The 60948-nt window shown below is 46.1% G+C and overlaps 1 protein-coding gene across 1 annotated transcript; it reads right to left on the minus strand.

Moving 5' to 3' along the window:
• Positions 1-22867: 22867 nt before the first annotated feature.
• DYNC2I1 (dynein 2 intermediate chain 1) lies at positions 22868-51077 on the minus strand. Its single transcript, XM_049785323.1, has 25 exons — positions 50991-51077; positions 50574-50648; positions 49494-49872; positions 47506-47594; positions 45823-46134; positions 45013-45062; positions 44382-44433; positions 43452-43517; positions 42707-42784; positions 41520-41739; positions 38697-38799; positions 36024-36153; positions 34597-34708; positions 33806-33894; positions 32458-32587; positions 30609-30781; positions 29794-29956; positions 28597-28710; positions 28455-28516; positions 28111-28162; positions 27332-27392; positions 25694-25793; positions 25453-25584; positions 24298-24521; positions 22868-23211 (listed from the first exon to the last, which is right to left on the minus strand). Exons 1-25 carry the CDS (start codon positions 51003-51005, stop codon positions 23010-23012), a joined length of 3183 nt encoding a protein of 1060 aa, XP_049641280.1. The 5' UTR covers positions 51006-51077; the 3' UTR covers positions 22868-23009.
• Between the last annotated feature and the right edge of the window lie 9871 nt (positions 51078-60948).

The following is a 60948-nucleotide window of genomic DNA, read 5'->3' on the forward strand; positions in this document are numbered from 1 at the left end:
TGGAGCTAGCTGAGTGACCCTCACAGGGGATTTTAGTGACCCTCACTGGTGAGCTTAGCGATCCTTCCGAGGGACTTCAGTGACCCTTAAACAGGTATCTCAGGGGCCCTCACAAGGGTGCTTAGAAATTCTCACACAAAGAACTCGGAAGTACCGCAGCAAACCTCAGATACCCTCACACAGACTGCTCAGTGACCTTCACAGGGGATCTCAGTTACCCTCACACAGGCGCTGAGTGACACTCATAGGGGAGTTCAGTGACCCTCACAAGGTGTCTCCATGACCCTCACAGACAGGCAACACAGGTCACAAGTGCCCTAAGATTCAGAGCTCAGTGACCCTCACAGAAGAGGTCAATGACCTTCACAGGGGATGTCAGTGACCTTCAGAGAGTGAACTCGGTGACTCTCACACAGTGAGCTCGGTGGCCCTCACAAAAGGGAGCTCGGCGATTCTCACTTCGGGGCTCAGTAACCCTCACATGGAAAGTGCTGTGACCCTGACATGGGGTGCTCAGTGAACCTTGCAAGGAAGTTCACTGATCTTTAGAGCTGAGTATTGACCCACACAGAGGGAGCTAGCTCAGTGGCCTTCAGAAAGGGGTCAGTAACACTCAACGGTAAGCTGAGTGACCCTCAAGAATAGCTCAGTGCTCTTCACATGATGAAGCTCACTATGGTCACAGGTGAGTTCGGTGACCTTCACAGGGGAGCTCAGTGACTCACACAGGGAGCCCAGTGACCTCAACATGGGAACCTCATTTACCTCAAGGGGAATCTGGTGACTCTCGCAAGGAGCACAGCGACCCTCACTGGGGAGCTCAGTGACCATCACACAGGTGGAATTAAGGGACCCTCACGTCATGGAGCCTAGTGACCTCACACAGTGTAACTCAATGACCCTCACCTGGGAGCTGGTGACTCTCAGTGGGAGTTCAATGACCCTCCCACGAGAGCTCAGTGAACCTCACACGTGGAGCTGAATGACCCTCACAGGGGAGATCAGTGACCCTCACCGTTGAGCTTAGTGACCCTTCCAAGGGAACTCAGTGACCCTCAAATAGGAATCTCAGAGCTCCTCACAGGGTAGCTCACTAACCCTCACACAGAGAACTCAAGGACAATCCCAGGGGAGCTCAGTGACCCTCATACAATTGTATCAATGACACTCAGAGGGGATCTCAGTGAACCTCACAGTTAAGTTCAGTGGAACTCACATGGAGAGTTCAGTTCTCCACACAGTGTAGCTCCATGACTCTCACACAAGTGCTGAGTGACACAGGAGAGATCAGTTATCTTCACAGGGTAACTCAGTGACTCTCAAGTGAGGTGTTCACAAGGGGAAATCACTTACCTTCACACTAAACCTACACAGAGAGGTAGAGATGCCCACTCAGGAAGATCAGTGACCCTGGATGGAAAGTTCAGTGACTCACCCTACAGAGATATCAGTGACCTTCAGACAAAGAGCTCGTGACCCTAAGGTGAGGAGATCAGTGGCCTCAAAGATGGGAGCTCAGTGTCGTTCATGGGGGGTTCAATGGCCTCACAAGGGCCCTTAGTGACCTCACAAAGAAGCTCACATATTAGTAACCCCCGGGAATTCAGTAACCCTCTGTGGCCCTCCCCAGGATAGCTCAGTGACCCTCACATGGGAGACAGAGACAGTCACAAGGGTGCTCAATTGCTTCCACTCAGGTAACTCAGTTACCAACAAGGAGATTCTCACACACGGCCCCACAGAAGGGGGCACAGTGAGTCTCAACAGTGCACTAAGAATCGCTCACCAAGGGAGCTCACTAACCTTAACAGAGAGAGATCAGTGACTCACAGAATGCCAGTGATCCTCATAGCTGAGATGAGGGATGCTCAAAGAGGAGCTTACTGGCCTTCCTACGGGAAGCTTAGTACACTCAAAGGAGATATCTGTGACCCTCACAGAAGAGTTCAGTTATCCTCACACAGGAACTCAATAAAAGTCAGGGGAGTCCACCGAACCTCACATGGGGAGCTTGGTGACACTCACAGGGGAGCACAATGACCTCCACACGCAAGCTCATGGACCTCACAGTGGAGCTCAGTGACCCTAGCGAAGGGAGTTCTGTGACCTTCACACATGGAGCTCAGAGACCCTCACGTGAAGTCGTTTAGAAGCTCAAACAGGAGAGCTCAATGACCCTGATATTTAGAAGTCAACTACCCTCACAGGGGAGCCCAGTTACCCTCACATGGTGAGGTCAGTGACGTTCACATTGGAAGGTCAGGGACGCTCACACAAGGGGTTCTGAGACTTTCAGACGTTACCTCAGTAACCCTCATGGGGAGGGAGATCAGTGATCCTTACACGAGGATATCAATGACCTTCCTGGTGAAGTTCAGTGAGTCTTTTATGGGGAGCTCAATGCATCTCCCAGAACTCACTGACCCTCACTGGGGATCTCAGTGACACTCAAATGGAAGGAGCTCAATGACCCTCAAAGCTTAGGTCAGTGACCTTACATGGAAGCTCAGTTACCCTCTCAGGGGAGCTACATGACCCTGAAGGGGAGCTCAGTGACCCTCAAATGGGGGGCTAAATGACTCTAAGACATGGAGCTTAGTGGCCTCACATATTGAGCTCAGTGACCCTGACAGGGGAGCTCAATGACACTGACAGTGGACACAGTGACCCTCACACTAGGATCCTAGTGATCTACACAAGGGATCTCAGGAGCTGTAAAAGGGAGGACAATGGCTCGTAGTCCACAGGGAACTCATTGCCCCAACATGGTGAGCTTATTGGCCCTCACACAAGGGGCTCAGTGACCCTCAAACAGGTCATCTCAGTGACCATCACAGGCAGATAAATAATCCTCACATGGGGATTTTATTGACCTCATACAGCGCAGGGCAATTACCTGGCCGGGGAGTTCAGTGATCCTCACATGGGGACAGCTCATTGAGGACCTCAGTGACCCTCAAAGGAGCTCAATGACATTGATACGGGGAGCTTAGTGACTCAACAGTGCTCAGTTGCTCTCAAAGGGGAGCTTGTTACCCTCACAGGTGTTTCAATGAAACTCACACAGGACCTAAATGACCTCATGCACAAAACTCAGTGACACTCACTCCGGGAGCTCTGTGACCCTCACAGGGGAGTGGAGCTCAATGACCTTCACAGGGGAGCTCTGTGACCCTCACACGGGGGGAATTTAGTGACTGTCACACTGTCACAGTGGGGCTCAGTGACTCCCACACAGGGAGCTCATTGACCTCAGGTGGAAGATCAGTGACCCTCACACAGGGAGCTTAGTGACACAGAGAGCACAGTGACTCTCACATTTGAGTCCAGTAACACAAACAGAGGAGCTTCGTGACCCTAAATGGGTATAGATTGCCCATACAGAGGAGCTCAGTGACCCTCAAGGGACACATAGGAGCACAGTGACCTTCACAGGGAAACTCTATGGACCTAACACATAAGCTTGGTTATCCTTACAGGGGGAGCTCAATGGCCCTCAAACAAGGAGCTCAGTGATCCTCACATGATGGACTCAGCACCCTCACAAGGGAGCTCAGTGATCCTCAAACAGGGAACTCATTGACTCTCACAAGAGGGCTCAATTCCCCTCAAATGATGGAGCTCAGAACTCTTACAGGGGATCTTAGTTGACCTTCACAGGGTGTTGGGTTGACCAGTATCCATCCTATTCAGGATATGCTTGTTACTCATTGGTTGCTTATTGGAAGCACCTTTGAATGAACAAATTCTTTGGATTGGTCTTTTACCTACCTGTTCTCCACACCAGGGTGTGGTCCTGCACTTCCCAATAACAGGTCACAGGGAAATACCATTTGCAGTTTTGTTTTTTCCACCGCTGAGCATTCTGCTTCTTAGGAGTGTTAGTCTTGTATGTGGAAGTTTCTGGACCTGTTTTATTACATAACTGTGTGTATTATTTTTTTGCATTGGCATTTGCTTCCAGACTCATGTCTCTTCAATCCCCTGAGATTGGGGCATGAGGTTTTCACTTCATATGGTACCCAGAGCAGGGACTCTACTTATAATAGGTGAGATGTTCCTAGGACAGGAGCATGAAGCTTACACCTCATATGACACCCAGAGCAGGGACGCTGCTTATGAATGGTGAGATGTTCCCTACTCTTCTTAAGTGGATTTTACCATCGTGATTTTTTAAATTAGCTTCTATTTCATTCAAAGTTATGACAATAGCTTGGTTTGGGGTTGAGGAACCTGGCTACTCCTCACGAATATTGGTAATGTCTTTATTCCAACAGTCAAGATAAAACAAACTGACATAGTAATTTATGCATTGGTATCTCCAGTAGTGGTTCTTCTTGTTATTATAGTTTGTGTGGATCACGAAATGTGAAGAAGAAAAAGCACCAAATGTTACTGAAATACTTTCAACTGTTTCTGAAGCACCTCCTATTGTTTCTAAAAAGCCTCTAAAACTAGAAAACAAAAAAGCATTTCCAGTAATCATATATGGTCAACCCAAAAGTTCTGAGGCTGGTATTTCACCACTACTCCACTTGCACTAGGCCAAAAGAGCGGCTAGCTGCTTCACTGGCTGATATTGACTTGCTTAATGACTGACAAATGGCAAAAATGGAATAGAGATAGCCCAGTCAGATGCTGAATCAGAAATCGTATCTGTAAGATTATCACCACCCCCACCCCCACCCCCACCGCAGTTCTGTAGAGAAACTGGATAAACCTCACCTTGCTCCCACCACCAGCAGAACATCTAATTATGGAAATTGGCACTAACACAGAATCTGAAACAAATTCTCCCCTTCAGGAAAACGATAAAATTTTAACCTATTTGGGTTTAAATATAGAATACCTCGGACAATTTAAGAAAGCGTGTTCAGAGTATGGTCCTCTTTCTCCATTTTGTGTTGACTTTCTAGGTACCTGCAGTGAAGGTGTGTGTTGGATCCAACAAGATTTTAATACTATGTCTAAGTGAAAAATGTGGTTCTAGAACACTCTGGAAGGATAGTTCTATGAAGGGCTAGGTGTAAGCTTAATAGCCTAGAACACTCTGGAAGGATGGTTGCAGGAGTCCCATTGTCTTATGATCTGCTGAAAGGAGGAGAGTTCTCAGAAATAAATAAGCAGGTCGAAAAACTTCGTGCTGTTGGGGACTCGTTGGGAAACTTGTGTTGAAAACTTGGGGAAAAGTTGACTCTGATACAAATTTAAGAGTAGTTATACAAAGATTTTTTTCAGGGAGCTACAGAGACATATGCACAATTTATGGGGTAACTGACAGACACAATTTAGTGGCAGATTATAGACACAGTAGTTTAACTAACTGGTCCTGGAAAAAACCTTAGAATTTGACAATGCCAATGAAAATTGTCAAGCTATATTATGTTCCATTAGGGAGAAAGATGATGTCATGTAATTTCTACATGTTGAAACTTACAATTACCCCCCCACATCCATCCATTGCACCTTTTTCAACATATGCTATTCAGATGAAAACTCCAGAGAACCAGATCAGATATAATATCAAATTAGTGGAAATGGTGAATTTCGCCTGACAAGACCCCCTGGACTTTCCAGAGGTGTGGCAAGGGATTCCATTGCACTAGAGATCATCTTTCATCTTATTGTATCCCCAGCAACCAGGAAATGGGTCTAAAACCAGCCTCACGAGTTTCAGGTCAGGTACTTGAACTTGGAAAAATGGGACATTTATGTAGATACAGCAGAATGCAATTATTTTTTGCTCTGGCTTGCGGACCTGCACCCTCAAGGCTGAGATTTAATCAACCTGCTCACAAAACTGGGTCAGGGGCCAAGCCCAGGCTCCACAAATGTCAGGAAACTATTTTATCAATAATTCAGCTTCACAGTCCAGTCCAAGAGAACTTCACAGCATGAGCTCATTAAAGCCTGTCACTTCAGAAAGCTGTGCCCTCAATAAACCTTGTCCTGAAGAACTAACTATAATACCAGCTCAGTGCCCTTAAAAGATAAGATCTGGCATAACCTGGAATAATCAGAAGGGGAAATTCCTTCTGATACAAATTCTTGAGACTGATTTTTGAAAGAAGGAGCCTTATGCTTAAAGGTATTTCTGTTCATATGGGAATTATAAAGTTGATTACTTTGGAGAAATAATGGTTTTTGTTTCCATGCCCACAATTTGAACTTTTAAAAGGTGAAAACATAGACTAATGTTACATATGTTTTTTATATATATATATATATATATATATATATATATATATATATATATATATGTTGTCTTCCTGGCAAATCAAAACGCATCAGGAAAGGGGGTTTCAAAAGTTCAAACCCTGGAGCTTCTGCTAATCCATTAGGTTTTTTATTTTTTTACTGCTAAACTTAAAGAAGAAAAATCTGGGGACCAGACCCGTGGCACAAAAGGGCAAGGCATCTACTTTGCCTGTGCTAGCCTAGAACAAACTGAGGTTCGATCCTCCGGTGTCCCATGGTCCCCCAAGGAGCGATTTCTGAGTGTATCGCCAGGAGTAACCCCTGAGCATCACAGTGTGTGGGAAGAAGAAGAAGAAGAAGAAGAAGAAGAAGAAGAAGAAGAAGAAGAAGAAGAAGGAGGAGGAGGAGGAGGAGGAGGAGGAGGAGGAGGAGGAGGAGGAGGAGGAGGAAGAAGAGGAGGAGGAGGAAGAAGAGGAGGAGGAGGAGGAGGAAGAGGAGGAGGAGGAGGAAGAGGAGGAGGAGGAGGAAGAGGAGGAGGAGGAGGAAGAGGAGGAGGAGGAGGAAGAGGAGGAGGAGGAGGAAGAGGAGGAGGAGGAGGAAGAGGAGGAGGAGGAGGAAGAGGAGGAGGAGGAGAAGAAGGAGGAAGAGGAGGAGGAGAAGAAGAACCAATGTAATGTTTTTGTTTTTTTTTTTTTGGTTTTTGGTTTTGGGGCCACACCAGGCAGTGCTCAGGGGTCACTCCTGGCTGTCTGCTCAGAAATAGCTCCTGGCAGGCACGGGGGACCATATGGGACACCGGGATTCGAACCAACCTCCTTTGGTTCTGGATCGGCTGCTTGCAAGGCAAACGCCGCTATGCTATCTCTCCGGGTCCAAACCAATGTAATGTTAATCCTTGAAATTGAAGAAGAAGAAGAAGAAGAAGAAGAAGAAGAAGAAGAAGAAGAAGAAGAAGAAGAAGAAGAAGAAGAAGAAGAAGAAGAAGAAGAAGAAGGAGGAGGAGGAGGAGGAGGAGGAGGAGGAGGAGGAGGAGGAGAAGGAGAAGGAGAAGAAGAAGAAGGAGGAGGAGGAGGAGGAGAAGAAGAAGAAGAAGAAGAAGAAGAAGAGGAGGAGGAGGAGGAGGAGGAAAAGGAAGAAGATCCAATGTAATGTTAATCCTTAAAATTGAAGAAGAGGAAGAAGATGAAGATCAAATATAATGTTAATCCTTGAAGAAGAAGAAGAAGAAGAAGAAGAAGAAGAAGAAGAAGAAGAAGAAGAAGAAGAAGAGGAGGAGGAGGAGGAGGAGGAAGAGGAGGAGGAGGAGATGATTTCGAAGCTGCCCAGCAAGTGAGTGAGTAAGAAATGGCTCACTGTGGGGGTTGCCAGGTGGAATGCTGATTGCTGTGCCCTGCTGTGCTTCTTCTGAAGAAACTGAGGACCTGAAGGGAGCTCTGGCCTGTGCTTCTCTGTCTTTCCTGAATTCTTGAAGCTCTCCTCAGAGCCCTGGGAAGTGAACCCCCAAAAACTGTCACCTAGAAGTTCCAGAAGAGCGCGGCCCTCTGCTTCACTTCGCAGCCACGTACTCTTTCTAACCAATAAACCCCACCACAACACGCAGGAAAAACCACACTACTAACATGACAATGGGGAAAACTCGCAGGCAAACACCATGCACAGAGAATGAAGACGATAGCCTGGATGACCTAAAAAATTCCAACCATCTGATTAACCACTCAGATAATGAACTTAAAATAGCAATATGGAAGATGTTTGTAGAACTCAAAGAAAGCATAGATCTATCTGAACAGAACACAAAGACAGAAATGAGAAAACTCCAAACTGAAATAGCAGATCTGAAAACCTCAGTGGATGGCCTCAACAGAAGGGTAGCAACAGCTGAGGACAGAATCAACGTGCTGGAAGATGAGATGCAGAAAAACTCAACACACCAGAAGAAACTGGAAAAGAACCTTAGGACAAACGATCAGGCAATGGAAAAAGTACTCAAGGAATGTAGACAGATGAAATTAGAAGTCTTTGATAAATTCAACAGAAACAACATAAGAATCATTGGAGTCCCAGAGGCCCAGGTAGGAGATCTCTAGGAAGAATCAACTGTCAAAGACATCATCAAAGAGATACTCCCAGAATTAAAGACTACATGCAATCAAATCATGCATGCCCGAAGAGTACCAGCTAAAAGAGACCCAAAGAAAAAACACCCCAAGACATATCCTCGTTACAATGACAAATCCCACAGATATAGAATACTGAAAGCAGCAAGATCAAAAAGAAAAATTACATTCAAAGGAACACCCCTAAGACTTACAGCAGACATGTCACAAGAAACTCTCAGGGCCAGAAAACAGTGGTGGGATATTGTGACAAGACTGAATAAAATGAATGCCTCACTGAGAATACTGCACCCAGCCCGACTCACGTTCAGGTTTGAAGGGAGGATACATAGCTTCATGAATAAACAACAGCTCAGAAACTTCACAGATAAAAAACCAGCCTTAAAGAAAAACTGACAGGTCTACTTTAAGACAGGAGAGATCAACAAACACAGCAAACTTATCTACAAAGATGACATTAAATCCTATGACAATCATCTCCCTCAATGCCAATGAACTAAATTCACCAATTTAAAGACAAAGAGTGGCAAAATGGGTCAAAAAGATGAATCCAACCTTCTGCTGCCTACAAGAAACACAGCTGAATAGTCAGAATAAACATAGACTCAAAATCAAAGGCTGGAGGAAAATCATCCAAGCAAACAATACCCTCAAAAAATCTGGGGTGGCCATATTAATATCTGATGACACCAACTTTATACTCAGAAAAGTGGTAAGGGACAAAGATGGACACTATGTACTAATCAAGGGATATGTGCAACAGGAAAAAATCAGACCATTAAACATATATGCACCCAATGAGAGACCAGCAAATTATCTAATACAGTTACTGACAACTCTGAAAGAAGACATCAATAACAACACAATAATTGTGGGAGACCTCAACACATCCCTATCAACACTTGATAGGTCAACCAGACAGAAACCCAACAAAAACATACTACCCCTGAAAAGAGTAATGGACGAAAGAGGACTAATATATATATATATATATATTTATATATATATATATATATATATATATATATATATATATATATATGACACTCCATCCCAAAAAACCTGGATACACATTCTTCTCCAATGTACATGGGTCATTCTCCAGGATAGACTACATGCTGACACATAAAACATACCTCCATAAAATCAAGAGGATAGAAATCTTGCAGGCTACCTTTGCTGACCACAGGCTCGGAAATTAGATGTGAACTACAAAGGCACACAAAAGAAAAACTTTAACAATTGGAAATTAAGCACCCTGCTACTGAACAACCAGTGGGTCAGAGATGAAATCAAAGAGGAAATCAAAACTTTCCAGGAAATAAATGACAATAAAGACACAAACTGCCAGAATCTATGGGACACAGCAAAAGCGGTCCTGAGAGGAAAATTTATAGCTCTACAAGCACACATCAGGAAGGAAGAAGGGGCATACCTAAATAACTTAATGACGCAGCTCATAAAATTAGAAAATGACCAACGAAAGGAACCAAAAATAGGGAGACAGAAGGAAATAACAAAGCTGAAAGCAGAAATCAATGAAGTGGAAACCCGAAAAACAATCTGAAAGATCAATGAAAGCAGAAGTTGGTTCTTTGAAAAAATAAACAAGATTGATAGACCATTGGCAAAACTTACAAAGAAAGAGAGAGAGAGAAACCTGATAACCCATATTAGAAAGGAAGATCACGACAGATATTGCAGAGATCCAAAGAGTAATCAGAGACTACTTTGAGAAACTTTATGCTACTAAACATGAGAACCTAGAAGAAATGGAAAAACTATAACCTTCCACAGTTAAGTAAGGAGGATGTAGCATATTTAAACACCCCCATCACTATTCAGCAAATTGAAACTGTAATCAAACATCTGCCCAAAAAGAAAAGCCCAGGCCCAGATGGTTTCCTAATGAATTCTTTCAAATCTTTCAAGAGGAGCTACTACCAATCCTAGCCAGGCTCTTCCATGAAATTGAAAAAACGGAAACACTCCCAAACAGCTTTTATGAAGCCAACATCACCTTGATACCAAAACCAGACAAAGATGCTGCCAAAAAAGAAAATTACAGACCAATATCCCTGATGAATGCAGATGCAAAGATCTTCAACAAAATCCTGGCAAATAGGATCCAATCATCAAGAAGATCATACACTACGACCAAGTAGGTTTCATTCCAGGAATGCAAGGATGGTTTAACATCCGTAAATCTATCAACATCATACACAACATCAACAACAAGAAAAATAAAAATCACATGATCATATCAATAGACGCAGAGAAAGCATTTGATAAGGTCCAACACCCATTCTTGATCAAAACTCTCAGCAAGATGGGAATGGAAGGAACCTTTCTCAATCTAGTTGAAGCGATCTACCACAAGTCAATGGCAAATATTATCCTCAATGGAGAAAAACTAAAAGCCTTTCCTCTAAATTCGGGTACAAGACAAGGCTGTCCACACTCACCACTCCTCTTCAACATAGTACTGGAAGTATTTGCTATAGCGATCAGGCAAGAAAAAAATATCAAAGGAATCCAGATAAGAAAGGAAGAAGTCAAGCTCTCATTGTTTGCAGATGACATGATACTCTACTTAGAAAACCCCAAAGACTCTACCAAAAAGCTTCTAGAAACAATAGACTCATATAGCAAGGTGGAAGGCTACAAAATTAACACACAGAAATCAATGGCCTTTTTATACACCAATAATGATAGGGAAGAGATGGACGTCAAGAAGGCAATCCCATTCGCATTAGTGCCACACAAACTCAAATACCTTGAAGTCAACTTGACCAAAGACGTGAAGGACCTATACAAAGAAAACTATAAAGCCCTGCTCCAAGTAATAAAAGAGGACACACGGAAATGGAAATACATACCCTGCTCATGGATTGGCAGGATTAACATAATTAAAATGGCAATACTCCCCAAAGCATTATACAGATTTAATGCGATCCCCTTAAAAATACCTATGACATTCTTCAAAGAAGTGGATCAAACACTTATGAAATTCATCTGGAACAATAAACACCCTCGAATAGCTAAAGCACTCCTAGGGATAAAGAAAATGGGAAGCATTACTTTTCCCAACTTTAAACTGTACTACAAAGCAATAGTTATCCAAATAGCATGGTATTGGAATAAAGACAGACCCTCAGATCAGTGGAATAGGCTTGAGTTCTCAGACAATGTTCCCCAGACATACAATCACCTAATTTTTGACAAAGGAACAAGAAATCCTAAGTGGAGCAGAAAAAACCTCTTCAACAAGTGGTGCTGGCAGAACTGGTTAGCCACTTGCAAAAAAGCGAACATAGACTCCCAGTTAACATCATTTATGAAGGTAAAATCCAAATGAATTAAAGACCTTGATATTAGACCTGATACCATAAGGTATATAGAACAACACGTCGGTAAAACACTCCATGACATTGAGACTAAAGGCATCTTCAAGGAGGAAACTGCACTTTCCAAACAAGTGGAAGCAGAGATCAACAGATGGGAATACATTAAGCTGAGAAGCTTCTGCACCTCAAAAGAAATAGTATCCAGGATACAAGAGCCACCCACCGTGTAGGAGAAACTATTAACCCAACACCCATCAGATAAGGAGCTAATATCCAAAATATACAGGGCACTGACGAACTTTACAAGAAAAAAACATCTAATCCTATCAAAAAATGGGGAGAAGAAATGAATAGACACTTTGATAAAAAAGATATACAAATGGCCAAAAGGCACATGAAAAAATGCTCCTCATCACTAATCATCAGGGAGGGAGTTGCAAATCAAAACAACAATGAGATACCATCTCACACCACAGAGATTGGCATACATCACAAAGAATGAGAACAATCAGTGCTGGCGGGGATGTGGAGAGAAAGGAACTCTTATCCATTGCTGGTGGGAATGCCGTCTAGTCCAACCTCTATGGAAAGCAATATGAAGTTTCTTCCAAAATCTGGAAATTGAGCTTCCATTTGACCCAGCTATTCCACTCCTAGGGATATACCCTAAGAAAACAAGAATACAACACAAAAACCCCTTCCTCACACCTATATTTATTGCAGCACTATTTACAATAGCCAGGCTCTGGAAACAACCAAGATGCCCTTCAACAGACGAATGGCTAAAGAAACTGTGGTACATATACACAATGGAATATTATGCAGCTGTCAGGAGAGATGAAGTCATGAAATTTTCCTATACATGGATGTACATGGAACCTATCATGCTGAGTGAAATAAGTCAGAAGGAGAGAGAGACACAGAATAGTCTCACCCATCTATTGGTTTTAAGAAAAATAAAAGTCATTTTATTATCCTCAGAGACAATGAGAGGAGGGCTGGAACTTCCAGCTCACTTCATGAAGCTCACCACAAAGAGTGGTGAGTGCAGTTATAGAAATAACTGCACAGAGAACTACCATAATCATGTGAATGAATGAGGTAACTGAAAAGCCTGTCTGGAGTACAGGTGGGGGTGGGGTGGGATGGAGGGAGATTTGGGACATTGGTGGTGGGAATGTTGCACTGGTGAAGGGGAGTGTTCTTTACATGACTGAAACCTAACCACAATCATATTTGTAATCAAGATGTTTAAATAAAGAAAAAATGAAAAAAGAAGAGGAAGAAGAAGAGGAAGAGAAAGAAGATCCAATGTAATGTTAATCTTTGAAATTGAAGAATAAGAAGAGGAAGAAGATGAGGAAGAGGAAGAAAATCCAATGTGATGTTAATTTTTGAAATTGAAGAAGAGGAGGAGGAAGAAGATCCAATGTAATGTTAATCCTTGAAATTGAAGAAGATTCAATGTAATGTTAATCCTTGAAATTGAAGAAGATGAGGAGGAGGAAGAAGAAGATCCAATGTAATGTTAATCCTTGACATTGAAAAAGAAGAGGGAGAAGAAGAGGAAGAAGATCCTGTGTAATGTTAATCCTTGAAATTTAAGAATAAGAAGAGGAAGAAGAGAAGAAGAAGAAGAAGAAGAAGAAGAAGAAGAAGAAGAAGAAGAAGAAGAAGAAGAAGAAAGAAAGAAAGAAAGAAAGAAAGAAAGAAAGAAAGAAAGAAATAAAGAAAGAAAGAAAGAAAGAAACAAAGAAAGAAAGAGAAAGAAATAAAGAAAGAAAAGAAGAAGAAGAAGAAGAAGAAGAAGAAGAAGAAGAAGAAGAAGAAGAAGAAGAAGAAGAAGAAGAAGAAGAAAGTGAAAATTCAAAATCTCTTGAATATTGTCAGGCTATCTTATGCCGTATTAGGGATAGAGAAGATGTCATGAGGTTTCTACTTTTGTAGAAATGCTGAGACTTACAATTATCCTCTTCTTTTCCCCACTGCTGCAACTCTATAAAACAATGCTGTTCAGAGGCAAACTCCAGGAAATTAGATCAATGGCTTCCGCCCAAGGAAACTACATGGTTCTTGTCTGATGTGTGGGAAGAAATTTCATTGGGCAAATGACTATTCTTTAGTACCTAATGATCATCCCCAACAACTTGGGGAGGGGTCCAAAGCCCATCATGCAAAGTCAGGCCATGTGCATTAATTGTGGCAATATGGGACACCATATGGGACACCATGCAGGTCACAACCTCTTTTAGTACCCACGCCCTTGAGACCAATACTTAATCAACCTGTCTCAGAAATTGGGTCAGGGAAAGTTCCAGCTCCCTCAAAATCAAGGAACATTTTCATCAATAGTTTAGCATCCTAGCCCAGACCAAGAGAACTCTGCAGTTTAAGATCTATAAAGATTTCCAATTCAAGAAGCTGAAGTTTAGATATTCCCTGACAGAAGTACTTGACCATCCTTCCATCAAATGTCCTTACAAGACTAAGTCTGGCATAACAGGATCACTGCCTCAAAGGACTGTGGAGAGTATATAAGAAGAAGCAGTTTAATGCTCAAAGAAATAGTAATTCATCTGGAAATTATAGATTCTAACCACGTAGGGAAATAATAGTTCTTCTTTCAGTATCCAAAGTCTGGACCTTTATGAAAAGTGAAAATGTAGCTCAAATTTTATTACTTCCTTATGCTATTCCTGGAAAAGCAGAATGAATCAGAGAAATAGCTTCAAACTTCCTAACCATGAGACTTCTGCATTTATAGCTTTTACTACTAAGCTTAAAGAGAAAAAATAAATGTTAACTTGAATTTAGGGCAGAAAATTTAAAGGTATGTTTGATTTGGGGGCAAAATTGTCTGTGGTTGTTTTTTTGTTTTTTGTTTTTTTCATGAAGATTGGCCCCAATATTGAGCTCTACAAGAAATTCAAAACTGGGGCCAGAGAGATAGAATGGAGGTAAGGCGTTTGCCTTTCATGCAGAAGGTCGATGGTTCGAATCCTGGAACCCCATATTGGTCCCCTGAGCCTGCCAGGAGCAATTTCTTAGCGTGGGGCCAGGAGTAATCCCTGAGTGCTGCTGGATGTGACCAAAAAACCACACACACACACACACACACACACACACACACACACACACACACACGAAATTCAAAACTGTTTGGAAGGGATAGGAGAGTCTTGCCTCCAAATTCTGTTCCCAGAGCACTAGATATTTGAAGGGCCTAGGACCAGAAAATCAACAAATGATATTCATGCCTTATGTAGCTCCAGTTTCTTTGAATACCTATGGGGATGTGATTTACATAAGCAATGGAGAGCAGAATACCATAACCCTCGCCAAAACACCTCCCAGTATGGTTAATTTAGAGATTTCACCTTTATGATTGGGGCTACTAGTTAAAGCACCCCAAATCCATTCCCATTGAATGGAAATCACTTGCTCCAATCTAGATTCCCCAGTGGCCCATCTACAGCACAAAAATTAGAGGTGCTTAGAAACTTAGTCAAAGAACAGTTGAGGCTGGGACATATTGAAACCTCTTTTTTTTGGGGGGGGGTTTGAATCACACCTGGCGACACTCAGGAGTTACTCTGGGTCTGCACTCAGAAATCGCTCCTGGCAGGCTAGGGGGACCATATGGGATGACAGGATTCGAACAAGGGTCTGTCTTTTGTTGGCTGCGTGCAAGGCAAACACCTTACCGCTGTGCTATCGCTCTGGCCCTATCTATCTGCTTTTTCTAATTGGAATTCTCTTGTATTTAAGAAACCATCAGGTAGCTAAGATTTTTAATGATTTCAAGTCTGTAAATTCTCAGATGGTTCAAAGGACAAGATGCAGAATGACTTACCGTCACTGGTAGCCATTCCAAGAGATTGGCCTTCGAAAGTAATTGACTTAAAGGACTGTTTTTATAATATATCTATACAAACAAAAGACATAAAATGCTTTGCCTTTTCACTTCCTTCTCTTAATTACAGAACCAATATGCAGTGATTTCAATGGATGTTTTGCCTCAGGGCATGGCGAATTCACCCACCATGTGTCAATATTCTTGTTGATGTGGTTTTACATCCAGCTCATAAATAGTTTCCCCAGGTATATTTGGTGTGTTACATGAATGACATCTTTTTTTTTTTTTAACTTGAATGGGTCTTCCTTTCTTTTTTTTATATTTTATTTAAACACCTTGATTACATACATGATTGTGTTTGGGTTTCAGTCATGTAAAGAACACCGCCCATCACCAGTGCAACGTTCCCATCACCAATGTCCCAAATCTCCCTCCTCCCCACCCGACCCCCGCCTATACTCTAGACAGGCTTTCCATTTCCCTCATACATTCTCATTATTAGGACAGTTCAAAATGTAGTTATTTCTCTCACTAAACTCATCACTCTTTGTGGTGAGCTTCCTGAGGTGAGCTGTAACTTCCAGCTCTCTTCTTTTTTGTGTCTGAAAATTATTATTGCAAGAATGTCTTTCATTTTTTCTTAAAACCCATAGATGAATGAGACCATTATGCATTTTTTTCCTCTCTCTCTCTCTGACTTATTTCACTCAGCATAATAGATTCCGTGTACAACATGGATGACATCTTAATGTAAGCTCAGCTTCACAAAGAATAAAATGTGTGTATGAATTTGTTGTCAGTGGCTTTCAGGGTTCTGGCTTAACAATAGCCACAGAAAAAGATCCATACTTTACCTCCAATACATGGGCTTTGTATTGGTGCATACTTCAGTGTGTCCCCAAAAGATTTCTATTTAGTAGGAATTAGATCAGGGGTCTCAAACTCGAGGCCCGAGGGCCGTTTGCTGCCCTCCATACAACATTTTGTGGCCCTGCCCTAGAGGAATCATTTTTTGTTTTGTTTTGTTTTAGTTGTCTGGGTCACACCCTCAATGTTCAAGGCTTACTAACTGACTTTGCACTCAAGGATCACCCCAACTTTGCCTCCTGCGGCCCCCAGGTAAATTGAGTTTGAGAGCCCTGAATTAAATTTTTTCATGGACTGGCTCCAAAAGCCCTATCTTTCCAGGTTCATACATGGAGAGAAACTGTGCCTTTTAATTTTTGCACCCTATCATTCGAGTATGAATGCTATTATTCAGCTAGCTGAGTCTCTAGGATTGGTTTACTTACACAACAAGCAATCTTGCACATTTGTACCCTACTTGGAATTTATCTCTACTCTTATCAAGGCAAGGCTTAGAGAGCAATTTCCTTGTTAGGCTTTGATCCTAAAATAATAGAGCTGCTGACTCCAAAAAGAAATTGAATGTACATTATATTACCTCTCAGTGAACCCCTTCAATGAGCACTATCTGATTTTGGAGATGTTTCCTCCCATTATCCTGTTGGAAAGTTCTGGGACTTCTTTAAGAGAACACATTTTGTGATCTCATTTATTATCCACTCCTCCTCTATACAAACACCCCCTACTTTTACATTGACAGATCATCATTAGGAAAACTGGCCCTTCTCTGACCACAATAGTGCATACTAATTACAAGTCTGCTCAATAAGTGGAATTTGCTACTTTATTATTTTTTTGTTTGTTTTTTTCGGGCCATACCTGTTTGATGCTCAGGGGTTACTCCTGGCTAAGTGCTCAGAAATTGCCCCTGGCTTGGGGGGACCATATGGGACGCTGGGGGATCAAACCGTGGTCCTTCCTTGGCTAGAGCTTGCAAGGCAAGACACCTTACCTCTAGCGCCACCTCGACACCTTACCTCTAGCGCCACCTCGCCGGCCCCGAATTTGCTACTTTAAATTCCTTAATATCTCATGTTTAAGAGCCAGGCAACTAAGTGATTCAACTTACATAGTAGGATTGTTCCCAGGCAAAATAACTCTCTTTAAATGCTCACAACCAGGTTGTTAAAGATTTGCTGCAGCAATTACAAGCTCTTCTGCAAAAACATTCTGAATGTTTAATTATCATTCATGTAAGAGACAATTCTGGCCTGCAAGGGCTGATGTCTTTAGGGAATAAAACTGAAGATCAGGGGGCCGGGCGGTGGCGCTAAAGGTAAGGTGCCTGCCTTGCCTGCGCTAGCCTTGGACGGACCGCAGTTCGATCCCCCGGTGTCCCATATGGTCCCCCAAGCCAGGAGCAACTTCTGAGCACATAGCCAGGAGTAACCCCTGAGCGTTACCGGTGTGGCCCAAAAACCAAAAAAAAAAAAAAAAAAACTGAAGATCATCCTTCACTGCCAATCTTTAAGTCACTGTAATAGTGCTTCATACAAGTGCCTGTCATTTTCATGTCAACTATCATATTCCATGGAAGCAAGCCAGACAAATACTTGATACATGTACCATCTGTGCACCCTTGAATAAATGAACACATGTAGCTGGGGCCAAACCATGAGGATTACAAACTAATTCTGGCAATTGAATATTACACATATTCCCATTTTATATGGGGCGTTTCATGACTTCAGAATGCGCTAAAGCACTTTGCACCTTCAGGCTTCAGAGCTTTTCTGTTATGGGCATCCTCCAATCTGTAAAAAAAAAAAAAAATGGCCCAGCCTACACCTGTAAAACTTTTTATTCATTTTGTAAGGAATGGCAAATCAAACATATCACTGGCATCCCATATAATCTGCAAGGACAAGCCATAGTTGAAAGAGCTCACAGAACTCTCAAGCTCAACCATTAAAATATCAAAAAAGAGACATGCCACCCACGGACATCCTATCCTTAAAATTATTTTCACTAAACTTCTTAAATTTACCCCAAGAAGAGCCCTATACAGCTGCAGGAAAATACTTTTAAGAAGTTGTTCAGGTACAAAAACAATTAATACAGCTATTTGGATAAAAATGGTTAATGAGGGGCCAGAGAGATAGCATGGAGGTAGGGCATTTGCCTTGCATGCAGAAGGGTGGTGGCTCAAATCCTGGCATCCCATATGGTCCCCTGAGCTTGCCAAGAGTGATTTCTGAGTGTAGAGCCAGCACTGCCAAGTGTGACCCAAAAACAAAACAACAACAACAACAACAACAACAAAAAATGAATGGGTTGCTGGTAATCTTCTCATTTGAGGAAAAGGATATGCTTATGTTTCTACAAATGGCATTCCTGCCATGAAACTTTGGATTCCACTATGCCTTGTCAGAAGCAGGATTCTCACAAATGAAAAATGTCAGACACAAATGCATGATAAGAGTGTAAACCTTTCCTCAGAACAAACATAGATTATTTCCAAAAAAGGCGAGCATGAAAGGAACTATGACCTCAACAGGTAACTGGGATAATAAACTGAAACCAAACTATGAGGCAGAGACTATTGGTAGTGGAAATGACCGGTTCAGAATCTCAATGCTGTAAGTGAGGAAACTGGTCCAGCTCTCACAGGACTTCATAATTTAGGAAACACTTATTATATGAACTCAGTGCTACAATGCCAGTATAATATTATCAGTTTGACTGATTACTTTTACAATCCCATTATAAGAAGAACATTAACAGGTCAAATCCATTGGGGCATAAAGGCAAGATGGGAGAAGAGTTTGTTAATATTATAAAAGGCTTGTGGGTAGGATAGCACAGGTTTATCAGCCCAATAAAACTTTACAATGACCACTGGAAAGATAAATAATCAGTTTGCAGGAGAGTCAACAGGATTCACAAGAACTACTTCTATTCTTGATGAAGGGTATTTATCAAGACTTGAACAAAGCTTGAACAAAGATTTGAACAAATCTTCATATATGTACAGATTATATATACATATAGAGGAAAATAGAGATTATCTTCTTGATTCAAAAGCTGTAAAACAAGCTTGGCAGGGACACAAGCAGTTCAATGAGTCTATTATTGCTACACTTTTCCAAGGCCAGCTTAAATCTACAATTAAATGCCTCATCTGCCACCAAGAATTTCAGATACCAGAGATCTTCATTCATTTATCCTTGCCATTTGACATCTACAGATTAATGCAGGTTGCAAGATTGCCTTAAAGTGCTTGTTAGAGAAAAACTAAAAGACAACATAGGGTTTATTGCAGCCACTGTAACACACAGCAGGATTCCTTAAAAAGGACAGGAAATTTGAAACTATCACCTATGCTCATAATACAATGTGTCTAAGAACAATTATGAAGAATACAAATAATTCTGTTTTGAACCATTATGGTGAAATGGAAAAGGATCATTAATACAGCTTATTGTAAAAAATAAGGCAAAAAATGTTGGTTTAAATATGATAATCAAGCAATTTCAGAAATCGCTAACTCATCTGTAAAATCTTGAGCAGCTTGTATTCTTTTTGATACTTCAAAGAAACTTGCTGCTATGAAGATAGCTGTCTAAATTAGTGGATGCTTAACTGAATGCTTCTTAGAGATGTCTATAATAATGCTCGAATGTTTGTACCTAACAGAAAAATAGCTGCAGGAAGTGGACTCCCACTACAGTGCTCATTATTAGAATGTTTCAGAGTCTTAATTTCTATTCTGTTTATATTAATCTTTAATGCTTCTATTAACAGTAATCCATGGAGATACAGTTTGGATACCCTAGTTTCACATTACAGTGATATTTTCCATTGACTACTAATACAGTGCTCATTATGTCTTAACAAATATACCTCTCATAGAAGCAGACTGGTTAGTGGGAGGCAAAGGGGAGTTGGTGGAAATTGTCTAGCCATCATGCATTTTACCAGCAAAATGAATCTGGAGTAATCCCTGAGTAAAAAGCTAGGTGTAGGGGCCGGAGAGATAGCATGGAGGTAAGGCGTTTGCCTTGCATGCAGAAGGATGGTGGTTCGAATCCCGGCAACCCATATGGTCCCCTGAGCCTGCCAGGAAAGATTCCTGAGCGTAGAGCCAGGAGTAACTCCTGAGCGCTGCCGGGTGTGACCCCCCCCCCAAAAAAAAAAGCCAGATGTAAGCTCTTTCTTTCTTGAGCACTGTGGGGAGTGACCCAAAAACTAAAACAAACTCTGGTAACTCAGGGCTCTGTTTAGCTCCAATTGTCCAGTTATTTAACAGACCCAACAGTGACTTCTGAAGATGTCATGGGAACACACCAGCAGCCACTTGATAGACAGGTGCAATTAGAAAGTAAAACACTTGCAATATGGGGGTGTATAACTGATGCACCATCTCCCACACTGGGGGTCCACAGAAGGCCCAGTAGAAGTACATATCTTCCATGACATGACAACAGACTGAAAGGACAACAGACTCAATGATCAAAAATAATCAGTGCTGGAAGAAACATGCCACTCTGGGCCCTAGAAATGTCTCGTATATTCTAAGTTTCCACTAATCCCAGTTACTGATGCCTTTCATTTGGAGTTTCTCTCCAGACACTAATTTCCTTCCTCTACCACTGGGAAGCAAAAGTCTGCCTGATGGAGGACTTATTACCCACCCACAGAGAAGATTCATCTCAAAACCATGAGACCAGAATAAAAACCACACAACTATAGTCTTTAACGAAGCAACTCCCTGCTGCTTGGCAGAAGGAACACGTCTGAGCTATGAGCAAAGGCTGACCAGCTATAGCCTCCATCCTCCTTTTGCACTGTCCAGAGATGCTACCTTCCACTCACCCCTATCCTGCTTGGCCATGAGTGTGACATTCCCTCCCTTCCCCCACTTCCTCCTACAGTAAAAGCCTGGGTGAAAAGGCTCAAGAGAGAACCACCTAAAGCATGAGGCTACATGGGAGCCAAGCTGTATGTAGCTCAGCACTGGATGGCAGGTCAGGCAGATGGCAGTGGTCACTGGACATGATATCTGTGGACATGACTTTAGAAAGGGGGGCTGTCCACAGGCAGAGGCTCAGGGAAGTGCAAATGCCTCAGAGACTGGTGCAATGCAGAGAAGCCAGAGGAACAAGCAGTTGTCATGGGGCCACACAGCCTGGGTATGGCAGAGGAGGCATGTGATGCCAGCAGGTCGTAGGCACCATGGGTTTCTTACAGCCCCCAAGGAGCCAAGGAGAAGCAAGGAACTGCAGGCATGAAGCAGGAGAAACACTTGGGAGCAGAGCTAGACCTTCTGTCCTGGCTATACATGAGTCATGTGTATGTTTCATGGGAAGATGTGGAATGCAGGCGAGGGTCCCTATCCCAGAGTGATTTCAAGCCTCTACACAGCAGCAGTGAGAGACACAAGTTGCACTGGTTCATCCAGCAGCCACTCAGGGACACACTCCAGGGGTCACAGAATAGCCCAAGTCAGCCAACTCATAGGACAATAGTGTGGCAGAGATTTCTTGAGTCCCAGGTGCCAGTGACCGGGCAGGGTCAGACACTGAGCTCCAGAAATCTGATCTTGAGGGAGCCCCCACACCCTCCACACTGGCTCCAGCTGTCAGGATGAAGACATCCTGGTGGACTAGGCAGAGCAGTGAGCAGGACAGGGGGACTCGCATGGGCAACCAGACAGTCTTACCATCAGAGCTACTTGCACTGGGCAGCATGAACAAAGCCACAGAAGGCCCTGTCATGCCCCCAGAGAGACCATACACCAGGACAGTGGGAGATGCAGGCATTCAGGGCACTGTGAATGGCCCAGGACTACTGGTATATGGGCAAAATGACCCAGATGCCTCCCAGGTGATGTGCAGAGAGGCCTGAGTCTTGTCCTGGCTGAACACTACCTGATTATTAAGAACTCTGGCTCTCCTGGATTCTCCCCAGAAGCCAACAGAAGGCTTCCTCTGACTCAGTTGCAAATCTGGGCTCAGTTATTTACTTGTACGGTCTCAACATAAAGGCAGCTTCACTTGTAAGCCTAGTGACGGCAGAACACACCTGGCAGACGACGCTCACAAGAGCTAAAGAAAGACGCTTCAGGGACACTATAAAACCAGTTGGAGTGCACTCCCTCCCTCTCACCTAGACTGTGTGTTTGCTCAAGTCAAGGGAATGTCACACTTATGTATGCCATGTGTCATGTCTTTCATGCTTCCAGCAGAAAGATTATTATAGATTCACAAGTGCCACACACTTGTGATGTGCATTTGGCATATTGTTAAGTGTCTCGTAAACATTTCATCCAAGTACAAGCTATGTGGTTTGCAGTCACTTGTATGATCCTGGAGGGTGGGAGGCTTTTACACTCCAGTAAAAAATGTGACAGTACTTAGAAATCTATTGCAAAAACAAGTTGAAACATTCTCAGAAGACACCAGACATAGCTCTTTCTGAAAGTCAGGACACACTGATGTTCCTTTCTATTAAAAAATAATGATTTATTAAGCGGGAGCCAGAATGTCTTTCCAAGACCGAGTTATGTACAGTTTGTACAGACCTGAAGCAAGCGGTGCAAGCCTGGCCCAAGTCTTCATGCAGAAGCACATCTGCGGGGTGACCTCATGCCCGCCGCCACCCATCCCCCCTGCACGGGACTTCTTGCAAGAGCAGACGCAGCTTCTCATGCTCGCTGGGCATCGGTACGGCCCATTCCCTCTTCAAGTACTGAATGTCCACACTGCCCGAGGCTCTAGCCAACACCAGAGCCAGGAAAGCACCTCCAGGTCGTTCTGACTCCCCCATGAGGGTCATGGCCACCAGCCTGAGAAGAAAGCAGAGTAAGAGTGAGGCTTCTCCAGGAAGGTGTCTCCAACAGATCATAATGCCGGAGACTAAGGCTCAGACGCCCTCTGCCTTCTGCAGTCCCTGGACTGAGACAAGAAGGCCTAAAAGGGAATGAAGATCCACCCACCAGCAAGAATACTCGGTGCCTAAGACTATAGCCCCCTGCTTGGACTGTCCTTCCTACATCCTCCAGTGGAGGTTCAGACACCCTCACAACACTCAGAGCAGTGGGGTCCCTACAGGAGCCTCAGCCTTCCATACTGTGTCACCAAAAATGTCTCTCCAACCCTGAGCCTGAGCTCCTAGCATTCCCAGAATGTGCCCAGGGAGACCTGGAGCCCACTGGCCAATGTAATCTCAACTACAGCAGGCAAAACCCATCCAGACTGTCCACCCACTGCCCTCAGAACTACTCCCAAAATTCTAGGTCCTGTGATAACAGCATGCCACAGGCACCTCAGGAAAGCTCAGCACAATGCTGGGGAGGAGGAAGCCACCAACAGAGAAGGGCAGTACTGTCCCACCATGGCATTTCTCAGGAGGCAGATGCCTACAAGGGCTGCCAACTGGGAGACAGTCAGTGACTGCTGCAAAACCTGTAGAGAAAGGGACACAGAGGCCGCACTTTCTTTACAAGCCCACCTGTCCATCTAAGGGAGAGCATGAGAGCTATATAGGAAGGAACAGTACAGCCACGGACCACATGTTTAAAAGCAAAGATACCCAATCAGTCTCCAGACGTATTTTAAATATGCTAACTGGAAACATGAAGAAATCACAGGTTCTTTCACCAATCACTGGGAAAGCAGACAGCAAATGTTTCTTCACACCATGACAACCATGGAAAGGGCAGTGTGAGCCTTGGATCCCCAACAGGATGGCGCATGCAAGCCCCTTACCCTTAGATATATGGAGGAAATATGAACTGAACCTAGGAAAGCACTGAAGTATGCATATTAAGTACTTGAATATTTGAGTGTTCACATGAGCTACCCTCTGGGTGGCACCTGGGTCTTGACCTCACAGGCACCTGGAAGCCCCAACTTATCTGTCTATAACTTACTTGTCTGGGTAGATGGGCTGTTTGGCCACAGGCCCCAAATCACTTTTTAGGAGGTCCCAGATATAGAGAGAGGAAGTGTCATCCTGAACCAGAAACATGGCCGGCCTGGTGAGGGACCAGTGCAGGCCAACGATGGCGTGGCCTTCAGTGCTGTGGTCCCACTGCAGCAAGGGGAGTTCAGACATCAGCTGGTGTAGCCGGATGCTGCCGTCGGAACAGCCAGCCTGCAAGAAGATGTGCCGTGCCTCAGTCTTGGCCCTGGGCAAGCTTGTCAAACATTAGATTGGTTTGGTTTGGTTTTTACCCACATGATCTGTCCTTAGATCAGCAGCCCTCAGACCTCCTAGCACATCTGTCCTCCAGACTCTATCGGTAAAGATAGAGTAAAAGTGCTCTATCAGTAAACTCGGGATTTATAGGTTTAACGAAGGAATCTTGGGTAAAGTTGAACAGGTGAGGGTGCACAGTAGTGCATTCAGCCACTTGCTACTACCCAGAGGTAGTCTCCAGGCACAGCCTTCTTGGCCAGGCTCACAGACCAGACCCACAGTCCCACCAGTGCCTAGGACAGCATAGACCATTTCTACCAAGAAGCAGAGGGCCTTGTTTGCCCTGAGAGCAACGAATTAAGGGATTTAAACCATGATCAACCTGTCCTTGTGTTGGGGTCATATTACAGGCCAGAACTGGAGTGTTCCTTCCTCCTCAGCAAGGGCTGCGGGCTCACCAGACTGGGGGAGATACCAAAGGGGAGAGACTGCAGCTGCAGGACTGTTAAGGACAGGAGACGACAACCCTTCAATACTGGAGAGAAAGCCTGAATGTCCCGGAAACTCACCCCTGCTTCACCCACCCTCCTGAAACACCCCTACCCCATCCATCGTACCTCAGGCCTACCCCTGCCTAACCCACACACCTGAACCCCTTGTGCCCCATTTAACTATTTCCGTAACTGGCATGGAAAGATGTCTATTCTATGCCTAATTCCTTCACAGTCTCTGCCCAAGGTCATCTAAATAACCACATGGACAAAGTGCTACTGAGACTCGTCCCTTTTGCCCTGTTCTCCTATCACCAAATTCCTATTCTCCAACCAGCACCCCTTTCCCCACAGGTTTGTGCTCAGAGGGCAGGTAAGCTCTGCCTACAGCTCACCAGGAACACAGGCTCTCCAAATGGTGAGAAGGCAAGCACGCTGACCCTGGCGGCTCTCGCACTCTGCTGCTGGGGTTTGAACATTCTGGGGGAGACTCTCAGGTCTTGCCTCGTGCCATGGCTGACGAGACCCTGTAAAAAGCAGAATAGCAGCAGACCTAAGGGAGGGCCTGGCCTGCTGACCTGAGACCCTCAGAGCAAAGGGTGATAGGGGCCTGCACAGCATCCAGGAGCCACTCACCATGTCGGTGCCCACAATAAAGTGATTAGGGTCTGCAGGCAGGAACTTCACACTCAGTGTCTGCATTGGGCCCCAGCACTCCTGGCCTCTCTGTGAAAGGCTATGAAAGAGCAGAAACCTCCATGAGTCCTGGCCACAAACCCTGGGATAACACCAAGGCCCAGTTTCTGGACCTTGAAAAGGCCACCACACCTCACGCACCCCTCATAACAGCCACGATGTACAATCGATCCTCACTGTCACACACATAAGTAGGGCACACACCCGCCCTCTAAACACCAATAGCCCCACTGGTATATGCTCATGCTGCTGGTTAGCGTAGACAAAACCTTTCCTCCTGCCTAGATTTCTCCAGCCCCTCTCTGCACAACAAACTCTCCAGTCAGCAGTGCTTTCTCAGAGTTGAACCCTAGCTCCACTCCAGTTTTGCCATCAACCTGCCATGCCCATGTCGGCAGCCAGAACCACACGCAACATCACTCCAGCCAAGTGGAAAGGCGGCAGGTGGGCCTAAGGGCAGCGCTTACCTGCAGGCCACATACTGGGGATATGTGTGTATTCTGGCCACTCAGGAGTCAGAACTCAGAGTCCTGCTCTGTCCAAGGCCCAGCTCTTCCTCATGCCCATGTGTCCTCTCTGCCTCTCTGGGAGACCCACGCCCAGCCATTTAGCACATGGGTGAGGGAAATGAAGACTGAGAGTACTCTGGAGCCACATAAGGGCTAGACAGGGGATGGTAACATGGAGCCATGAAGTGTACGAAGATTAGATGGGACAGTGACATGGAGCCACAGAGTGTAGTACAAGGATGAGACAGTGACATGGAGCTGGGTATACGAGATTAGCCAGGAAAGTAGCGTAGAGCCACCGAGTATATGGGATCAGATGGGATAGTGACATGTAGCCAAGTAGACAAGGATCTAATGGAACAGTGGCATGGAGCTTGGGGCAGTGGCATGAACTGAATATGAGGGTTAGATGGGACATGGAGTCACCATCTGCACAAGGACTAGAATTGACACTGGCCATCTGAACAAGGACCTGGTCTAAGATAATCGTCTAAACTGATTCTAGGAAGCATAAGAATTTCCTTTAAACCTCAGTGATTCTTTGCCATAATAACATCTTAGTCTCTGAAGATTCTGCATTCTAAGTGAACCTATAATGTAACAATTTCTTAATGGAACCCAGTGTCCTGTCTGTGACGAGAATTAAAATCAAAGTTTCATAAATCACACACTACTGGCAGCAGTGCTTCACTAAAGGGAAAAACCAGTGAAGATGTTCCAGGGAGAACAGGAATTAAAATTTTTCAATGCACAAGGATTTCCTACATTTGATGGAATTTTTTTTCTCCTTCAGTTGTTTGAGTAAAAGGGAAATCATTTAAATTTGTGAATAAGTCTGACATACTAATTTTGCTGACTGCAGAAACTTCAGAGTTGCAGTAAAACCAAATCAGAAGAGAAAGCCCATCCAAGAAAACTATGGATGAATGTTTCAGCTACATCTAGAGTGGTCCTACGATCGATCACACTTGAGCAAGTGGGCTTAATAGCACATGTCTCCTTAAGCACTTCTCCTAAGAGGACCCTTCTGGGGAGGAGTGGCCAGGGGTGAGGCAATGACTCAGCTCACCTCCTCGACAGCCGAATCACAGCACTGTGCACCAGCTTCACTCTTCCTCCAGGAATTAACCCTGAGAATAAAGAACAGAATTCACACAACTTGGACTAGCTCAGCCCAAATCCAAGCACGGCTGAAACCATTTCTATTCTGCATGCGAGAGCCAGGAAATCCCACTGTTCTTTGAAGGGGAAAATTGTGGATCTGCAGGCAGTAGCCTGGGCTGGTCAGGAGTGTGGGTGCCAGGGAAACTGCCTACTCTCAGGTGTCAGTCAGGCAGTGCACTGACCACCCAGGCATCCTGCACTCACTTCCATACAACCAGCAGGGTGTCAGGGCCATAAGCTGTTGTGAACTCACTACCACATGGAAGGGAGGCACAGCCTTTTTGGGCAGGTTCACAGTCCCACCAGTGCCTAGGACTGCATAGACCATTTCTACCAAGAAGCAGAGAGAGGCCTTGTTTGCCCCAAGAACACAGAATTAAGGAATTTAAACCATGATCATCCTGTCCTTGTGTTGGGGTCATATTAGAGCCCCGGACTGGAAGGCTCCTTCCTCCTCAGCAAGGGCTACGGGCTCAGCAACCAGCCACATGTCAGAGGGACATGTGAGAGCACCCCTGGCTAAGATAGGCTGAGAAAAACAGTAGACCTCAGCAACCCTCTCACTTCTGCTCCTCCACGAGGCCCCAGGCTTCTCTCCAGGCCTATCCAGAGAAGCCATTCGAGTCTAGGATCTCTGCATCTTAGAAACATTAACAAAAATCCGTCTTTCTGTTTTCTAGTTACCTAAATCACTTATTGAACCTGCAATATCTGTCTTCGGTAATTCGACAACCACCTAGAAGCAGAAAGTGGAGAACAAGTTAGATCAGTTCATCGTTACCAGGTGGTAGAAGCAAAGCACTGCCCTACAACACAGCACTTGGAAGTCCTGCGTGCTCCAGAAAAGACTCCCGGGAGCCTGAGTGCTAAGAATCCCATTTCCTGATCCCTGAGTCATTGCTTTGCTCAGGGCCCTCTGGGGTCTTGTCCTCCAGGCTCCACTTCCTGTCCATCCTGGTCAGTGACAGGGTGTCATCCACAACCCATGTGAGCTCCCTGCCTGCCCCTCTCCTGGATGCTTTACTCACCCACACATTGAGAATACCATTCTGGTCCAAGGATGCAATATGGAAGGACAAGCCTGACATCTCTGGTGGAGACAGAAGGGAAGAGAGGGCTCACCCAGCAGGCCATGGATACAGTGCTAGGGAGCAGAGGGCAAGGCAGTACCTTCCTGAGCAGAAAAGGGAGAGAGCACGGAACTCTGCTTCCTGTACATGGCTGTGGAGATGGGCTCTATGGCTTGGAGCGGGCTCTGGTGGTTTACAGATGTGAGGGTGCCATCTAGGGAGAGATACAATGTCCAGGCACAACCCTCCTGCTGGGATCCTCAGGGAAGGGGGCAGGGTCCCACCTGGTGCTCCCAGAGAAGCGATGCTAGAAAGACCACCTCCCTGGCAGCAGCATATCCACAAGCTGACACATTGACCAAGGAGGGAGTCGGCCCTCAGCCTGGGAGGGTCCCGGACCTTTCAGTAAGGAGATATCCCTGCGCCAGGCACTGCTGGGCCCGGGGAGAGCTGCACCCACCCACCGGAATCTCCATCCTTGGGCAGGATCTGCTCACAGGGTCCACAGTAAAGAGACTCAGGTAATAACTGAACCCCTCACCGGGGAAGAAAACCCATCACATGCCACAGCGCCTGAAGCAAAAAGAGCTCTGCACAATATGGGGTCACATGCATGTGGGTCTTTCACGTCTGTAAATCATACATGGAAGCCAGTCACATGCCACAGCTATAGCTGCATCTGTGATTGTGACTACAGCTTTGTGTGTCTGTGGCTGAAGCTGGGGTGATAGCTGCAGGGCTGGCTATGACCGATTGTAGCTAGGGTCACAACTGTGGCTATCGGTTGCCTGAGGTTGTGGCTGCAGCTAGGATTATGGCTGTAACTGTGATGGCAACTGTGCTTGTTAATGTGGTTCTGACCATCTAGGGCTGTGCCTGTGTCTGTGGTATGGATCTGGTTGTCGCTTGGGCTTTGTCTGCAGTTGTGCTGTGCTATGGTTCTGATGTAACTGGGGCTGTGGTTGTAGTTGCGCCTGTGGTATGGATCGAGCTGCAGCTGGGGTTGTGGCTGTGGCTGTGCCTGTGTTGTGGTTCTGGTTGTACTTGGGGCTAAGGTCCACAGTATAGCAGGAAGCCTGAAGGGTTCAGCTGTTCCGGTTCCCTTCATCCCCCAGTTCTGCAGGAGTGCACACACCTACATGTCTCAAGTTGAAATCCAACTCGAGACTTTACCCTGAAAATTCCCATGTGTTTGGGGCAGGCAGAGCTCTAAGAAAGGTCAGAGCTCCTGTGCTCTGCTAAGCAGGCAAGGCCAAGTTCCTACACACACAGCTGTCAGGGTGGATGGGACACTGACCTGTGGAGAAGGTAGACATCCGAAAGGTCCAGTTGCTACCGCCCAGCTTCAGGTGGTGGTGAAGTCTTGAGTCTTCCCTGAGGTCCCACAGCACCACCGAGCCATGCGCAGTGCCCGCGAACAATAGGAATGGGCTAAGGGGGCTGAAGCAGCAGCAGGTGACCTGAGGGGACAGAGCTGCCAACTGGGGCCCTGTGGGACTATGAATGGAGTCCCAAGGGCCAGTATCCCCAGCTAGGACCTGGGAATGGAGACAGCTGTCTCACACGGCAAGGTGGTCTCTGACTTGTAGGAACCTGTAGGCCTGCGCACCAGCTGTTTGCTGCACAACTCTACTTGGCCAGGTCACCCAGTCACTGTTCTCAACAGCCAAAACAAATACTGCCACCACCCCACAAAACTTCATGTGAGGTTGAGGTGAGCGAGCACAAATGCGTGCCTCTCAGTGCCTGCAGGCAGGGAAATCATAGCCATGTCACAGCAGGGAGCAGCTTCACTAAGACCAAAAATCTACACAGCCACAGGCAGGTCAAAAGATGCGTGAGGTCCAGTGTCCCCAGGCAGTCTCTGAAACCAGGCATCCTTGGCTGTGTGGTGACTACACCAGGGTGTGTTTTAAAGTCCTGCCTAAGGCCTAGACCCAGGAGTTTCCACCAATAAGACAGGTTCTGTCTACCCATAGGGAGACACAGATACCCCCATGCCCTGTGCACAGATACTCCCTTGTCCTCTCCACCCACACAGAGGAAATGTTGCTTGCACAAGCTCTATTGTCCCCCTTGTCTCTCTTCATCCTGGACACCCAGTCACCTTACCTGTGACTCACATACCAGGACCTTCTGGGGCCCCGAGGGCTGCCAGAGATCCCATACACAGAGGATGTGCTTGCTGTCCAGTATGTGGCCTGAGTTGCTTGTAGGGAGGCTGTGCACAGATACTACCATCTGCCTCTGAACTGGAGAGGCATGTAGGCAAGACACCTGCCGATCTAGGATGAAGAAGCAAGTCCCACTCAGTGATAGGCCAGTGAGTGACCCTCAAGTTCTGTGGGTAGATAGGTGGGTTATTTTAGGTTGGGTTTTTTGTTTTGTTTTCAGGCCACACCTGGTAGTATCTGGGGTTCATCCTGGCTCAGGGGTCACTTCCCAGCAGAGACTGGTAGACCATATGGTGTTAAGAGTCCATTTTGGTAGGGCCCGGAGAGATAGCACAGCGGCGTTTGCCTTGCAAGCAGCCGATCCAGGACCAAAGGTGGTTGGTTCGAATCCCAGTGTCCCATATGGTCCCCCATGCCTGCCAGGAGCTATTTCTGAGCAAACAGCCAGGAGTAACCCCTGAGCACCACAGGGTATGACCCCTCCCCCCAAAAAAGAGTCCATTTTGGGCTCCTGCATGCAAAGCTTGAGTCCCTTGGGTCCCTTTCTCTGGGCCTTTACATTCGCACACATAATAGTATAGAGAAGCACAGGTGTGCACTGGGCTTAGTTCTGTCAGGGCTCCATTCAAGCAAATACTAGTACAGATATGCCTCATCTCCTCACTGCCCAACAAAACCCAGATTCATAAACTCAGACCCCTAAAAAGATGCAGGAGCCTGTGCCCCCCAAGTACCAATGAGACCTGCAGTCATGCAGTCACACTGAACCCGAGACCCACCAAGACAGCCAAGCTCTGCCCCATCAAACCTGATCCAGATGATGGTGAGGTGATGGTCCTCACAGGGGAGGTGAGTGCAGTGCCCACACCAAGCACACATAGGTACACAATGCATCAGACAGGAGGACAGAGAGTAGAGTCACATGTTGTGCAGTGTGTGGTGCAGGGCCCCCAGAGTGCTGGAGACTATACGGCAGACCAAGCTCAAAGGGGTCTCTGTGCTAATCCTGTCCTGTCTCTCTGGTCCCCACACAGCTATTCCCCTTTCCATTTAGGTGTTCAGGTTCCACCAAAAGTTGAACACTTGGGGCCGGTGAGGTGGCGCAAGAGGTAAGGTGTCTCTGCCTTGCAAGCACTAGCCAAGAAAGGACCACAGTTCTATCCTCCGGTGTTCCATATGGTCCCCCCAAGCCAGGGGCAATTTCTGAGTGCTTAGCCAGGAGTAACCCCTGAGCATCAAACAGGTGTGGCCGAAAAAAAAAAAAAGTTGGACACTTAGGATCAAATCCATCAGTGGCACGAGCAAAGAGGCACTTGGCTCTCATCTGACCCCCAGGCTACTGGCTGTGTCAGGGACTAAAACTAGCAGAGAAATAATAAGCAGGATTTGAACAAATATACGGCATCTCAGGAACTGTCACTAAAACTGCCCTAAGACTTGTCACATAGCCCTCTTTCACGATTCTAACAGGCAGAATAAAATAAGCCACTTCGGCCAGAAAGACAATAAAAAGGAAAGGCAGTTGCCCACAGTTCAGTTCCATACATCCAGTCCCCCAGATACCACCAGAAGTCACTCCCGAGCACAGGAAGAGACCTGCTCCTGAGCATCATTGGATAGGGCCAAACCAAACCAAAAAAAAAATAAAAAATAAAAAAAAAAGCCCAACAACTTATAATTCCATATTTCCAAGAAGCGTTCTGTGTTTAACACACAGTAAACACATCGCATACAACTTTGCCCATTTCAAACTCAATTTGCACATGTCTCATGCCCTTGGCTCTCACCTTGGAGGAATGGCAGGTTGGTGTTCAAAACAAAGGCACCATCGCAGAGATTCAGGGTGCAGTCCTGCGCCCCCTGATTCCAGCTGGGTTCTCGGGCCACCCGGTCTTCTTCCAGCAAAACAGAAATCACCTTTCAAGACAAGTGAGTAGTACTTAATCAACACTGCAACTGTTTCCACTGTAATGAGAGAAACCAAAATATACAAATCATTGCCTATTAGTTCCACCTATTCTATTTTTTGTTTGTTTTGTTTTTTGTTTTTTGTTTTTGGGTCACACCCGGCAGCGCTCTATGCTCAGAAATTGCTCCTGGCAGGCTAGGGGACCATATGGGATGCCAAGATTCAAACCACCAACCTTCTACATGAAAGGCAAATACCTTACCTCCATGCTATCTCTCCAGCCCCCTCAATTCCACCTATTCTTAATGCTTAGACGAAAGTTAACAAAAAAAAAAAAAAATCATTGTTCTTCATACAATAATAGAAACAACTATAACATTAGGGGTAATAGTGAAGTCCTCTTAACACAAAAGGACAGCCATTATTTACTTTTCATGCCATTATTATGAAAAAGCAACAATTAAAAATAAATGGGGAAACAGATAGTACAGCAGGGAAGTCTCTTGCCTTGCACGTGCCTGACCGAGGTTCTATTCTCGGCATCCCAGAGGGTTCCTTGAGCACTGGCAGAAGGGATTCCTTATTGGAGAACCAGGAATAACCCCTGAGCACTGCTCAGTAATCAATAAACATTTTTTTAAAAAAATGTTATTCAACTTTGCCTTTTCCCTTCCTAACTCACACTGAAATATTAGTAGAAGAGGAGGCCAAAGAGATAGTACTGGATTATGGCACTTGCCTTGCACATGCAGACCCCAAAAGAATCCCTGGCACTGCATATAATCCTCAGGCACCATCAAGAGTGATTGCTGAACACAGCCAACACAGCCAGGGGTAAACCCTGAGCACCTTCAAAACCCTCAAAACCAAGCATGCACATTTGCAGAGAAAACATTATGTCATCTGGAAATGATTTTGAAAACTGAAGGGGGCTGGTCCAGATAAGACCAATAAGATGTAGGGAGGTAGCACAGGCTTTCTCCATGCTCCCAACATCCACTTTCCAGACTCACCATGTTCAGAATCCAAGTTCAAATTTCCACAGGCCCCAGCTGTATGCAAGCCAGAACCACTTACTATGTCAGTGTTGGCTGCCTCTACGAGTTGGAAATGACAGCAATTCACATAGGTGTGGATTCCCAAGGTATGGCTTGTCCCTGGACTGATGGAGTGACACTCTCTACTCTGAGGTCTGAGGCACATAAAAACAGTAGGCACATATGTACCTGACAAGCTGCCCGCAGAAAGGCTGTCAGCCTTGGCGTGTCAATCTTCATCACCACTGAGACATCAGCTGGATCTCGAATCTCGCTACCTAGAAAGAGCCGCATCTTTGGGCCTGGTCTCCAAACAGAGAGAATAATAACAGGGCTCCCCACAACACAGAACTGTACTCTGGCCAAGTCATATCCACATGAAAGTGACAGGATGGTACCACTGAAGGACACCAGCTGCCTAAATGTCACAGTGGGAATGGCCCTTCCAGAGAGTGGAATTTCCCTGGAAACAGAAGAGCTGCCCAAGTCCAACACAGTGATGGGTCCAGAGCCCACATATTGAGAGCTTCTTTGAAATTAAGGCTGCTGCTTGCCTGGGATGGGGACCCTCATGGGCATGACATGAGGGCTGACCAAGAGAGGGACCAGACCAGACTATTAGCTGGTCCTCCCATCAGGAGCCCAGAAATACAGTCTATCCCTAAAAGAAAGTCAGGCATTTCCAGTTTATCCAGTTCAATCCTGATACCGCACCCAAGGAAAGTGGGAAGAACAGGAACAGGACCGCAAGTGAACAATCCCCAAAGGGATGTCAACTGCCATGGACCAACGGCCAGCACTGGTCCTATATGCAGCCAACTCAGGTTCAACCCAGGGCAACCCATAGATCTCCCAATACCCACCAGAAGTGACCTTTGAACACCACACCAAAAGTCAGCCCTGAGCAGTGCCGGTGTAGCCCCAAAACAAACACCAAAGAAATGAAAGCAACTGTATTAGATAAGAGCCAACACATTTACCACCACACACAGCGGTGCCCTCAGCAGGATGCTGGGTCCACACTTCTCGGCTCTCAATCTCCTCGGTCTGACTGTCCCTTTCCACACTGTCTTCATCACACTGAACATAAGCCTGCATAACAACATGGGTCGCATTAGCATGGCTGGTGGCCCAAGAATAGCATGCTGTGCTGGAAAGGAAAGCTGGGGGCCACATAAGCCCCGAAAGCACAACTGTGAGTCTTCGTTCTTCAGAACACACAGGGTGCTGTTAACATTGGTTATCTTAGTTGTCTCACTAACGTCATTGCTAACCACAGTGCAATCATATCAACTGGATTTATTTGAATTTTTGTTAGGACAAGATATTAACCTACCCATCTTCTTGCTTTTGTTAAAACAGTATAATGAAATCAATATCAACCACAAAACCTTCATGTCCTGAAGAGTTGATATATTTAGAACTGATTTTCCAGTGTTTTTGAAAAAAGTCTAATCAAATAAATCAGCTTACACTGATGATACAACCCCCTAGTCCACCAACACCTACTTTTTTAGAACACAGTGCCTTCCAAAACCAGTTTTTCAGTCACACAAAGTCAGATCCGTAAGCAGACAGCATTTGACTGACAGCCTAGGGAGAAGTTAGGAAACCCATATGGGGTCAGCCCTTGGCTGTGCTGACCTTCTTCAAAGGAAGAAGCATGTGGATACTGGCTGCCACAGGGGAGATACATGGCATTGTCAGGCCCTAAGTATGAGATGACCACAAGACATCACAGCTATGGACAAGATGTATGTATGGGGCCGGGCGGTGGCGCTAAAGGTAAGGTGCCTGCCTTGCCTGCGCTAACCTTGGACGGACCGCGGTTCGATCCCCCGGTGTCCCATATGGTCCCCCAAGCCAGGAGCGACTTCTGAGCACATAGCCAGGAGTAACCTCTGAGCGTTACTGGGTGTGGCCCAAAAACCAAAAAAAAAAAAAAAAAAAAAAAAAAAAAAAGATGTATGTATTTATGTCATGTATGTGTACGATAGGGAAGTTGTCTATCTGACACACTGTACATGACGGGTAGCTATTGTGTTTATGACACTGTTCATGACAGAAAATGCAGATTTTGTCATCAATTCCAACCACTTAGGAGTTCAGAAGAGACTTGGTGTGAGTCGTCATGATGCGACTAGAGAAAGCAAAGGGCAGAGAGGCAGCCTGAGGTGAGAGGTAAGTTGCTGAGCACAGGGCCTGACCAGGTGGGGAATTCTCAGCTGGGGTCAGCTGGTCTGGCACAGGCTCAGACCCAGAGCTGGGCAATCTGGTCACCTGAATTTCGTATCTCCCCTCAGGCCCTGGCACCCCTAGGATGTGGCCTGAGGATGTCGGCAGCCCCTGCCCAGTTGCTCTTGAATCCCCTTCTGCAGGTCAGCAGCCACTCATCCCTAGGCCTCACCTGCTTGGTGTTTTTCTTCCCAAAGTTTCTGATATACATTTCGTATTCATTGACTGGTGGCAGATCCATGACTGAGAATGTAAATGAAAAGTCTAAGTCGATCAGTCGGAACAGCTTTGCACTACGAGTCCTTCAAAACAAAGAGAAGTGGGACCAAGTCAGTGGGAGCCCAGTCAAGGCAGCGGGGTGCTCAGGCTGCCCGACTCAGCCCTCTGGGCGGATGTGTGTGGGCACCTGAGGGAGCAGGGTGCGCCCCATGAACCCAGTACAGCGCTCTGTGTGGACCCCGGCTCTAACCTGTTCAGACAGGGGGGCATCTAGCATCTGCTCCCACAACTATCTCCATTCTGCTGCCTCCACTGCTCTCTGGGGAATGCATGCAGTTTCAGCACATAGGCTGATAAGCTCTGCTCAGGGGTAACTCAGAGGTTAGTCCTCTGAGTTAACTCCTAATGGTGCTGGTGTGCCACACAGGATTCCAGGGATCAAGTCCAGGTCAGCTGGTGCAAGGCAAGCACCCTCCATGCTTTACTATCTCTCCACTCCTCAATGAATCTTTTTGATTTTTTGTTTTGGACCACACCCAGCAATGTTCAGGCCTTACTCCTGGCTCTGTGCTTGGGAATTATTCCTGGCAGTGCCAGGGGGGCCCTAAGGGGTGCTTGGGATCAAACCCAAACAGTCGTGTGCAAGGCAAGGATCCTGCCCACTGCACTATCTCTCCACCTTAGTTTAATGGCTGAATTTAACTCAACTTTTCCTCTTCCAAAATGTTCTCTCCACTCTTGACCATTGGCATCTCTGAATAAGTTTCAGAACTGGCACTGTGGCCGACACTGCTGCTGAGTCCTGCACAGAAGCCCACTGACTCTCACTGATACATACTCTCTGAAACCCAAGGGACTCCCGACTCCCTCCCTCACTCCACGTAACACCCTGGGTGGCATCTGCACATTCCTGCCTCCCTACATTCAGAGGTCAAGAGGGCTCCCGTTTCCCTACTGGAACAGGGCACTAACTTCATCCAGCTTCATCAAGCTCCCTCCCTCCAGGGGATGCTTCTAGATCCCTGAACTTCCTGCATAAACTCATACAAGCTCACAGCACACGCTCTCCCTAACCCTAAAGGGTCTTTCTTTTCGTCTTATTTGCACCACTGCCCTCTTTCATCATGCTGGGAAGAAATACCTATTATAAAGATTTTCTGTTCTGTTAAGATTAAGCTAATCTGATGTTCCTAATTATTAGGTAGTATCCTTTTGGAGGAGCACACAAGCAGTACTTTAGCATCTCCCTCCCCAGATGCTAAAGGGAACAAGTGATGCTAGGGATGCATCTAGGCCTCCTGCAATCAGAGCACAGTGCCGAGCTCTCTGGCCACACAGTACTTGTCTCAGGTGTCACTATGTGATCTGTTAGCCCTTATTAAGAACATTAGTGTATGCATTTACTAGAAATATTGATCTGGAATTTTCTCTTCTAAAGTTTATTAAATTTCCACATCAAGGTTTCCCTACCTCTTGTTCACTTTCTGGAATTTATAAATGCAGGAGTTGGTTGTTTTCTTGTTGTTTTTTTCAATGTTTGGAGACATTTATAAGACAGGCCATCTAGGCCTACTACATAGGGTAGTTATGTGGCAAAATGATCAGGGCTAAAATGACTTTCTGCAGAGCAATTTAAGTTTTCTGTCATCCCATGGGTCTAATGTGATGAACAGCTTCCTAAGAGGATTCGTTCTATGTCTTAAGTTCATCACACCTGCAGACACACATTTTTCACTCCTGCTGACTGGGCGAGGTGATGCTTGCTCCCAGGGGTCACAGATGCTGTGCCCGTTCACCAAGAACGAAGCCACTTTCCTGAACTTATTCAGATTGTTTCCCGTTTTAATGATGAGGGTCATTGCTGACCCTCCCTGTGCACCTCTGTTGTGTGCACTCTACGGACCCTCCCGGGATAATGCCCTAAACACACCTGCTCTTCTCACACTGACTCCCCTGCCCTGTGCATGCCTGCTCTGCTCACACTTCCTGGCCTGTACACACCTGCTCTGCTCATTCTAACTAACCTGCCCTTTGTACGCCTGCTCTGCTCACACTGACTGCCCTTTCCTGTGCACACCTGCTTTGCTCACACTGTGCATAACTGGTCTCCTCACATAGACCTGCTCTGCTCACACTTACTGTCCACGTCTATACATGCCTGCTTTCACACTTAACTGTCCTGCTCTGAGCACGTCTGCTCTGTTCACACTTACTGTGCTGCCCTGTACACACCTGCTCTGCTCACACTATCACACTATCCTTGAGTTAAGCATATGGAGAGTATCTTTGAGTTCCACCCATCGTAAAGTCGCAGAACTCAAGTGCGGACCTGGTGTCTGGCTGTCCCTCAGTCACTCTGTGGGGTCCTACACTATCCCTGCTATGCCATCAGGGCTGTGGGACTTGACAGTTGTTCCTGCCTCCTCCTCCAGGAATCCCACACTGCCCTGAGATGCTGGTGACTAGCTTAGTACAGCACATCTTCACCCTGACTCACTATCTCCACACAGAGTCTAGTGCAAAGCAACATCCACGGTACCAACGGAACTCAGAGGCTGGATTCATTGTGTTAGAGAAAAGCCTGTCCACCCTGCCCTGCCTGTTTGGTAGTTCCCCAACCACTTACTTTTGCTTCAGAGCCTGAGAGCGAGTCTTTTGACGGTAAGAAGCTGTTGCAAAATCCATGAAAATCCCAGCGCCAGAGGCTCTGGAGGGAGAAGTGCTGGCATCTGCACAGAAGAAGACCCATAGGTAATAGAGATACTTGCTTCAGTAAATCCAAGAGCAAGAGTCAAACCAGGATGATGCAAAGAAGTCTGTGAGTGGGAGACTTCCAGAGAGCCCACCAAAATGGAGTATAGCCCTGCTGGAACATGGCACCAACTCCAGATTGAGTGCCAACTCTGCCAACAAGAGAGTTAGACACAACTGTGAATTCACAGAAGGTGCAGGACTGTGCACCTTCCACCTCTACCCCTTAGCCCCTCTGCTGCTAGGAAGAAACTGAGACCCATGGGCGAAGGAGTTGAAGAGAGGCAAACAGCAGTCAGGAACCCAGCGAAGGATGAAAGGGAAAGGCAGATGAAAAGTGAGTGCTCAGAGACACGGCTCCAGCCCTCACAAGCAGCCTCTCATGTGGACAGGTCCCTCATCTCCATTGAGTACTCCCCTGAGTACCGTGTACTGAGTACCTGTTCATTTGAATATATTTCATTCTGCTCTGGCTCATCTGTCTGCTACCACGAGTGCTCTCCAATAGCTGTACCGTAGTGAGCCATAAGTGTTTTCTACCAGCTCTGAGCAAGGTGATCCACGAGCACTCTCTTCTCTTTACAGCTCTGAGCATAATTAGCCCTGGGTATTCTCCACTGGCTGTAACGAAGTGATCCACAAGCACTCTCCACCAGTTATAAACACAGTGATTCATGAGCCAACTCTCCACCAGTTGAAATGCAATAATCAGTACTAATAGCAGCTACTAACCATGTGAGCCATGACTAAAATTAACCAGACTGGAAGGGTAAAGGCTACTATACCCCAAATCTAATGAGGGAATCATTGCAAAAGGAACCAACATCCCTAAGATGTGTGTCTATCACACTTTATGTGTATTACTTAACTAACTCTTTATCACTCCTCACAAAGATGATTCAAGCATATGTTACAGAGAAGGGATTTGAGGCACAGAAGGCAAAACAGCAGCAAATAACAAAGTCTATGTACTGGGGCCGGAGAGATAGCAGGGAGGTAAGGCATTTGCCTTGCATACAGAAGGACGGTGGCTCGAATCCCAGCATCCCATATGGTCCCCGAGCCTGCCAGAAATGATTTCTAAGCATAGAGACAGGAGTAACCCCTGAGTGCTGCCGATGTGACCCAAAAAAACAAACAAACAAACAAAAAACAAGTCTATGTACTAAGCAGCACCATGGCAGACAGGTCATAAGGCCGCGCACTGGGCTAGCACTGACCCTAACTTGCACAGCAGTTTTCTGGATGAAGGAAAACAAGATAACAGTCGGACCTGGATGCTTGTCACTTCTGACCTTGTAAGCTGGGCTATTTAAAGATGCAATGCTAAGCACCAAACTGGATGATAATGAAAAAGACCTACGAAGAAAGCTGCCAACTTTCAAAATGGAGCTATACACCTGCCCCCACCTCTCCAGCAGGTTCCATGACCCTGTGCCACAATCCCAGCCCCACAAAGGCTACAGCCAAATGAGGACACAAGATCCAATTGCAGGGGTCTCAAACTCAATTTACCTGGGGGCCGAAAAAGGCAAAGTCGGGGTGATCCTTGAGTGCAAAGTCAGTAGTAAGCCTTGAACATTGGGGGATGTGACCCAAACAACTAAAACAAAACAAAAAAAGATTCCCCTAAGGCAGGGCCACAAAATATTCTACAGAGAGCTGTTTGCAGCCCACGGGCCACGAGTTTGAGACCCCTGCAATAGAGCCAGAACACTACAGCTCCCATGCTTTTTGCAACCAGTGGCCACAGCTGCTTTATCCCCTCTTGCCTCTGCGCACAGCACAGCTGGAGTGGCAACTGCTCTGCCTGAACCTCACTCAACGATGCAACATGACTGAAAAGTTCATTCCTCTGCCAAGCAACCAGAGGCAGCAATAATATGTTCTTAGTATTTTCCCAATTATTTCTTTTTATCTTATTTATTTTCTTGCTTTAGGATTTTGGGCCACACTGGGCATTGCTCTGGGCTCAAGGATCACTACTGGCAGGCTCAAGGGACCCCACAAGGTGCTGGAAATCAAAGCTAGGTTGGATGCATGGAAAACAAGCACTTTACCGGCTGTACTATCTCTCCGGTCTAAATAAAACCCTTGGGAGTGACTCTGATGGGCCTTTTCATAAGACAGCCTGGTGCCAGCCTAAGTTCTACTGCCGCCATATCCGGGTCTTGGCCCTGCACAGCACCTGGCACAGGGGCACTCACTCAATCATCTGGCGAGACAGGAGGACAGTGGCAATAGCACAGCTGACAGGAGGGTTGCAGATGAGCTAAAACAGGCCTCTCAGACACCCCCACACAACTCCCTCAAAGACACATCCTTTCAACTCAGTGTGTTTACTGTCACACACATATCCTCACACATCACATACACACCTTGTGTGCACCCCCCTCACAAAACCCTTTGTATAACCTGACACATCCTCAAACGGAACCCCACACAACTCTCATTCATTTCTCATACACCTTCTCAGACACCATATCACTTAGACACACTTACACTCTCACTCATCTTTCACACACCTTCTCAGTCTCAGACACACACACTCACACACACACACACACTCTCACTCACTCACTCACTCACCCTGTCACGCACATGCTGTCAGCACTTCCGAGTGCCATGCTGCCTTCCCAGCACCACCCACCATGCTGATGCTTGTGGTCAGAGCACATGTACAGCGACAGGCACACACCTGCTCCCGACTCTTGCTCAGAGTCCCCATGGCCCTGCTTCCTGAGCAGCTTCAAGGACAGCTCGCCAATGCGCTCATTCTCTGCACTGATGGCTTTCTGGATCTCCTGGATCTCCTTTTGTTTGGCAGGGGAAAGCTCTTCGCCTTTTTCTTTTGGCTCCATTTCATTGGTGCTGCCATCATCGTCTCCATCACAAATCTCAAAGTCATCTTCATAGTCCTATAATACAAGAATAAGAACAGAGAAGATGGAGCAATAGCAAAACAGGGAGGGCGTTTGTCTTGCACAGAGCCAACTTGGGTTTCATCCCCATATGGTTCCCTAAGCCAGCCAAGAGTGACTCTTGAGCACAGCCAGGTTGGGTATGGCCCCAAAACCAAACAATAAAAACTATACATAAAGAGCTATTAGTAAAAATAATGCACAAACACACACTGAACCTATACTCATCCATCTTCACACACATATTCATATGTAACCACAAATTCATTGATGCACAAATGTCTACATAATCATCTACATATACACAAATATACCTACACATGTAACAGATAATACCACACACACATAACACAATGCACATTTTAATACTTTAAAATGGGTCACACTGTAAAATAATTTAGATACACCCCCTGCCCCGTGAATAAAGCCATCTGAGTGTGTGGTTTGTTGTAAAATTAAAAAAAAATAATTTAGACACATTGTATTAGTAAGCACTGGCAGAAAGAAAACTTTTATAGACAACAACTGTAAAGTCAAAGAAATACTATTACTGAAACACTTAGCAGAGAGACCATGAACCCTCGCATGTGCCTCTCACATACAAGTTGCTGGCCTAGTACCACAGGGGATGACCCTCCAGGTTTCAAAGCATCAGCAGAAATAATAACAGCAAAAAAAAAAAAAAAATGTAAGCAATTAAATTTAGTGCTAGGGAGTCTGTACAGCTAGGGGGTCACCTGCCTTGCATGAGACCGAACTTGATTCAATCCCCTGCACCACAACTGAGTGAGCCCTGAGTGCCAGTCTTGAGCACCTCTGGATGTAGTTCCCACGCAAAAACAAACATAAGCAACCACATTTCTTAAAAAATGACTTTTAAGTTGTAACTTAATTTGTATATTAACTTAAGTTGTAACTGATTTTAAGGACAGATACAAGAAATGTCTTCAACCTTTATACATACTTCAAAATCATCCTCAAAGCTTGGTGTACATTCATCAGCTCTAGCATTTTCTAGATCAGAATCTTCCTTTTCAATTTCCTAGAGGTAAAATGTAATAAAATTATTCAGTCACATATTTAAAATTTGCAGGTAACTAGGAAAGGAAGTTTTCTGATTCCTCTTCTGTTACTAACTTTATAAAGTATTCATTTAAGAACCTAGAATCATCTACCTTCCAAGTCACTAAGAAGTGCCAACTAACTAATGAGAGCAGCCAAGAAAGGAGACAGTTCCTAAGTGCAGCCTTTTGAGAAGCTGCAACATCCTGATGCCTGAAGAAGTTACACCAAGTTTCTCAGCAGGTACATCGAGCAATATTGTCCTAAGAGCCAAGATGCCTACACTGGCTACACAGGTGCCCAGCAGTCTACACTGTGGAATAACCCCACAGAATCCAGCTGGCACCTCTGCGTAGCTCTCCATGGCAGGCACACAGATCTCCATACTGCTGAGTCAGGATCAACAGAAAAAGCCAGTCAAACTGTACACAGGTGGCCTTGGGCAGGCTGGGCCAAGGGGGTGTCAAACAAGGTCAAGAAGAGTGGTGTGGAGAGATGCCAGGGGCCCACCCACTTATACCCAGATATCTCTCACTAGATCCTCAGGTTGCAGATCTTTCTACTTGCTAGGCAGAACAGCATGCACAGGAGCACAAGCCATGGGACATGCCCACCATTCACAGCCCACAGGAAAGGCCCCTGCTCACCACAATCTCTTCTCTGCCTGGCCTCTGAGCTGTCTTCCACACCAAGGAGGCCTCTTCTTGGCTGTGCTGGGGGGAACACAGTGGTATAGCCAGAGAACCCCCTCTCTCTTGCATACTGAGGGGAAAGCAATGGGGTCTTCCCTGCAGGCCCCACCTTCAGTGTCATGACAGACATGCAGACAAGACTTAGGCTTTGAGAGCAACTGTGCCTGTGTGCTCCTAAGGGAAGTGGGCGGCCTGGAGTCTTCATCTGAGCAACAGGACCTGAGGCCAAGACTGAGATCAGGGTTAATACAGACAGGGGTCAAGGGATGGAGGCATCAGGAATGTGGAGATAACAGAGCAATGGAGCATCAGAGAGATGGAGGTATCAGGGAGATGGAGCATCAGGATGATGGAGGCATCAAAGGAAATGGAGGCATCAGGGAGGATACAACAGAGTGTTGGAGACATTGGGGGAAATGGAGGCATCAGTGCAATGGAGCCCACACTGATGTCTGTGCAAACATGGCTCTGCTCTCAGGCAGCCCCAGGCCTCACTGTCCCGTAACCTCCCCTCCAGTCTATATTCTGACTCGCTGGTCCTTGCCCCCCATGACTGTGGGGTTCCCTGCTGAACCCTGGGCACTGGGCATCGGTTCCATCATCTAACAGACTCCTCACTGAGTCTCAGACTTCTGAGGCTCTGATCACTCCATCTAGGTTCTGGCTGCTGCCATTTGTTCCACTTTTACTGGATCTCAAGTCTTTCCTGGGTAACAGTGATAGGACAGTGGATGGGGTGTCTGCTTTGCATGCAGCCAGTCTGGGTTCCATCCTGGCAGTCTGAGGACATGAGGAGTAATCCCTGAGTCAGGAGGTAAACCCTGAGCACCACGGGGTGTGGAAAATAAAACTCTAAAGAACAAAAACTCATTAAGGGAGTTTTACCTTTCTCTTGTCTTTGTCTTTCCCACTGCTCCTTCCTAGATCCTCCATGTGCCTGGAATTAAAACAGATTGGACTGGAAATTCACTTCTATGGGAGGACTTAACCATGAGGCATTTTACACTGGCCACAGCTCTCCTCGGCAATCTGAGTTGATAAAGAAAGAACTGACACCTAGAGTGGCCAGTCTCCACAATGGACTCATGAAGCCCGACCCCTGCTCTGTCATTGCAGTGATCCAGAACAGAAAGTCTCTCCAGTAAAGGAACATGTTTAAGATGGGTCTGCCCTACATCCTTGTAAGGATGTAAATCTATGACACCGTTGTACATCTAGAAATCCGTCTAATTAGACAGCCCCAAATGTTAATTTACACAGAGAGATACACACATGCACACAAACATATGCACAGACACAGAGAGACAGAAACACTCAGGCACACATGGACCCTCCTCTCTGGTGCTGCTTCACATGCTGACTGACACCATGGAGGGTGAGTGTCGACATCACCTGAGTAGGTGATTTCCACCTTTCCCAGCCAGTCTCCAGACAAGCCCTCATGGTAACGGCTACCCAGTTCTGTGGCCCTCCAGAGCATCTCCGGAGAGCCCTGAGCTGAGTGGCACCCCCTTACCGGCTGCTGCTGCCATCCTGCCTCGCACCTCGGTTCCTGTGCTCCCCATTCTGTCAAGAGAACAGCGAGACTGGGTGTCACAACACAAGCACCCCATCTTAACCCTGGATGGCCGTACCCCACTGGGTGCTCTCTGCAGGTCCAAGCCCCTTTGGTGTGTCACCTGATGGCCATAAAGCCCTGGCCAGATCCACACACATCACTTCCCCAGTTTACAGATGGGCCTGACTGGGCCCTGACCCATCCAGAACTGGGACTTGCTGAGGTGTGAGGATGGGTGGTGTATGAACCCATGAGCTACAGAAGGGAGAAAGAGGCTTCTGCTGAATGAGGGAGTCTTTATTCACATGGAGGCCATGTCAGGAGCCAGGCTGTGCTAGACACAGTCAACATTCTAAGGCAGGGATCAGCGACTCTCCTCTGCCCTTCAAATAAAGCAAACTGTGCAAACTAGGATGAGAACTGGGCCCAGGGAGAACTAAGACTGCCTAGCCATGGCCCCAAAGAGAGATAAAAGGAACCACCTCCAGCTTCAGAGCAGCAAACGCAATGCTCACAACTCCCCACAGGCCTGTGGGCTCCAAGAGAGTGCCTTCATGCACATGTGGTGTCATGGACCACCACACCTGGACTGCCTCACTGATGCTGAGGAACCTGAGGGCCCCATCCATGCACAGCCCCAGGAGAGAACTGCAGGAAGAGCAGAGCCAGGCAGGGTGCACCAGGCAGCCCAGCCCAGCCCACCCCACCCCAGCAGGGCCCTCAGCATCACAGATCCACGCTGAGTGATCAGTGGCACAGGGCATGCACCTTGGCCTCCCTCTTCCTGTGCTCGTCCTTGGGCAGCCGCTCCTTCCGTTCCCCACTGCGACGGTGCCTATCTCCAATCATGTGGGGGTCTTCCTTGTGCCGCCTGTCCTGCCTGTGCCTCTCTTCTCCCTCCTTATCTGAGAAGGAGGTCCTCTTGTCCTTAGGGAGCTTCTCCCGCTTCTCTCTGGTGCTGCTCTTCTCCTGGGATCGCCTCTCTCGGTCATGGTCTCTGTGCCTCCGGTGTCTCCGTTCACCTTCCTCTTTGTAAAGCCAGTACTTGAGGGGGTTGTCTTTGCTGTCACCATACTGCAGCTGGGTAAGGTGAGCACAGTCCACACACAGCCATGGCATGAGTGAAGAAGAGGCACTGCCAAGCTACCCATACTCTGCTGCCAGGCTTGCCCTATACCTGCCTGGGCCCCACCCCACATCCATCTCACCTCTTGCCATCCATTCTTGCCTCCTGAACCCACTCTCACCTCCTGTACCCATTCATATCTTATACCCACTCATATCCTGCACACCCATTCTCACTTCCTAGACCCACTCACCTCCTACACTCATTCTCAACTCCTGCACTCAATCTCCCCTCTCACACTGTTCTTACCTCCCACAACTGCTCTCACCTCCTGCACCAGGCTTTCATCTCCCATACCTGATCTCATCTCCCACACCCATTCTCATCTCCAGCTCTCCCTCTCCGCTCCTGCACTTATTTACAACTTCCTATACCTGCTCACCTCCTACACCTCTTCTCACCTCTTGAACCCATTCTCATTTCCACAAGTTCTTATACACCGGGCAGCATCATGTGTGCGTGGATACCAGCTACTACACACATATTCATGCATGCTTAGGATACACACATGTATACATGATCCAGTAGTACGCATGTATATGTCACGTCTGGCCACTTTTGGGGGAGGCTGGGCCATACCCAGTGACACTCAGGGGTTATTCCTGGCTATGCGCTAGGAAATCATTCCTGGCTTGGGGGACCATATAGGACACTGCGGGATCGAACCACAGTCCGTCCTAGGCTAGTGTGGGCAAGACAGACGCTTTACCCCTTGTGCCACCACTCTGGCCTCATGTCTGGCCACTTTTCTTATAGTTTACATATACCTAGCTGCAAACATAGGTAAGCCTATACATCATGTTGTACACACGTAAGTCTATGTCAGGTAATGCACATGCTCATAGATGCCTGGCTATGTATTCATGTGTATACTAGGTAGGGCACACTCATGTATGGACACCTATAGGAACCTGGTAGGATGCATGCGAACACAGAGAACTGGGAGAACATGCACATTTATACATAACACACTAGCAGGACAGACGTGTAAATGGCCACCTGGTAGGACACATGTGCGCATATGCACTTGATACATAGGGATCAGGTAGGACACACATATTACACACAGCCAGCCAGTAGGATATGCATCTATAGACAAGGGCACCTTGCGGGTAGGACATACATCTATGTCATCAGAAATAATCTGAAACATAATTAGCTTTTCCTCTTATATCCACAGTCCAAGTTTTCCAAGTGACCCAGTGTTACCTGAGAGTCCATGAAAAGACAGTGACCAGATACAGAAAGCCAGGAGCATGCCCACAGGCCTCAGCTGGGCCGTCTGTGGAAGTTGAAGAAGCCCTCCCTGCAGGGATCCTGCATACCTTCCGCTCTCGGTATCGTCTCTCTCGCTCCTCCTCCCCTCTTTCAGAGTCTCCATCTCGCCTCTCTTCTTCACTTCTTACTTTACTCCCTATGAAACAAAGCATCGTCTTAGCAACAAGACACTGGGACACTGGATTCTGACATCCAACCCTGTCTTTACGGTATACTAGTTTAGTCTATTCCCAATACCTCAAATCGTGAGGGCAGGAAGAAAGGGCAAAACCACTGCGGGAATTCGCATGGCCCAAGTGCAAAAGACCAGAAGCAGCAACTTGCCCATGCATAGCCCAGGTTGCTGTGAGATGGGGGAGCAGGCAGAGATGGTGAGGTGAGAGCACCCAGGGAGGAGCCAGGCTTCACTCAAGGCACAGAGTTCATGCTCAGGTTAGCAGCTCGAATTTATGTAAGAAGGCCCTGTTGTTTGTCTGATGATAGAAATAGTGAAGGCTGGAGAAACAGTCCCTGCACTGTAAGCAGGATGTCTGGTGTCAGGCCCCGGCTCCACATAGGTCCTGAGCCCCAAGCCACGTAGGACACTGTCTTGTGGAAGGCTGGAAAGAGGGCCCGCTAGGTATTATCTCAGCAGCAATCCAGCAACAGCAATGAAAGGATCATGTCCCTTGAAGAAAGATTGTAACCAATTATTATTGGCTGGCTGAAACTATTGAAGCCTTTCACCTTAGTGAAGCTCAGGATTTGGTATGGAGAGTCGGTGGCAGATTGAAGAGGCAGTTGGAGCAGCAATCTGAACGAACTGTTTCTACTCCTAGCTACGGCTTTTCTCCCTGATTTGGACAGACCTTTCTTTCACTCTATCATTTTGAACTGCTTCTCCTTGTTTATCTGTTTCTTCTCTCTCTCTCTCTCTCTTTCTTTCACTCTATCATTTTGTACTGCTTATCCTTGTTTACCTGTTCCTTTTCTCTCTCTCTCTTCTCTCTCTTTCTCTCTCCTCTCTCTCTCCTCTCTCCTCTCTCTCTCTCTCCCCATCCCTCCCTCCCTCTCTGTCACCTCCCACCCCAGCCTAGAGTCCATGAGGGCTTTCAGTTTGTCAGAGGCAAGAAGGCAGAACTCTGACAAGAGACTTCAAGCCTTTTTTACTAGAGAATTCAGGAGCCTTATGACAAACCCCTAAGTGGGGGAGTCCCACCCTCCCTACTCACCCAACAAACCGGAGCTACAGGCCTCCTCCTCCTGCAGGCTCTCCAGCCAGTAATCTTTCTCTCTTTAAACCCCCTGGGAGATTTGCACACTACCTTAGAATTCTTAGGAACTTAGAGCCAGAAGGACAGCACAGCAGGTAAGGCATTTGTCTTGCTGGTAGACAACCCCTGTTCTATCCCTGGCATCACAATGGTCCCCTAAGCTTGGCAGGAGTGATTTCTGAGCACAAAGCCAGGAAAACCCCTGAGCACCACCAGATGTGCCTCCCAAAAAAACAGAAAAGAATTCCTAGGAACTTGGGTAATTTATTTATTTATTTATTTTGGTTTTAGGGCACACCCAGTGATGTTCAGGGTTTACTCCTGACTCTGAGCTCAGGAATCAGTCATGGGGTTGCTTGGGGAACCATATGGGACACCAGGAATCAAACCCACTAAAGCCCAAAACCTGGGTAATTAATGTTTATATCCGGCTTAAAATAAAACCAGCACTTTGCAAAGTTCTTGCTATCAAACTGCATGGGGGGGGGGGGTGGGGTGGGGTGGGCCATACCTGTCAGTCCTCAGGGGTTACTCTTGGCTCTGCACTCAGAAATCACTCCTGGCAGGTTCGGGGACCATATGGGATGTCCTGGTGCCCCAACACTAGGGCCATCCACGCCCTGCGAGCACTTCCCCCAAAGAGAAAACCAATGAAACCCAGATCTGACACAGGCCTAACAGGACACAGTGAACACCCATGCACAATGATGCCTTCAGGGCCAGCCCGAAGCTGACACACTGCAGCATCACAGGCAGGCCTGGGGGCTGGACCCAGCACTCACCAGAGCGGCCTTTGTACTCGGTGTGCTCCGGCATCTGCCAGCCCAGGCTGTGGTGCACGGCCTGCCGTAGCAGCTCCTCCTTCCTGCCATGGTGCTCCCAATCACGGCTGCGACCTCTAGCTGCCTCCAACTCCCTCCTCTCCTTCCGCTTCTCCCGGTCCCGCTCACGTGCCTCCTTCTTCCTCTCGCGGGACTTCTTTCGGTCTCTGTCTCTGTCTTGCTCGCCACTGCCAGCTTTCTCCCAGGACACATGGCCATCTCTCTGGACCGTCCTGCCCCTTGACTCTGGGTCGTGGGGCGTGTCATAGAGCTCCAGGACATCAGGATCTGAATCCCTGTATTGCTTCTTCTCTCTGTGTTTCTTGTCGTCCCTGGGACTCTCAGGATAAGCAGCAGCCTGTGAGAGAAGCAGAGCATGTTCCAACAAGCATTCCAGGCTGTCCTGACTCTGTCAGAACCAGCAAGAAAGGGGCTGCACGGCTAGGGTTATGTGATGAGCAACACGTAGAAGGGCAAAGCCAACCTGGAAGACAGTGTGGCCAGAAGAAGGAAGGGAGAGGAGCAGCGTCCCAGTCCCTGGGATGAGAACACAGAGTTCACTGCCAATACGAACATATGCCCCACAGACTCACACACGGGCACCCACACGAGTCTAGGTTCAGGACCACCACACAGGGGTACGCAGGCACCCGCGCAGACACAGGTTCAATACAACACAAAGACACACATACACAGACATGCAGAGATACACAGACACACGAGTAGATAGATAGATAGATAGATAGATACATAGATAGATAGATAGATAGATAGATAGAGATATATATAGATATAGATAGATAGATATACACACATCTGTGAAGAGATTCACATGCAGACATAGGCACATACAGAGACACGGGGACATGTGCAGGCACAGAAGGACAAGCACTCACAGGTACACACAGGTGCAAGTTGACAGGGGTCTCCTCTAGAGGCGTGGCTGACCCCTGTCTGGGGGAAGCCACAGAGCTCAAAGCTGCAGGTGCTAAGCGTAGGAGCCTGGCGAGCATGACTTCCTCGCACATCCCGACATCCCACTCCCCGGCACCAGATTCTTACCCGAAGGTGCTTCCTGAGGGCATCCGCTTTCCAGGTATCATCTTTGGTTCTCCTCTGCAAGCAAAGCACCAAACAGAGTTTCTGAGACGCCATGTGCCAGCTGCCTGATGACTCTCGCCCCAGGCACAAGCCTGGATGCGCGGGACATGCCCGCCCGTCTCCTGACCTGGACTTACGGGGATGCCCACTGTCCGCCCACTCGCAGTGGCCCGAGCTGAAGCTGTCTGTCCGCGAGCATCCTTCGGGTGCAGCGGAGACCTGGACGGGCCTCTGGGGTTGGGGTCAGCGGGGCTCGCAGCAGCGAACGGCTGTGCATCCTGCCCAGTCCCTCCCCCGGACCGTCTCCCACTTCGCGGGCACCCCGAGGCCAGCCGCTGCCGGCGGCGCGCGACCCACCTTCCCGGGCTCCATGGCGGCGTCGCGGCCGGGCTCCGCCGTCTAGGCCGCCCGCCGGCTCCCAGCGACCCGTCGCCGCGAGCCCGGATTCCGGACTCCGGAGCAGCCGCTGGCCCGGCATGCCCTGCGGCCGCCACGGCGCGCACGCGCGCGCCCTCGTCTCCTAGCAACCCGAGACGCGCCCGGCGGACGCCGGAGCCCCCGCGCTGTCTCCTTAGCAACCGGCCGGCTACTGCGGGCTCGTCACGCCCCCCCTCCCACGGCTACCCATTGCGTCTGCGCGTAGCCGCCTCCTAGCGACCAGCCGCAGCAGCTGCTGGCCCGGCATGCCTTGCGGCCGCCACAGCGCGCACGCGCGCGCCCTCGTCTCCTAGCAACCCGAGGCGCGCGCGGCGGACGTCGGAGCCCTCGCGCTGTCTCCTTAGCAACCGGCCGGCTACTGCGGGCTCGTCACGCCCCCCCCCCCACGGCTACCCACTGCGCCTGCGCGTAGCCGCCTCCTAGGGACCGGCCGACGGGGCTGACGTTCGAGTAGATCCTGCTGTTGCTGGGGCCTCCACGGTGGTGCTTGGGGTCTTGCAGGGCTGCACTTCCTTGGTGACGCTCTGCTGTCCCGCTCTGCGCACACACGTCTGTTTACTGTTTGTTTTGTTTCTGCGTCTGTGTACTGTGAATAGCAGCTTAAGGTTCGGTTTCCTTTCTTGGAATGCAAAGCCCACTGGTCCATGAATAGCCCCAAAGACTTCATCGTCAATTGTGCGCGGGAGTGCATCCAGGAATTCATCCTCTCATCACCACTTAGGAAGAGGGTAGAAGGGAAGCAGCGCCAAGTGACTCCTGAGCAGTTCTGAGGGTGCCCTCCAAGAAACAAAGTGGGTTTAGAAAGGGGAAGAGTTTGCATAGACTTGCACTTCAACAAACAAACAGCAAGAACACAAAAGTCTTGCAGTTGCAGAACCAGAGGAACACAAGTAGAGTTGCGCCGGGGCACAGAAACTGAACTGGGCCCAGACACAAGGGAAATGAAGGGCCCTTTGTCCTGCCGCAGAGCTTTTGCTTCATCCAGGAGGGAGGAGAAAGGCTTCACAAGCAAGACTAGATGCCGAAGAGGTAGGATAGGAAAAGGGACTTGTCTTGCCAGTGGAGTGCAGAGACCCAGGGAAAATGCCGACCTGGGTAAAATCCCCAGCAGGCCCCATATAATGTGACCTAAGTTTAAAGTATATCTACCATCTGTCCACACATTTACCTATTGTCCTTAGTGTGTTGTGAGGTAACTAAAGGTCTTTGTCATTGTTCTCAAGTGTATCTGTTACGGCCTACTTTTTCTACTCCCCCTGGGGGAGGAATGCAGTTTGGAGCTGAATAAATGGGAGGCAGGAAAGTGGAGGGGGCGAGCTTTTTCCTGCAGGCTTTGAGCTAGCTTCCTTGAGAGAAGCCACTGGCTTGTTGATGAACTGCTTCAGTGCGAGTTTCCTTTTTGGGGGGGAGGAGGGTCCACACCCGGCAGCGCTCAGGGGTTCCTCCTGGCTCTAAGCTCAGAAATCGCTCCTGGCAGGCTTGGGGGACCCTATGGGATGCCGGGATTCGAACCACCGACCTTCTGCATGAAAGACAAACGCCTTACCTCCATGCTATCTCTCCGGCCGCAGTGCGAGTTTCTTGCTTCTGATTACCCTCCTACTTGTATGGATGATCTACTGCAGACTAATACAACTGGAACAACTTCCCTGATCCTTACTGGACAGGGGGTATGAGATTTCCCTTCCCCTTTCCCTTTTGGGAACTGTGGAATAACCAAACCCTAGTTCAACATCAAGGGAACCAAACACTTCATCTGGCATTCAGACAGTCTGGATCCCAGCCCTTATCAACTGTGAGTGAAAGGTTTCTTTGGAAAATTCCCTCGGTTCTTCTTGGATGATGATGTGGCTAATTTCGTGGATTATGTCACCTTTTGGGGGGTTTTTTGTTTGTTTTTGTTTTTGGGCCACACCGGGCGATGCTCAGAGGTTACTCCTGGCTGTCTGCTCAGAAATAGCTCCTGGCAGGCACGGGGGACCACATGGGACACCGGGATTCGAACCAAACACCTTTGGTCCTGGATCGGCTCCTTGCAAGACAAACGCCGCTGTGCTATCTCTCTGGGCCCTGGTTTAAAGTTTTGGCTTTAGGTTAACTGTGGTTCGAATTGCCAATGAAATGATATAATCACTTTACTACCTTTTCCATCCTGTATATATTCATGATCATTTCTGGAGTTTCAATATTTGTGAATATTGTCTTTTGGGGCATATCGAGTGGCTGGTCATTAATGGATACAAAAATAATAAGAACTATGAATCACCTCCCATTACAGAAAATAAAGGTTTTTATTTTTTATTTTTTGCAAACATGGGCTCAAGCCAAAGGTTTAGAGAAACAAAGTTCTCCTCCTATTTCAACCACTAGCACACGAGCACACACCACCTGTACCAAATCTATTAATAATAATGTGCTAAATGTGCAATCTGGTGCTGAATTAGAGGATAAACCACCAAACCCATCAGCCGAGCCACAAAGTCTTCACCGGAGAAGTACTGTTAACCGAGTCTCAGCCCTTTTACTTAGGGTAAATGACTCAAGTCTTTCTACCCCTTGACAGTGTAACCCATCTTAAAAAAGTCTGTACAGAGTTTGGCCCGGTATCACGATGTTGGGTGGAGCTTCTCCAGTATCGGTGTCTAAAAGCAACTTGGATTCTCCATGACTTCAGACAGTAGTGAATATGTGCTTTACAAAACCTCAGCATGTTCAATGGAAAATGTTTGTATGTAGAAAGAGTTAAAGCCAAGCTTTATAGCCTGGATAATACTACAAATTGAGTAGCTGGAGTGACATCATATTAAACGTTGATGGGTGAAAATGAATTTTCATCTGTGCAGAAGTAAGCTGCATTGCCATGGACTGTGCTGAATATTGTTAAGGACATTATGTTATATGCCTGTGGAAAATTGACTTGGTTAATGAATATGCAGGGAATTTTCTCATATATGAACTTTATAGGAAGGTTATAGGATGCTCTCAAATTACAAGTGAAAGACATTGCTGTGAGAAAATTTCTTGAAAAAACCACCTTGTCTTATGATAATGCAAATGAAACCTGTAAGGCCATTTTGCTGCCCCTTAAGCATATGTTAATGGTTTCCTTAATGCTTGTCAGAATTTGCCAGTTACATCTCAACCCCCAACCTCCATAACCCCTGTAAATGTTTTTGAAGCTACATACATGCCCTGAGGAAATAAGCCACAGTCAGGAATCCTGGACTTTGCCCCACGTTTGGAAAAGGTCCCCACTGGGCCAGAGATGGTTTTTCATCTGTGAATTTTGTGAATTTGCTCATTACCAAGGGAGGGGTCAGAATGCAGCTCCTCAGAGACAAAGATGCTGCTTCCATGTGGAAAGCCAGGACACATTAAAAGAAATCAAAGATTCCTTCTAATTCTGCTCCCTTGGGGCCTAGACCTGCTATACAGGGAAACTGGAACAGGGGCCAGTTCCAGGCCCCTCAAAATCAGGGACCCCTCCCATCAATGATAATGCTTCCCAGGCCAGCTCAAGGATATTTTATAGCATAAAGGATCTCAGCCCTGCAACCTCTGGTAGTGGCACCCTGGAGATAATATGCCCAGGGGACTTAACTATAACTCAGGGCCAAAGTCCTTATATGTTGCAAACAGGAATTATGGGTTCTATACCCCCCAGAGATAGCCAGATTAATCTTAGGGAGGAGCAACCTAAATATCAAAGGAACTATCATAGTTACAGGAATAATTGATCTGGATTCTATGGGAGAGATTATTGTCATGATTACAGTTCCGGTAACCTGGACTTTTAAGAAAGGAGAGGGAATTGAGCAGTTATTCCTGCTTCCACATGTCATTCCAGGAAAATCAGATAGAAACTGAATTGGCAGTTTTGGCAGCACCGATCCTGGAGCAATCCACAGTCATTTGTAGCTCTAACCACTAAATTATCAGATGAAAAACCAATGATAACATTCCAATTACAAGAAAAAAAATTTGACGATGTGGTGGACACCAGGGCTGATGTTACCATAATCTCTCTATAGCACTGGTCCTGAAATCGGCCTCTCCAAGAAATCCTGTATTCTTTGGAGTAAGTAGGTGGATTATTAAGCTCCTGTCAGCTGAGTTCAAAAGTTGTGGTGTGCAAGGGCCCAGAAAATCAGAGTCATCATTAAACCACATGTGAGCCTGTTTTTTCCACCCTTGTGGGGCCACAATTTGCACAAGCAGTGGAAAGTAGAATTTCATATTCCCCTGGCTTCAGAAGATCCTGATTTATCCTCTAATTCAAAGACTCAAAATTTTTACTAGGGGCCACTGCCATTAAAGAAACAGCACCAATAAAGATACGATGTAGATCTAATGACTATATGGACAGGACAGTGGTCCCTAAAAGCTGATAAATTAGAGATGCTGAAGGAATTAGTGGATGAACAATTGAAATTCGGACTTATTGAAACTTACTTTTCTCAGTAGAACTCGCCCGTCTTTCTTATTCAGAAAAAATAGGGGAAATGAAGGCTTTTGATGGATCTTAGAGCTGTGAATTTATCCATGATCCCCATGGGTAAACTGCAGACTGGCTTACCATCACCTGTAGTTATCCCAAAAGATTGGCCCTTGATAATAATAGATTTAAAGGACTGCTTTTACCATATCCCAATACACCAGATGATAAGAAATGCTTTCCATTTTCTATTCCTTCCTACAGTAATCACACACGCACCAAGCCACCATTATCAGTGGAAGGCTCTATCTCAGGAGATAAGCAGTTCCCCAACAATGTGCCAGTTTTTTGTGGATAAGATATTGAGCCCTGTTTGTGTAAAGTTCCCTCAGCCGCTGGTCATCCATTACACAGATAACAATTCTTATAGCCATATCTGATCAGAATGATTTGCAAGATTTGTATTCATTTGTTACTGACTGTTTACAGGCTTCAGGGTTAAAATTAGCTCAACAGGTGGAATTAGCCACTCTAATTTATTTGCTCTCCCACATAACAGGACCATGTAACATTGTAAGTGATTCTGGGAATGTTGTGGGCATATTCCCTCGCATAATTACAGCCTCCCTCAATGCCAATAACCAGATAATACAGAATTTACTCAAACAATTGCAGTATATTCTCCAGAAATGATCTCAGCCCATGTTCATTACCCATATTAGAGCACATTCAGGATTTCTAGTACCAATGGCTCAAGGGAATAAGACTGCTGATCAATTGGCAATGGCTATATTTAAAACACCTGCTAAAAACATACAGCTCTTCATACAAATGCCTGCCACCTACATGTGAATTATCATATTCCATGGACACAGGCCAGGCAAATTATAGAAGAATGAACCATTTGTGCACCTCTAAATAAAAAAGCTCATGTTGCTGGAGCAAATTCTAGAATTTACAGAATAATGAACTTTGGCAGATGGATGTTACTTATACAGACTTTTTTTTTCTTTTTTCAAAAAAATCCTATCTCCATGTGGTTGTGGACACAGACTCTCAATTTATATGGGCAATACCTATATCTTCACAGAGAGCTAAAGCAGTTTGTACCTTTTACTACAGTGTTTTTCTGTTATGGGAATTCCATATTCTATTACTACTGATAATGGCCCCACCTACATTATTAAAACTTTTTATTTCTTTTGTAAGGAGTGGCAAATTAAACACATAATATTCCAGACTTGACACAGTATTTTTATCAGGACTATTATAAGAAGGACATTAACGGGAAAAATCCTTTGGGACATAAAGGCAATTAGGAAAACTTGTCCAGATTATCAGAACCATGATAAATAGACATTACAGACATATTAATTCCAAAATCTTTAAAACAGCTATTGTCAAATTAATGACCCATTTGCAGGACACAATCAGAAGGTCTTCATTGATGTTTCTCATATATGGTCTATACCAAAATTTGATTAAAGTTACTAGACAAAATCTGTGAGTGGAAGTGCTAATCACCCTATGGACAGTGAATTTTATGAACAATCCAGGCAGGAACACATTCTCATGAGTCTGTTATTTACACTCCTTTTCAAGGACAGTTCAAATCTATACTTCAATGCTTCACCTGCAACCAAAAATCTGAGGTCTATGTATTTATCCCTACCTGTAACATCTACAGATAAATGTACTTTACACGATTGTCTTAATGCATTTTTTAAAGAGTTGAGAGATAATGACAAAGTTTATTGCAACTTCTGCAACTCTAAGAGGGATATGTTGAAGAAAACATTTATATGGAAATTACCACCAATACATTTGAAATAGTTTTCTTTTGATGGTAAGCAAGTTAAAAAACTACAAAACTTATGTGAATTTTCTTTTTTTTTTTTTTTTTTTTTTGGTTTTTGGGTCACACCTGGCAGTGCTCAGGGGTTATTCCTGGCTCCAGGCTCAGAAATTGCTCCTGGCAGGCACAGGGGACCATATGGGGCGCCGGGATTCGAACCGATGACCTCCTGCATGAAAGGCAAACGCCTTACCTCCATGCTATCTCTCCGGCCCCCCTATGTGAATTTTCTTTAGAAGATTTTAATTAATCAAAGTTCAACCTAAGTTAAAAGACAATTCTGAGAAGTACAATTTATCATCAGTTTCAAACCATTATGGTGAAATTTATTCTGGACACTGTACATCATATTGTAAAAATGCTTCAAGAGAGCATTGGATTAATTTTGATGACAAGAAGATGACAAAAGTCTCTGATACTGATTCAGTGAAGTCTTCAGCAACTTACATTCTCTATTTTTTCACAGAGACCTACTATATTTGATTCGACTTTTCTCACAGGGGTCTCAAACTCGCGACCCGCGGGCAGTTTGCGGCCATCTGTACATTTTGTGACCTGCAGCCAGCCTTCAAATATCACAGTATTTGTGATTATTCGCTTACCGAATAATCACAATAAAAATCGCGTTAGTAAGAGAAAAATCGCATTAAACATTCGCATACCCTGAGCAGTTTCGTTCGGGGTATGCAAATATTTAATGCGATTTTTTTCTTACTAATGCGATATTTTATTGCAAATATGTGGTAAGCGAATAATCGTGAATATTTTGTGCCTAGCGCACATGTCATTTCCATTGCTCCTGCCCGCTGTCCCTTGCATTATCGGAGGCCTAAGGGAGAGAAGAGAGAGAAGTTTATTACAGAATTAGATTTTGTCATACCTTCATCATGACTTCATCAAAGCCTGCAGTGAAGAGAAAGATTGATGACGAGCACAGACAAATTCAGGAAAGGTGGGAGACGCAGTATTTCTTTGTTGAGCACAGGGGCATCCCCACATGTCTTATTTGCTCAGAGAAAGTTGCAGTGCACAAGGAATACAACTGGAAACGCCATTATTCAACTAAACATGCTGAGGAATGTGCAAAATATCAAGGAAATGAGAGAGCCAAGCAGGTTGCCAGTCTTAAAGCATGTCTAAAGAGGCCACAAGATTTCTTTAAGAAGGCAACCAAAGAAAACGTTGAGTCAGTCAAAGTTAGTTACATGGTTAGTGAGATGATTGCTGAGGCAGGAAAACCATTCACAGAAGGAGAGTTTGTTAAAAAAAATGCATGTTACAGGCTGCAAGTAATATCTGTCTGGAAAAGAAAGGTCAGTTTAGCAAATCAGCCTTTCTGCTAACACTGTAGCAGAGCGCATTTCTGACATGTCAAGTGACATTTATCATCAACTGTGTGAGAGAGCCAAATGTTTTGATGCATACTCAGTTGCTCTTAATGAGGGCACAGATATAACAGACATGCACAGCTCACAATTTATGTTCATGGTGTTGATTGGAATTTTGACTTGACAGAGAAGCTGCTCACAATAATTCTAATGCATGGCCAGACCACCACTAATGAGATATTTCGGCATCTGTGTGATGCCATTGAGAATGCAGGTTTGCCATGGAAGATGTTTGTTGGAATAATAATTGATGGAGTGCCATTGATGACAGGGAGGAAAAATGGACTGGTGGCACTTTTCAAAAAAACTTGAAGAGAAGGGTGTAGAGAAGGCCATTGCTCTTCACTGCATTATCAGCCAGCAGGCCCTTTGCAGTAAATGCCTGCCGTGTGACAATGTGATGCCTGTTTTTGTGAAATGCATCAACCAAATCAGATTATGGGGATTAAGCACAGGAGGTTCTGTGATTTTTTAGAGGAAATTGAGTCAGAATATGGAGATGTGCTCTATTTCACTGAGGTACGTTGGCTCAGCAGGGGAAATGTCCTGAAAAGATTTTTTGAGTTGAGAGAAGAAGTGAAAGCCTTCATGGAGAAGGATGGGAATGCTGTTTCTGAGTTGAGTGATCACAAATGGCTCATGGACTTAGCTTTTCTTGTTGACATCACACATAAGCTGAATGTACTAAACAAGATGTTACAAGGCCCAGGGCAGCTTATCAGTGCTGCCTATGACAACGTGAGACCATTCTCCACAAAACTTGCGTTATGGAAATCCCAGCTCTCTCAGACAAACCTTTGACATTTCCCAGCATGCAAGGAGCTTGTGGATGCAGGCATACCATTCAGTGGTGAGAAATATGTTGATGCTATTTTTAAGCTAGAGAAGGAATTTGATGACAGATTTGCAGACTTCAAAAAGCACAGAGCCACTTTCCAAATTTTTGTGGACCTCTTTGCCTTTGATGTGCAAGATGCCCCTCCTGTGCTTCAAATGGAGCTCACTGACCTGCAATGCAACTCTGATCTCAAAGCCAAGTTCAGGGAGATTAGTGGAAAAGCAGACATGCATGGGCAATTTTTGAGAGAATTGTCCCCCAGCTTCCCTGAGCTTTCCCAAATGTTCAAGCGCACCATGTGCCATTTTGGGAGCACATATTTGTGTGAAAAGTTATTCTCCTCATTGAACTTCAATAAGTCAAAGTACAGATCTAGACTTAATGATGATCATCTTCAAGCCATACTGGGGGTCTCAACTGCTTCCTCTCTAAAGCCAAATGTGGTTCAGATTTGTGAGAAGAAGTGCTGTCAAGTCTCTGGCAGCAAGGAATAGGCAAAAGATGCCATGTTCAAAAGAACTGTTCATGATCTTCACTCAATGTTCTATTCATGTTCAGAAGAAATAATTAAAACTGTTAATAATGACGTTTGAGGACTTTTTTTTTTTTTTGGTGAAATCCCTTATGCAGCCCTGCCTCACCCTGACTTTGCGTCCTGCGGCCCCCAGGTAAATTTGAGTTTGAGACCCCTGTTTTTCAGCTAATTATTTTCTTTCTTTTCCAGTTTCTATCAATACTCCATGTTTTACTTTTTTAAGACTAAAAGAGGGGGAATTATGAGGTAAATAGAGGTCTTTGTAATTATTCTCATTTGTATCTGTTCTCATAGCCTGCTTTTTCCCTTCCCTCTGGAGGAAGGTGTTCAGTTTAGAGCTGAATAAATGAGAGGCAGAAAAGTGGAGGGGATGAACTTTTTTTCCTGCAGCTTCATCTGGAGATAAATTCTCAAATATATACATACTTAGCACAGCAGTAGGGAGATTCATATTTAGGCCAAACATTTGAAACTACCAATAAGTTAATTTTGAGACATACCACAACTTTCTTTCTGAATAAGTTGCTAAATAATACACACAATCAAAAATCATAGCAACTGGGAAACATGCACTAGGATAGCTGAAATTTTTCTTTCTTTTTTTTTTTTTTTTTTTTTTTGGTTTTTGGGTCACACTCAGCAGCGCTCAGGAGTTACTCCTGGCTCTATGCTCAGAAATTGCTCCTGGCAGGCTCAGGGGACCATATGGGATGCCAGGATTCGAACCACCGAGCTTCTTTTTTTTTTTTTGGTTTTTGGGCCACACCCGGTAACGCTCAGGGGTTACTCCTGGCTATGCGCTCAGAAGTTGCTCCTGGCTTGGGGG

Source organism: Suncus etruscus, chromosome 13 (assembly GCF_024139225.1).
Source record: "Suncus etruscus isolate mSunEtr1 chromosome 13, mSunEtr1.pri.cur, whole genome shotgun sequence".
Lineage (NCBI taxonomy): Eukaryota > Metazoa > Chordata > Mammalia > Eulipotyphla > Soricidae > Suncus > Suncus etruscus.

Excerpts from the sequence above, each read along its gene's own strand:
- DYNC2I1 (XM_049785323.1), bottom strand. Across the intron at positions 46,135-47,505 it reads GACGATACCGAGAGCGGAAG|CTGCAGTATGGTGACAGCAA; the intron begins GTATGCAGGATC and ends CACCTTACCCAG. Across the intron at positions 23,212-24,297 it reads CAGCCCATCTACCCAGACAA|GCTGGTGGCCATGACCCTCA; the intron begins GTAAGTTATAGA and ends CTTTCTTCTCAG.